The sequence below is a fragment of the Neoarius graeffei genome, chromosome 14, assembly GCF_027579695.1.
Source record: "Neoarius graeffei isolate fNeoGra1 chromosome 14, fNeoGra1.pri, whole genome shotgun sequence".
Lineage (NCBI taxonomy): Eukaryota > Metazoa > Chordata > Actinopteri > Siluriformes > Ariidae > Neoarius > Neoarius graeffei.
Genome location: NC_083582.1, coordinates 44,218,874 through 44,290,331, shown reverse-complemented (window position 1 = coordinate 44,290,331; position 71,458 = coordinate 44,218,874). Strand labels below are relative to the sequence as shown.

Sequence of the window (71,458 nt, the reverse complement as noted above, 5' to 3'; positions counted from 1 at the left end):
GTGACTCTAAATTGACTGTAGGTGTGAATATGAGTGTGAATGGTTGTCTGTGTCTATGTGTCAGCCCTGTGATGACCTGGCGACTTGTCCAGGGTGTACCCCGCCTTTCGCCCGTAGTCAGCTGGGATAGGCTCCAGCTTGCCTGCAACCCTGTAGAAGGATAAAGCGGCTAGAGATAATGAGATGAGATGAGATTACATATCTGTGAGGGCAGCACGGTGGTGTAGTAGTTAGTGCTGTCGCCTCACAGCAAGAAGGTCTGGGTTCGAGCCCCGTGACCGGTGAGGGCCTTTCTGTGCGGAGTTTGCATGTTCTCCCCATGTCCGCGTGGGTTTCCTCCGGGTGCTCCGGTTTCCCCCACAGTCCAAAGACATGCAGGTTAGGTTAAGTGGTGACTCTAAATTGTCCGTAGGTGTGAATGTGAGTGTGAATGGTTGTCTGTGTCTATGTGTCAGCCCTGTGATGACCTGGCGACTTGTCCAGGGTGTACCCTGCCTTTCGCCCGTAGTCAGCTGGGATAGGCTCCAGCTTGCCTGCGACCCTGTAGAACAGGATAAAGCGGCTAGAGATAATGAGATGAGATGAGACATATCTGTGGGTGGCAAAAGTATGTGAACCTTTGCTTTCAGTATCTGGTGTGACCCCCTTGTGCAGCAATAACTGCAACTAAACATTTCCGGTAACTGTTGATCAGTCCTGCAAACCGTCTTGGAGGAATTTTAGCCCATTTCTCCATACAGAACAGCTTCAACTCTGGGATGTTGGTGGGTTTCCTCACATAAGGAAGTAGGGTGCAGGTAGTAGGGTGAGGAGGGCGCATGCGTACGCAGCGACCGGCGGCAGTGGGAAGCATGTTTGTTTGTTTGTTTGTTTGTCAAAGTTTCTTTTAACAAGGCCATTTTCGATAGTTTTTGTTTGAATGTGTATGTAAATCTGCTTATGTAAATTTGTTTAGAATCGGGCCGGCGTCATGGTCTTACCGGTCCTGAAGGAAATTGGGGATTATGAGAAAGGGGATCACTTCAGATCTCCAAAAGGGAAGTTGAGGAGGCGAGGAAGGAGAGGCGGGGTTCGAGAGCGCATGAGACGGCAACGCCTGTCCCGCATACCGCTGCCCTCAATTATCCTGTCCAACGCTCGTTCTCTTCGTAATAAAACAGAGGAACTCCAGGCTCTCGTTCGCCACCAACATTCATTCAGAGACGCCTGCATCCTAGCTTTCTCTGAGACTTGGCTCGGAGAAAGGGACGCTGATGTGGAGTTGGCTATAGATGGGTTCGGAGTTCCGTTTCGCTCCGACAGGTTGTTTGTGACCACTGGGAAATCATGCGGTGGCGGGGTATGTGCGTACATAAATGACCGCTGGTGCAAAAATGTTCTAGTGAGAGAGAGTCTCTGCACGAAGGATGTGGAGTTGCTCTCTTTGTCTATGCGCCCAATGTACCTGCCTCGAGAATTCCCTCAGATCTTTGTTACGGTCGCCTATGTTCACCCAAAGGCTAACGAAAAAAATGCCTTAGAGCTCATCTCACAGTGCGTGCATAATTTGCAGTCAATATCTCCTGATGCCCCGAACTTTGTGCTCGGAGATTTTAATCATTGCTTATTGGACAAATCCTTAAGGAATTTTTATCAGTATGTTTCTTGCCCCACTAGAAAGGACAAGATTTTGGATAAGTGTTATGGTTCCATCAAAAACGCATATAAATCAATTCCATTACCCCTCCTTGGTTTAGCGGACCACAACTGTGTGTATCTGGTGCCATCATATAAGACATGTTTGCAGAGGGGCAAGGTGACAACCAGAAACATCAAAGTGTGGTCGGAAGAGGCCACGTTGACTCTCCAGAGCTGTCTAGATAGCACAGTCTGGGAGGAGTTCATTGAATCCTCTTCCGACATCAACGAACTCACTGATGTAGTCGGTTCATGGTTAACTTATTGCAAGGATATTATTATTCCTGTAAAGACTGTTAAATTATACTCAAACAGTAAACCCTGGGTAAATAGTCATCTTAAAGTTCTGATAAACAAAAAGAAGCAGGCTTTTAAACAGGGTAATTCTATGGAGCTTGTGTCTGTTCAAAGGGAAATCAAACGGGAAATAAGGAAAGCTAAATTATCCTATAAGCGAAAACTAGAAAATAAGTTTAGCAATAACAATATGGGTTCAGCATGGGACTGTATTAGGACTATGGTTGGCCAAAATGACAATGCCAAGAAAAGTATCTCACTAGATAGGTTCACCTCTGATACTGTTTTGGCAGAAGAGTTAAACAAATTTTATTCTAGATTCGATGTACATGATTTTAGGAATGATATATTGGAGTGGGCGGCACGGTGGTGTAGTGGTTAGCGCTGTCGCCTCACAGCAAGAAGGTCCTGGGTTCGAACCCCGGGTCCGGCGAGGGCCTTTCTGTGTGGAGTTTGCATGTTCTCCCCGTGTCCGCGTGGGTTTCCTCCGGGTGCTCCGGTTTCCCCCACAGTCCAAAGACATGCAGGTTAGGTTAACTGGTGACTCTAAATTGACCGTAGGTGTGAATGTGAGTGTGAATGGTTGTCTGTGTCTATGTGTCAGCCCTGTGATGACCTGGCGACTTGTCCAGGGTGTACCCCGCCTTTCGCCCGTAGTCAGCTGGGATAGGCTCCAGCTTGCCTGCGACCCTGTAGAAGGATAAAGCGGCTAGAGATAATGAGATGAATGAGATGAGTTCCAGCTGCTAAATCCAAACATCCCAAATGTCTAAATGATTTTAGGCCCATAGCATTGACTTCATTAGTCATGAAGTCATTTGAAAAATTGATTAAAGCTGAATTGTTGAAACGTACAGAACACCTTCTTGATCCACTGCAGTTTGCATATAGGACCAAGAGGAGGGTCGAGGACGCCACCATAACTCTGTTGAATTATATCTATAGACACCTTGAGACTCCTAACAACCATGTTAGATTGTTGTTTGTTGATTTTTCATCTGCCTTCAACACTATTCAGCCTCATTTATTGATACAGCGATTGATGAATAACTTTGGTCTACAAGGCAGTATTGTGGGTTGGATCTTGGATTTTCTAACATGTAGAACTCAAAGAGTCAGAGTGAATGGTAAATTGTCTGAAATATCTGTAACATCTACGGGATCACCCCAAGGGTGCGTTCTTTCTCCTTTGTTATATATATTATACACAAATGATTGTCGTAGTAACTTCGAAAATCGTCATATATTGAAGTTTGCAGACGACACAGTCATAGTTAGCCTGTTAAATAGTTCTGAATCCTTGCACGGTCCTGTGTTTGATTATTTTCTAAACTGGTGTAAGGATTCATTTTTAGTTTTGAATGTTCTAAAGACAAAGGACATGTGTATAGATTTTAGGCGTGTGCAGCCCACTCCAGATGCTATAGTGATAGAAGGTCAGGAAGTTGGTCTTGTTGAATCTTATAAATACTTAGGCATGTGTCTTGATAACAAGCTGACTTTTCAGAAAAATACTGACTTAATCTATAAGAAGAGTCTACAGCGTCTGTATTGTCTTAGAAAATTAGCTAAATTTCAAGTGGATCCTGCACTGTTGAGTATGTTTTATCGTTCTTTTATAGAGTCTGTGATTACGTTTTCTTTTATTTGCTGGTTCCAATCCTTGAGGGTGAAAGAGAGAAGCCTATTGAATAAGGTTGTCAGTATTAGTAGTAAAGTAATTGGGTCTGCACAAGAAACCTTACAAGATCTTTACAACAAACAGCTTCTTAGGAAAGCAAATGCTATCTTGTCTGACTACTCACACCCTCTACATGAACAGTTTCAATTTCTACCATCTGGTACATTACTTAGATTTCCCTTGGTCAAAACAAACAGATTTAAACACTCCTTTGTTCCTGCTGCCATTTCTCTTCTTAATTCTAAGAGGAACAGGTAGCTCTCTTTCATTATTCATGATATGGCCTATTTATGTATTGATGTATTTATTTGTTATGTGTATTTTGTGTTTTTATAGTATGTTTGGTGCTCCCCACCGTTGTGAAACGAATTGCCCCACTGGGGGACAAATAAAGGTTGATTGTATTGAACTGCTCACTTCAGGTCCATCCACAACATTTTGATTGGATTAAGGTCAGGACGTTGACTCAGCCATTCCAAAACATTAACTTTATTCTTCTTTAACCATTCTTTGGTAGAACGACTCGTGTGCTTAGGGTCATTGTCTTGCTGCATGACCCACCTTCTCTTGAGATTCAGTTCATGGACAGATGTTCTGATGTTTTCCTTTAGAATTCGCTAGTATAATTCAGAATTCATTGTTCCATCAATGATGGCAAGCTGTCCTGGCCCAGATGCAGCAAAACAGGCCCAAACCATGCTACTACCACCACCACCATGTTTCACAGATGGGATAAGGTTCTTATGCTGGAATGCAGTGTTTTTCCTTTCTCCAAACATAACGCTTCTCGGTTAAACCAAAAAGTTCTATTTTGGTCTCATCCGTCCACAGAGCATTTTTCCAATAGCCTTCTGGCTTGTCCACATGATCTTTAGCCAACTGCAGATGAGCAGCATTTTTTTTTTTGGAGAGCAGTGGCTTTCTCTTTGCAACCCTGCCATGTACACCATTGTTGTTCAGTGTTCTCCTGATGGTGGTCTCATGAACATTAGCCAATGTGAGAGAGGCCTTCAGTTGCTTAGAAGTTACCCTGGGGTCCTTTGTGACCTCGCCGACTATTACATGCCTTGCTCTTGGAGTAATCTTTGTTGGGTGACCACTCCTGGGGAGGGTAACAATGGTCTTGAATTTCCTCCATTTGTACACAATCTGACTGATTGTGGATTGGTGGAGTCCAAACTCTTTTGAGATGGTTTTATAACCTTTTCCAGCCTGATGAGCAACAATGCTTTTTTTGAGGTCCTCACAAATCTCCTTTGTTCATGCCATGATACACTTCCACAAACATGTGTTCTGAAGATCAGACATTGATTGATCCCTGTTCTTTGTCATCGCATTGATTGAAAACACCTGACTCTAATTTCACCTTCAAATTAACTGCAAATCCTAGAGGTTCACATACTTTTGCCACTCACAGATATGTAATATTGGATCATTTTCCTCAATAAATAAATGACCAAGTATCCATCCCATTTTTATCTCATTTGTGTAACTTGGCTCTCTTGATCTACTTTTAGGACTTGTGTGAAAATCTGATGATGTTTTAGATCATATTTATGCAGAAATATAGAAAATTCTAAAGGGTTTACAAACTTTCAAGCACCACTGTAGAAGGGCAAAAAATGAGTAAGCTTCCCACAGAATGGATTGAATCATCTCCCCCATTCACATATGGCGGGATGGATTGTTTTGGCCCTCTCATGACTATACAAGGACAAAAAGAGCAAAAAAAGATACGGCCTGGTCTTTACATGTTCTAACTCTCATGCTATCTACAACCCCGATTCCAAAAAAGTTGGGACAAAGTACAAATTGTAAATAAAAACGGAATGCAATGATGTGGAAGTTTCAAAATTCCATATTTTATTCAGAATAGAACATAGATGACATATCAAATTTTTAAACTGAGAAAATGTATCATTTAAAGAGAAAAATTAGGTGATTTTAAATTTCATGACAACACATCTCAAAAAAGTTGGGACAAGGCCATGATTACCACTGTGAGACATCCCCTTTTCTCTTTACAACAGTCTGTAAACGTCTGGGGACTGAGGAGACAAGTTGCTCAAGTTTAGGGATAGGAATTGTAACCCACTCTTGTCTAATGTAGGATTCTAGTTGCTCAACTGTCTTAGGTCTTTTTTGTTGTATCTTCCATTTTATGATGCACCAAATGTTTTCTATGGGTGAAAGATCTGGACTGCAGGCTGGCCAGTTCAGTACCCGGACCCTTCTTCTACGCAGCCATGATGCTGTAATTGATGCAGTATGTGGTTTGGCATTGTCATGTTGGAAAATGCAAGGTCTTCCCTGAAAGAGACGTCATCTGGATAGAAGCATATGTTGCTCTAGAACCTGGATATACCTTTCAGCATTGATGGTGTCTTTCCAGATGTGTAAGCTGCCCATGCCACACACACTAATGCAATCCCATACCATCAGAGATGCAGGCTTCTGAACTGAGCGCTGATAACAACTTGGGTCGTCCTTCTCCTCTTTAGTCCGAATGACACGGCGTCCCTGATTTCCATAAAGAACTTCAAATTTTGATTTGTCTGACCACAGAACAGTTTTCCACTTTGCCACAGTCCATTTTAAATGAACCTTGGCCCAGAGAAGACGTCTGCGCTTCTGGATCTTGTTTAGATACGGCTTCTTCTTTGAACTATGGAGTTTTAGCTGGCAACAGCAGATGGCACGGTGAATTGTGTTCACAGATAATGTTTTCTGGAAATATTCCTGAGACAATTTAGTGATTTCCAATACAGAAGCATGCCTGTATGTGATGCAGTGCCATCTAAGGGCCCGAAGATCACGGGCACCCAGTATGGTTTTCCAGCCTTGACCCTTACACACAGAGATTCTTCCAGATTCTCTGAATCTTTTGATGATATTATGCACTGTAGATGATATGTTCAAACTCTTTGCAATTTTACACTGTCGAACTCCTTTCTGATATTGCTCCACTATTTGTCGGCACAGAATTAGGGGGATTGGTGATCCTCTTCCCATCTTTACTTCTGCCCTGTCCACACGGCAACGGATTCAGGTGACTCCGATACAATTGATTATCATTTAGGCCTGGCGTCCACACGGCACCGGCGTTTTGGGTGCCCAAAACGCAATCTTTTTGAGAACGGGTTCCAGAGTGGAAAGACCTGGCAACGTTGCCGTTGTGAAGTCGTCTGGATGAGTAAAACGGATTTGTTTACGATGACGTCACAACCACATGACTGTGAGTGCTTCACGCCGGGTAGAAGTGTAACGAATATCACCAGGAAAAAGCCTTACAGAGCACTAGTGAGAGTGAAACACGAGCTTGGATATTATTATTATTATTATTATTATTATTATGTTCAGTGTTAGTTCACAGTAGTAATGCAAGAAGCAGAATAGTGACAGTAATAGTGAAGCAAAAACATGCAATTGTACAAACACTGCAGCTCTACAGCAAAATATTCATTTATGAAATGGTCTGATTCTTAACACCAGTAGTGCCAATGATCTCATTGCGATGCGATGCGAGTTGTCAACAAATCCTATAACTTGGTTCATGAAACGCGCTTACAAAATATTTTCACTGTGAATATTTATTGTGTAATGGTGCAAAGTGAGAGAGAGAGAGAGAGAGAGAGAGAATAGCCCTTAGGGCAGAGTCAATCCCACCAGCAAAACTAGGGGGAAAAAAGAGCGATCTCACCTCTTCAGATGATGGTTTAAGTCCTAGAATACATTCCTCAAAAAAGCAAATTAATCCATCAACGTGTATATCATTCAATTTATTCCGGACCATTAAAGACGCCGCCTTCCGCGTACGTCATCCTCGCCGCCATATTGGAAAGGTCAAAGTGGAGAATAAAGATTAGCTGCGTTTAACTATACCAACAGGTTTACCGTCCAAACGAGATCACATGGGATTACCTTTCACAGGTGAGAAACAACAAATTAATCCATCAACGTGTAGTATTCAATTTATTCCGGACCATTAAAGACGCCGCCTTCCGCGTACGTCATCCTCGCCGCCATATTGGAAAGGTCAAAGCGGAGAATAAAGATTAGCTGCGTTTAACTGTACCAACAGGTTTACCGTCCAAACGAGATCACATGGGATTACCTTACAGGTGAGACTGGAAAAATACTTTTCATTGTATTTGGTCATTATAATGTAATTTTCCGAACAGATTTTCCTGACTTTGTGGCTAATATGAAGTCTCGCGCATAATAGTTTATGCGCATGCGTCCTTACTTCTTCTATTCCCATACGAAAAAGAACAGTAAAGAACTTATAAGAGTTTACCACTGTCTTAGTAGTAAATCCTTATAAATATAAGGATAAATCCTTATAAGGATTTATAAATAAATATATATGCCATGTATGATTTACTCCTGAAAGTGGCCCATTTTGCATTTTCCTCATACAAATTTTTTATGAAAATCTAGTATGTATGAAGTGAACATTGTGCATGGTTTTTACAGATAATGTGTATGATGAATTACACCGTCTTTTTATGCTTCACGTAATGTTTGTAGTTTTAAATTATATTTTACAGTTTAAAATGTATATGCCTTTTATATGTAAATCCACATATGTTTGTGTTGGATTTACATATAAAAGGCATATACATTTTAAACTGTAAAATATAATTTAAAACTACAAACATTACGTGAAGCATACAAAGACGGTGTAATTCATCATACACATTATCTGTAAAAACCATGCACAATGTTCACTTCATACATACTAGATTTTCATAAAAAATTTGTATGAGGAAAATGCAAAATGGGCCACTTTCAGGAGTAAATCATACATGGCATATTTATTTATAAATCCTTATAAGGATTTACTACTAAGACAGTGGTAAACTCTTATAAGTTCTTTACTGTTATTTTTCGTATGGGTTGTTCTGGTGTCTCCGAAGGGACCGTCTTACAGCGCCCCTAGAGGTGTGGCATGTGTATTGCATCGTTTTCAGCAAGCGTTGCGTTGCCATATGGACCCGATATTTTACTGATTGTTGCCCATTTGGACGCGATATATTTTTAAATAACATCTCGTTGCCGTTGTCGTGTGGATGTAGCCTGAGAGCCGCTGCCACTCCAAGATGCTCTTTTTATACCCAGTCATGTTAATGACCTATTGCCAATTGACCTAATGAGTTGCAATTTGGTCCTCCAGCTGTTCCTTTTTTGTACCTTTAACTTTTCCAGCCTCTTATTGCCCCTGTCCCAACTTTTTTGAGATGTGTTGCTGTCATGAAATTTCAGATGAACCAATATTTGGCATGAAATTTCAAAATGTCTCACTTTCGACATTTGATATGTTGTCTAGGTTCTATTATGAATACAATATCAGTTTTTGAGATTTGTAAATTATTGCATTCTGTTTTTATTTACAATTTGTACTTTGTCCCAACTTTTTTGGAATCGGGGTTGTATACTGAAATGTGAGTCTTCAGTCTGCGCTTGAAGATAGTCAGGGAGTTGGCAGTTCTGACCTCGATGGGAAGGTCACTCCACCAACGAGGAGCCAGGACAGACAGCAGTCTTGAGAGGGTAAGGCAGGTGTGGAGAGGAGGAGGAGCCAGGTGACCATAGGGATCTGGCTGGCATGTAGGGTTGGATCAGTTTCTGGAGGTATGCTGGACATAACCCCTTGACTGCCTAGTAAACTACCACCAACGTCTTAAATTTGATGCAGGCTGCAACAGGTAGCCAGTGAAGGGCACTGAGCAGAGGCATAATGTGCGAGGAATGAAGGAGCTTGTAGACCAGGCAGGCTGCAGCATTCTGGATGAACTGCAGGGGTCTATTGGCAGATGCTGGAAGGCCAGCAAGGTCAGAGTTTCAGTAGTCCAAGCAGGAGAGGATCACTACTTGGACCAGGAGCTGAGTAGAGTAGGTGGTGCGGAAGGGGCAGAACCTTCAGATGTTATAAAGGAGAAATCTGCATGTCTGGGTCACTGCAGTGATGTTCACCAAAGAGGAGAGTCTGTCACAATGTTCTCTTGTAACAAAATGAACATGAAGTTAGTTCAAATCATGTGCATGTGTTATAATTTTTAAAAGATGCCTTTTTAAAGATGTTATAATTAAAAAAAAGATTTAAAGATTATTTATTAGTGATAATCGATAACAGCACTTGGTGAGTGTGTCATTTGGTTTTGTGTGTGTGTGTGTGCGTGCGTGCATGCGTGTGGACAAGCTGTTGTTCTGAATCTTTTGATGATATTATGCACTGTAGATGATATGTTCAAACTCTGCAGTTTTACACTGTCGAACTCCTTTCTGATATTGCACCACTATTTGTCGGCGCAGAATTAGGGGGATTGGTGATCCTCTTCCCATCTTTATTTCTGAGAGCCGCTGCCACTCCAAGATGCTCTTTTTATACCCAGTCATGTTAATGACCTATTGCCAATTGACCTAATGAGTTGCAATTTGGTTGCAACTAGAAAAGGACCAAGCCATCAACCGATCTCTGTACTACAGATTGTACCCTGGGGAAGCCGTTCCTCTCATATACGGACTCCCCAAGATTCACAAGGAAGGAGCTCCACTCAGACCTATCATCAGCAGTATAAACTCTGTTACTTACAACATTGCCAAACAACTAGCCACCATCCTGGCTCCTCTCGTTGGGAATACGCCACATCATGTCAAAAACTCCCAAGATTTTGCTACTAAAGTTGCAGACCTCAAACTAGACTCAGATGAAACCATGGTTTCCTACAATGTCACTTCTCTGTTCACCTGCATTCCCACCACAGAAGCTGTTGAATCTGTTAGAAAACGACTCCTTCGAGACAGCACCTTATTGGATAGAACGAACCTCACCACGGACCAGATTTGCACCCTGCTTGACCTCTGCCTGACTACCACTTATTTCCAGTTTAATGAAAGTTTCTACAGACAGAAACATGGATGCGCCATAGGCTCACCGGTATCCCCTATTGTGGCCAATCTTTACATGGAGGAAGTAGAACATAAAGCTTTGACCACTTTTTCAGGAGTTGCTCCCAGCCACTGGTTCAGATATGTGGATGACACCTGGGTTAAAATCAAAACCCATGAGGTGGAAGCCTTCTCTAAGCACATCAATGTAGTGGATATTAACATCAACTTCACTCGGGAGGACATCAGTGGGAATAATCTAGCCTTCTTGGATTGTGATGTACACATTAGACAAGACAAAAGCCTGAGCATCGAGGTCTACCGGAAACCCCCACACACAGACCAGTACCTACTCTTTAACTCCCACCACCCACTGGAACACAAATTGGGGGTCATTAGGACCTTGCAACACAGGGCTCAGAACATTCCTACAATGATAGAGGAAAAAGAGAAGGAGCAGAATCACATCAAGAAAGCACTTCAGAACTCCGGGTATCCCAACTGGTCTTTCCTCAAGAGCAGAAAAAGGAACAGAATGGACAAGGAGGATAACAGGAACAAATGCAAGAACATTGTCATTCCCTACATTTCTGTTCTATCTGAGAAACTCAGGAGGATCTTCTACAAACACAACATTCCGGTACATTTCAGACCCAATAACACCCTGAAGCAGAAAATGGTCCACCCTAAGGACAGAATACCCAGACACAAACAGGACAACGTAGTGTATGCAATTCAGTGCAGTGAGGAATGCACAGACTCATATATTGGTGAAACAAAGCAACCGCTTCACAGGTGCATGGCTCAACACAGGAGAGCCAGTTCCTCAGGCCAGGACTCTGCTGTCTACCTTCTTCTTAACAACAAAGGACACTCATTTCAGGATTGCAACGTATGCATTTTAGCCAGAGAGGATCGTTGGTATGAGCGAGGAGTTAAAGAAGCCATTTTTCTCAACCTGGAACGACCATCACTGAACAGAGGTGGGGGTCTAAGGGCCTCTGCATGCTCTTGCGACAAGGCTTTCACAGATAGCTTTTCGCAGACAGTTGTAATTTATCGTTGAGCGGGGAGTAATAGGCGTGCGCAATGTTATTCACCGCCACAACGCAAGGGGGCGCGAAGTCATGAAATCGCTAGGAGTAGTTGGTGGGTGTGGTTAGTGGAGTGTTTATCCTCCGGTTACTTATAATGACTAGAACTGGAGTCGTATAGATGTACGTACTTCCTCACTTCCTCGATCAACCGCTCTTCGTGCTGCTCCATCTTCGCTCGTGTTTTTAAAAATGGCGGTTGTGAAAACAAACCAAACCGGGAAAGTAGGGAAGCGGAAGTGCGTGTACAGCGGATGTAGAGTGGACCAATCAGAGCCCTCTTGTCTGCGACGCTGTCTGCGACGCTGTCTGCGACGCTGTCTGCGAGGCTTCTGCGGTGGTCACAATTTTTGGGAGGTGCGCGCAGAGCGTCTGCGAAGGTGGGGGGGCTACGCAGACGCTGTCTCCGACGCCATCTGCGAGGACTGGGTTGTCAGCATAAATTGGCCTTTAGACATCATTTATCAGCCACCTACAATGCAGTCCTTGGCACACTTCCCAGACAACTGAATGCACACCAAAACCCAGCTGTTTTCAGTGACTCACAGGAGGACAGAGAGAATCAGCATTCCATTGATCACCCTAACGGGCAATCCATTGATCATCCTCACGACTCTTGAGGCCGTTCACAACCAGCCCCCAGTGACCCACACCAACAGGATGACTCAATGGCACCTTAGATGAGCTTTTAATCCATGAGAGGATAAATACCTGATACTCCCTACCAGTCAGACAGAACTGAAGAAGCCTTTTGGATGAGAGGTGAAATGTCTTCAAGAATCTTCAAGCAAGTCCAGTTGCTCTCTTTTACCACCCACAATCTTGAGCAATGTCTTGGAATGGTTTTCAGCATATTTAAGGAACAGAAGTCAATGTTTTTCAATCAATGGGACTTTCTCTAACAGTATGGTGTTCCTCAGGGATCCTGTCTTGAACCTCTATTGTTTGTCATTTATGCATCCAAGCTTTTAATGATTGTAAATGCACATCTATCTAGCATTCAATGTTATGCAGATGACTCTCAGCTTTGTCTCGTTTAAACCTGATTCGCAAGCAAGTCAAGAAGAGGCAGTTATGACAATGCAGCACTGTATAGAGGACGTATGACAATGGATGCTGAGTGACTGGCTCAAGCTTAAAGCAAATAAGCAGAACCTTTATTTTTAAAAAAAATCTGAGTGGATAGTATCTCCATCCTTGACTCTTGTATGCTGCATAAATGGGAAAAAATATATATATTTTTGAGAGCTAATATCCACCGCGAAGTTGGCATTTGAGCTGCCCCACTGAGCCAGCCAGCCCTGAGTGGGTTGATGTCACAGCAGGAACCGGTTTTAAAGCCGAGGCTTTTTACGGCTATTTACCAAAGTCATATCAATAAAAATTTATGGTGAAAGTAAGAAATACCGTTACCAACTTGCTCAGCTAAGACTGATTTGACTTCATTGATTGTGGGTTGACTCTCATTAAAACAGGATAGGTGTTATAACTTATGCAACATACATGTACATGCATGCATTTTCACTGATAAAACGTAAAAGGCTAATTAAATAATCAGATGAACTGAGACATTCACATTCTGAAGCAAATTAAATAATCTTATACCGGTAACTTAAATACACAATACAAGTTACATGTATTAATCTAAATGCAGGTAAACAATGCGTTGTTTTTGTTGTTTTTTATCCAAATGAGAGTCGGTGCTTACCCATCTGTGTTCTCACTTCTTGAAGGCCGATCTTGTTGCCGATCATTTTAAAACAATCTGTCTTTCAGTTGTTCGTTCAGTTCTCCGTTCATTCGCTTCTTCCACGTAAGGGCGAGATGGCAGCAATATCCAGTTTAGAAATAAGAAGGCTGCTCCACTCATTCTCTATTTTGTCCATATGGAGTACTCCACCATTACTGCTCGGCTCAGGTAATTACTAAAACCTGGGACGGAACGGGCATCACTGGTTTTAGCAACAACCGCGGGGAGGTCTCTGCCCGAGCGATATGTCCCATTCCATCCCGTTCCATCCCACGTTTTAGCAACAACCCTTGGCTCACTCCGGGAGGACTGGTGCAACTGAACTTTGCTTTTTAAAAATAAATAAATAAATACTTTCCTTGTCTTGTAGTTTTCTTTTTCTTTAATTGTTGATAAAAGAGGGTGCAAACCCTCTTTCAATACAGGCTTATAGCCAACGCTCCTCAACAGATCAGAGGTCTTGTACGAGTCCTCAGTAAAATGTGCAGAACAGAGGAGAGACCACTTCGTAGGCACCCAATGTGCCCGTGAACTTCTCACAAAACGCGTCCAAATCTTTGCAGTTTGAACATTCTTGGGCCATGAATGCAATGTAGCTCTGCCTTCTCTTGTGTTGCTGGTGGGTGCAGCAACATATCTACGTGGCATGGTGATAAATTAGCTCAAAATGGAGGATCGGAGTTGCAGTCAGCTCTGCCTTGATGTGCAGTCAGCACATCAACCTAGCATTAATTGTTCTGCAGATGACTCTCAGCTCTATCTCTCATTTAAATCTGATTTGCAAGCAAGTCAAGAAGAGGCAGTTACGACAATGCAGCACTGTATAGAGGACGTATGACAATGGATGCTGACTGACTGGCTCAAGCTTAAGAAAACAACAGTTGTGTATGGTCAGTGAAGGCTCTCTTCTTGTTGGTGACCATCAGATTAGTCCAGCTCAAGAGGCCAAGAATCTGGGCTGCTGGTTTGATCAGCAACTTAGTATGGGTACACATATAAGATCTGTAGTGTGTTTTATTTTCACTTGTACAATATAAGAAGCATAAATTTTTTTTTTATCAACTTAGACATTAGTGCATGCACTAGTTATTATTAGAATTGAATATTACAATAGTTTATTATATGGTTTGCTGCAAATGCAATTGTCTAAGTTCCAGCGTGTCCAGAACACAGCAGCGCACCTTATTTGCAATGTTTCCTGCATTGATCATATATTGCCTGTGATTTTTAAGCTTCACTGACTGTCAGTGCAATTTAGAATTAAATTTATGATAATAGTAATTACATTTAATGCTATTCATGGGCTAGCACTTGAATATATTTATGATTTAATTAACATAAAAGGTATATCGTGCGATTCTTTAAGATCAAATATTGAGCTACTCGAGTTTCCAAGAGATTGAACAAAGCGGACCTTGGGGGACAGGGCCTTTTGTGCTGCCATGCCTAAATTATGGAGTTCACTACCAAGTAGTATTCATAACTGTAAAACTCTGGAAACACATTTATTTAAGTTAGCTTTTATAAATAAGCTCTAATTAGAACCTTGATTATATATTTTTTGTGTTTCTTTTATCATAACTTGATTGTAGTTTTAGCTTAATATCTACATTATTGTACATTCTTAGTTTGTAATATTTAGATATTGTTGTATTGTTAATTCTGTAATGCGCAGGTGATCATATATTCATGCAACCTGCACACTATTAATAATAATAATAATAATAATAATAATAATAATAATAATAACATTATTATTATTATTATTATTATTATTATTATTATTATTATTATTATTATTTTCAGGACAAAACTTTGACTTTTGGGACAAAAATAAATGAATGCTGTTAAGTTTAATTGTCCCTATTTACCTGAATTCACCTCATATTATAGAGTTAGTGGGTCACTGATATATGTACAGTTAGGTCCATATATATTTGGACACTGACACAAATTTTGTTTTTTTACCTGTTTACTGAAAAATATTCAAGTTATAGTTATATAATGGACATGGACATAAAGTCCATACTTTCAGCTTTCATTTGAGGGTATCCAAATTAAAATTGGATGAAGGGTTTAGGAGTTTCAGCTCCTTAACATGTGCCACCCTGTTTTTAAAGGGACCAAAAGTAATTGGACAATTGACTCAAAGACTATTTCATGGGCAGGTGTGGGCAATTCCTTCGTTATGTCATTCTCAATTAAGCAGATAAAAGGCCTGGAGTTGATTTGAGGTGTGGTGCTTGCATTTGGAAGATTTTGCTGTGAAGAAAACATGTGGTCAAAGGAGCTCTCCATGCAGGTGAAACAAGCCATCCATAAGCTGCGAAAACAGAAAAAACCCATCCGAGAAATTGCTACAATATTAGGAGTGGCAAAATCTACAGTTTGGTACATCCTGAGAAAGAAAGCAAGCACTGGTGAACTCATCAATGCAAAAAGACCTGGACACCCACAGAAGACAACAGTGGTGGATGATTGCAGAATAATTTCCACGGTGAAGAGAAACCCCTTCACAACAGCCAACCAAGTGAACAACACTCTCCAGGAGGTAGGTGTATCAATATCCAAATCTACTATAAAGAGAAGACTGCATGAAAGTAAATACAGAGGGTTCACTGCACGGTGCGAGCCACTCATAAGCCTCAAGAATAAAAAGGCTAGCTTGGACTTTGCTAAGAAACATCTAAAAAAGCCAGCACAGTTCTGGAAGAACATTCTTTGGACAGATGAAACCAAGATCAACCTCTACCAGAATGATGGAAAGAAAAAAGTATGGTGAAGGCATGGTACAGCTCATGATCCAAAGCATACCACATCATCTGTAAAACACGGCAGAGGCAGTGTGATGGCTTGGGCATGCATGGCTGCCAGTGTCACTGGGTCACTAGTGTTTATTGATGATGTGACACAGGACAGAAGCAGCCGGATGAATTCTGAGGTATTCAGAGACATACTGTGTGCTCAAATCCAGCCAAATGCAGCTAAACTGATTGGTCGGCGTTTCATAATACAGATGGACAATGACCCAAAACATAAAGCCAAAGCAACCCAGGAGTTTATTAAAGCAAAGAAGTGGAATATTCTTGAATGGCCAAGTCAATCACCTGATCTCAACCCAATTGAGCCTGCATTTCACTTGTTAAAGACTAAACTTCAGACAGAAAGGCCCACAAACAAACAGCAACTGAAAACCGCTGCAGTAAAGGCCTGGCAGAGCATTAAAAAGGAGGAAACACAGCGTCTGGTGATGTCCATGAGTTCAAGACTTCAGGCAGTCATTGCCAACAAAGGGTTTTCAACCAAGTATTAGAAATGAACATTTTATTTACAATTATTTAATTTGTCCAATTACTTTTGAGCCCCTGAAATGAAGGGATTGTGTTTAAAAATGCTTTAGTTCCTCACATTTTATGTAATCATTTTGTTCAACCCACTGAATTAAAGCTGAAAGTCTGAACTTCAACTGCATCTGAATTGTTTTGTTCAAAATTCATTGTGGTAATGTACAGAACCAAAATTAGAAAAATGTCTCTGTCCAAATATTTGTGGACCTAACTGTACTGTAAGTGCTATTCCGGTGGGTCAGTGTTTTTGGTTTAGAAAAAAACAGTGTTTTTGTGTCTTAGAATAGATTTACTGTGAGAAGACCTCTGCTGCTTTACTTAGTGATATTAATGTTTGATATATCTCCAAAATCTTCTGATTTTATTGCCTTTACTATGATGGTTTACACAGGGGATAACAGATAAATTGTCCTGTTCACTTTCATTTCCATATTAATCAGTCCCCCCAGGATTCCGCGGGCCTTTTTTGTGATCGTTGCGGGCTAAAATGTCTGATGTTGCGGGGGAATTTTTTTTCCAAAAAATTGCGATGAAAGTTGCGGTGTTTTTTAGGTTGTTGTTGCGATTACATTGTGGGAGGAAGTGAAAGTTGCGAGGAATTGTTGCGATTTTCTCTTTTTGTGATTAAAATTGAGTGACATGTTCAATATTAAGTTATTACTGAAAAACTATATTGATTAAAAAAAACAAAGACACTAGTGTTGCACCGATACCGATACCAGTATCGGGCGGGGCCCCGATCTGGCACTAAAATGGCGAGTAGCAAGAAATAGGGCGCCGATACCATTTACCGATGCTAGTATGACACTTGAACGCAGCCTTCTCTCTCCCGACACTCACTACACTCTGTGTTGTGTGATCTGTGCATGCCTGCCAAGCAGCTATTGCTATTGACCTGCTCCAGACCAATGAGAGCGGGCCAATAGCCGCTCTTAACCAATACAGGGGCAGCTTTTTCATGCGGAGGAAAAACAAACCACGAGAAGAAAATGTCGGCGGTCTGGATATATTTCAGCATAGAAACTCCGGCGAGTACAATGGCTACATGCAAGATTTGCGGCCTGAAAGTTTCGAGAGGTGGAGTTAAATCGGCCAGTTTCAATACCTCGAACCTGATAAAACATTTGAAGACGAAACATGTGAACGAACACAGAGTTTCTACTGGATTCACTTTGTATTAGTCTTTTTCCTGTTTCACAAAGGTAAGCAGCAGCCTGACAAAGCCATGATAGCAATGATTTTACATCCAAGTATGCAGCTCTTCATATATATATATATATATATATATATATATATATATATATATATATATAAAACGGAGTGGTATCGGTATGGTATCGGTATTGGCTGGTACTGCACAGCCAGGTATAGGTATCGGTATCGGGGCCAAAAAAGTGGTATCGGTGCAACACTAATATATACACACATTTCAAACGGAGTGGTATCGGTATGGTATCGGTATCGGCCGGTACTGCACAGCCAGGTATCGGTATCGGGGGCAAAAAAATGGTATCGGTGCAACACTAAAAGACACTGAGAAATGGTCCTATAAACAACTTTACCAATATAAAAGATTACCAGAACTACAAAAATGCAGAAAAATAGGCTTTACTTATCCAAATGCACCTTTTGGTTCAAAAGTTAAAGTGCATAGAACCTCACAGCACAACATGAAGTTACCTTAAAATATAATATAAATGCCTCAGCTTTCATGTAAGAAAAAAAAAAAACTATTAATGCTAGTACTGTGTGCAGGCAGTCTGTCCTGAAGACTAAATTAAACAATAATTATAAACTAATAAAATAAATGGCTCAGGCTTCATAGAAGAGAAAAAAAACAATTTGAGCAGAATCTCACAGTATGATGCTGAAGCTGCCTAAACAAGGGGAAATAAAATACCATTTTGACAAAAATGTTGGCATCCATTAATTTCTTGTATTAAGTAAAAAAAATAATGTAAAGTGCACACAGGCCTTCACTGTAAACATGACACACTTTCAGTAACAGAATTTAAGCCTACATAAATACTGACTCGCACAAGTAAGGCGGAAGGTAGTTTGTCGACGTCACCTCAAGACGACGCCAACGATTGGTCAAATTTGCGGGAAAGTTGCGGTGATTGGATATAATTGCAACACCGCCCTGAATTCGCGGGGATTGGTTGAATTTGCGTTGAAGTTGCAAATCGCAACGTCGCGAAATCCTGGAGGGTCTGATTAATCATGTGTGTGTATATCCATTCTCAACACATTCCTCATTCGCAAATGCATTGTATAAGTGTCTTGTATGAGGCAAAGTCAAAAAGTTCTAAGACAGATGTTATAATTTCAAAAGGAATTCAAAAGAATTTAAAAAAAGGAATACAAACGAATTCTCCGATGGAAATATCACTTGCAGAAGTGTTTAGACTTAAATGGAGGATATGTAGAGAAATAGCTTTATTTTCATAAAGATTTTTTTTCATTTGTCTTAGAACTTTTTGACTTACCCTCATATTAAGCCATGAGGGTGCAATATGTGAGCATGTAAAACTTGGCAGACAGTTGTGTTTTATTAGACATCCACATTCCACAACCAGGTGTGTCTACATGTTTATCCAGTTTTTATTTATTTATTTTTTTAAACAGCTGTATTTGCGCCTAAAAAATCAAAAAGGAAAAAATGAAGAAACAAACACATTTAGGGGTGGCACGGTGGTGTAGTGGTTAGCGCTGTCACCTCACAGCAAGAAGGTCCGGGTTTGAGCCCCGTGGCCGGCGAGGGCCTTTCTATGTGGAGTTTGCATGTTCTCCCCGTGTCCGCGTGGGTTTCCTCCGGGTGCTCCGGTTTCCCCCACAGTCCAAAGACATGCAGGTTAGGTTAACTGGTGACTCTAAATTGACCGTAGGTGTGAGTGTGAATGGTTGTGTATGTGTCAGCCCTATGATGACCTGGCGACTTGTCCAGGGTGTATGCCGCCTTTCGCCCGTAGTCAGCTGGGATAGGCTCCAGCTTGCCTGCAACCCTGTAGAAGGATAAAGTGGCTACAGATAATGAGATGAGACAAACACATTTAGTTGCAGTTGTATCTAATATGTTATTTAATCTATGGCTGTATTTATTCTGCAGGAAAGAGCTCAACACAGGTCATGGTTTCTCATTTAAAATTACTTTAATTTCTATTCAAAGAAAGTGATTTTCACAAAACAAAGTGCAGGACAAACTTTAATAATAAAACATTAATAGGGAGTAAAGCAGAAATCTTCCATTACTATATTTAATATTAATAACATGTTGAACTAATGATCTACTCATTACAACAGCAATCTTAATGTCTTATCTATAGTGTGTGTGTGTGTGTGTGTGTGTGTGTGTGTGTATAAAACTCTCATGAATGTGTAAATAATTGGATATACATCAAACAGGATATTTGTAATATTATTGTAATGAAATCTGAAGTTCACAAAGATGACTGAGATAATCCTCATTCTCTTCACAGCTCAGCGCTTTCTCAAAGCACTCTATGGCTTGTTGCTTTTCTCCTTGTTCCTTATGAATGATTCCAAGTATTCCAAAGGCCTCTCCATCCTCTGGGTTGTTCTCAATTCTTCTCTTTGCAATATTTTCCAGACGTTCAGCACTTTTCTTCCCATGAGATCTATTTGGATTTATCTTCAGACATTCAATGTAGTGTTTGATGGCAGCAGGCTCACATTTCATACTGTACTGCTGGAATTCTGCATAACAGAAATGAACATACCAGCAGGTCTCGTTTCTTTCTTTCGCTGTCTGAAATGTTTTCTGGAACATTTCTTCTGCTCTCTGCATATCCTGCTTCTCCCCATACTGGAGGGCCAGATCACTCATAGCAGCAATGAAGCCGGAGTTCAGTTTGGTTGCCATCTCCAAGTGGTAGATGCACTGCTCTTGAGCTTGCTTAATTTCAGCACCTGTTCTGTGGTGGCTTCCTGCAAACCTCAGATTCTGGATCTTTTGCTTATAGCAAAGCCCCAGCTGATAGTGTATAAAGGCTGCATTGGTCACTTTCTCTAATGCTGTCTTTAGGAGGGCAATAGACCTGTCCACAGACCCTTGAATCCGCAAAAACTTTGCAACATATCGAAGCACATGTGGATGTTCTGGAGAGCTCTCTAAGGCTTGCTCCACTAGGCTCTCTGCCTCATTGTACTTCTTGTGAGCAATCAAGCTAAGAGCAAGCAGAACCTTAAGAACATCATCATCTGGTTTCATAGCTATGGCCCGTCTAAGCTGATCAATTGAATTTTCAGTTGAAGTTTCATTTGACGCCGCTGACTCTTGGAGTATATACTTCAGCCGATACAGAACAGTAGCAAGGCCGCTATTCCATTCACCCTCCTCTGGTTCCAGCTCCAGGGCCTTCTTGAAGCACTCTTTAGCCCTTTCATAATATTTGCGAGAAAACTTAAGGAATGTCCATCCTTTTTCTCCAAGCACCTCAGCATATGGGACAGATGGATATTTCACTTTAATCTCGCTAAGCTTATTCAAGTAGCTTTCACACTCTGTGAAATTACCCATGTGATAGTATAACCATGCAAGATCGCCATAAGCAACAACAAGCAACTTGTCACAGTCATTTCCATGAGACTTAGTGAGCTCTACAGATCTCTCAAAGTTGCTGAGAGCCTCAGTATTGGATCCAAGAAGAAATTTCACAAATCCCTTATAGCTGTGTGCACGTGCAACTCCTGTCCCCCCTCCAAGATCCAGGGTAATCTGTTCTTCTATCCTGTTCAGAAGGTCAGTGAGATCTACATCATTTTTGTTCAGAGCCCAGGTAAAATGGCATTCCAGCTGAAGAAGTCTGGTTTTGAAAATTGTGTCTTGTGTTGAACTGGTAGAGAAAGAAATAACTGAGTCATATGCATGAATGAAACTCACTAAAACAATATCATTCTCAGGAAAAAAACAATATAAACCATTTATATCATTAAAGTACATGTAAAGCATTCCTCTATGGTACAAGAGTGGTTCATAAGGTCCAATTATGTACCTTCAGTTATTTTTGTAACATTAATTCACATTATATTACAAATACAGACTAATGGTAGAAACTAAATGTACCCTTATGGGTAACTTTGCTTTCAGTGAAAGGGAAGGTTTAGTATTCAGGCAGAATGACAGCACTTACCTCATTGTGGTCAGTCTCTGTGTATCTCACACTGTGAAAACAGATCAGGGAGACTACAATGACATGGACATAAGCGATTTAAATCTCCACCCATATGTTCAGGAAAGGAAACCGAAAGTATTTACTTTTCAAATGCAGCCTCAACTATTTGGATGGCATCATCAGCAAATAACAATGTCAACTTCTGGATTGAAATCGTAAATGAAGTAACTGGGTGTCAAATATCAAGTCATACTCATTTTTAAAAACACAATTTACAAAGCAGCACATGGTCCATTATTAAGCATTATTAAACAGAAGCAGAAGATAATACAACCCCAAAAAAGCCAGGGCAAACTACAAATTGTAAATAAAAACGGAATGCAATGATGTGGAAGTTTCAAAATTCCATATTTTATTCAGAATAGAACATAGATGACATATCAAATGTTTAAACTGAGAAAATGTATCATTTAAAGAGAAAAATTAGGTGATTTTTAAATTTCATGACAACACCACATCTCAAAAAAGTTGGGACAAGGCCATGTTTACCACTGTGAGACATCCCCTTTTCTCTTTACAACAGTCTGTAAGCGTCTGGGGACTGAGGAGACAAGTTGCTCAAGTTTAGGAATAGGAATGTTAACCCATTCTTGTCTAATGTAGGATTCTAGTTGCTCAACTGTCTTAGGTCTTTTTTGTCGTATCTTCCGTTTTATGATGTGCCAAATGTTTTCTATGGGTGAAAGATCTGGACTGCAGGCTGGCCAGTTCAGTACCCGGACCCTTCTTCTACGCAGCCATGATGCTGTAATTGATGCAGTATGTGGTTTGGCATTGTCATGTTTCAGCATTGATGGTGTCTTTCCAGATGTGTAAGCTGCCCATGCCACATGCACTAATACAACCCCATACCATCAGAGATGCAGGCTTCTGAACTGAGCGCTGATAACAACTTGGGTGGTCCTTCTCCTCTTTAGTCCGAATGACACGGCGTCCCTGATTTCCATAAAGAACTTCAAATTTTGATTCGTCTGACCACAGAACAGTTTTCCACTTTGCCACAGTCCATTTTAAATGAGCCTTGGCCCAGAGAAGACGTCTGCGCTTCTGGATCATGTTTAGATACAGCTTCTTCTTTGAACTGTAGAGTTTTAGCTGGCAACGGCGGATGACACGGTGAATTGTGTTCACAGATAATGTTCTCTGGAAATATTCCTGAGCCCATTTTGTGATTTCCAATACAGAAGCATGCCTGTATGTGATGCAGTGCCGTCTAAGGGCCCGAAGATCACGGGCACCCGGTATGGTTTTCCGGCCTTGACCCTTACACACAGAGATTCTTCCAGATTCTCTGAATCTTTTGATGATCTTATGCACTTTAGATGATGATATGTTCAAACTCTTTGCAATTTTACACTGTCGAACTCCTTTCTGATATTGCTCCACTATTTGTCGGCGCAGAATTAGGGGGATTGGTGATCCTCTTCCCATCTTTACTTCTGAGAGCCGCTGCCACTCCAAGATGCTCTTTTTATACCCAGTCATGTTAATGACCTATTGCCAATTGACCTAATGAGTTGCAAATTGGTCCTCCAGCTGTTCCTTTTTTGTACCTTTAACTTTTCCAGCCTCTTATTGCCCCTGTCCCAACTTTTTTTGAGATGTGTTGCTGTCATGAAATTTCATATGAGACAGTATTTGGCATGAAATTTCAAAATGTCTCACTTTCGATATTTGATATGTTGTCTATGTTCTATTGTGAATACAATATCAGTTTTTGAGATTTGTAAATTATTGCATTCCGTTTTTATTTACAATTTGTACTTTGTCCCAACTTTTTTGGAATCGGGGTTGTAATCTCCTTTCTTTAACTTTTAGTTTTCATTTCTCCACCCACAGCACCATACTGGAGTCACGGGAGTGCCAAAAAAAAAGAACAACCCTGCAAAAACAAAAATAAGAAAAATTTTAAAAAAAATATCAGGAAATTAATTAAAATAAAAGAATATGAAAATAAAGGCAGAAATTTGTACTTTGTCCCAACTTTTTTGGAATCGGGGTTGTGTGTGTATGTATATGTGTGTTTATATTGTTTATTTCAGTTATTCTATTTTTATTTATTGCATTGCCTGTTTGCACTGTGGGTCAGAGCGGACTGAAATTTCATCTGTGCTGTATGTTGAGCATGTATAGCATATTTGACAATAACGTTGACTTGACTTGACTCAAGAATCCTGAGGGATCCTGTACAGTCATTGTGGAAATGAGACAAAGGGATATTTTCTCGCTTAGAGTAGGCTATAAATAGTATAATGCCGCGGATGGCAGGCTAATGTGGCCTACCGGTGCACTGTCCAGTAATTGTTACCTATATCCACTAGGGAGGGCGGTTTAATTATTCTTCAAAAGGGCTCTTATTTAGTATTATGACGAAAGTAAGAATTTATCATAATTACCAGGATAAATCATTTGGGAGTGAGTCTTGTTGAGGTCCGGGGTCACCGCAATCAGAGTCGGCCGAGTCGCTGTCCGATTCCGAAGCCGCACAGTCAAACCAGTGAACCACGTTCACTGATTGCTTTGCAATGGCCATAGGTTCATACATATATGGTTTCACCTCTCGATATTTAATTTGGAGAATTCCTACTTCAAAATCGCTATCGCTTTCAGACATTTTACACAACCTCTCACGACCAAAGTCCGTACACGTGTGCTTGGTTCGCAGGTAAACACAGAACTGCTCCCGGTCTGTTTGGCTCAAATGACGTCACGACGACGGTTCACTGGCAGTGAAAGTGCGCATAAGTGAGATGTAAACAAACCTTTGGAAATTGGGCAAAACAGTATATTTTAACTGTTTTATTCCATTTTAGGGTGCAAATTAGACACTAGGCAGATTGAATTTGCTTTTTGGGTTGTTCTAGACAATAAAGTTGATATTCCACGTTTCACCCCCGACCGTTGCCTATGACCTTTAAAACCGGTGACAGCTGTGATGTCACGCACTCAGGGCTGGCTCAGTGGGGGCAGTTCAATTGCCAACTTCGTGGTTGATTTTTAACTCTCAAAAGTATATTTTTATTCCCATTTTACAGCATGCAAGAGTAAAGGATGGAGATACTATCCACTCAGAAATTTATTTAAAAATAAAGGCTCTGCATATCTCCTTTCAGCACAAAGTGTCCTGTTCACTTTCATTTCCACATTACTCATGTCTGTGTGTATATCCACTCTCAACACATTCATTATTCCTGAATGCATTGTATAAGTGTCTTGTATTAAGCCATCAGGGTACAATATGTGAGCATGTACAACTTGACAGACAGCTGTGTTTATTAGACGTCCATATTTCATAACCAGGTGTGTCTACCTTTTTGTGTAGTTTTTTTAACAGCTGTATTTGCTCCTACAAAATGAAAAAGGAAAAAGAGAAGAAACACATTTAGTTGCAGTTGTATCTAACGTGTTATTTAGTCTATGGCTATTGAGGTATTTCACCTGACGTCACAGGGTCACGTGATGCCCCGGTGTCCGCCATTTTGAAGGTCAAGCTAGCTAATGTCAACAACATAGTAGCTAGTATGTTACTGTAGCAATGTTTACGTTCAGTCATCTGTGGTTGGTAGAAGAGAGCAACTGGACTTGCTTGAAAAGTCTTGAAGACATTTCGCCTCTCGTCCGAAAGGCATCCTCAGTTCTGTCTGTCTAATAGGGAGTATCAAGTATTTATCCTCTCATGGATCATCATAGAATCCGAATCAGAATGCTGATGGCTGCATTGTAGGTGGCTGATATATGTCATAGACACCCACCTCTGTTCAGTGATGGTCGTTCCAGGTTGACACCTATTAGGATGTCTGAGGATGCAAATCCGCGGCATTATACTATTTATAGCCTACTCTAAGCGAGAAAATATCCCTTTGTCTCATTTCCACAATGACTGTACAGGATCCCTCAGGATTCTTGAGTCAAGTCAAGTCAACGTATAACTGAGGATGCCTTTCGGACGAGAGGCGAAACGTCTTCAAGACTTTTCAAGCAAGTCCAGTTGCTCTCTTCTACCAACCACAGATTACTATGTACCTGGATGACTGAGTATCTTTACAGATATGTTTCTACGCACTTTGGGATGAGTTCCCTTCGACTGGTGCGGGAGTATGAGAGGACTTCCAGAAAACTGGCAGACATTTTAGCCAGAGAGGATCGTTCATTTTTGTCAACCTGGAACAACCATCACTGAACAGAGGTGGGTGTCTATGACATCTATCAGCCACCTACAATGCAGCCATCAGCATTCTGATTCAGATTCTATGATGATCCATGAGAGGATAAATACTTGATACTCCCTATTAGACAGACAGAACTGAGGATGCCTTTCGGACGAGAGGCGAAACGTCTTCAAGACTTTTCAAGCAAGTCCAGTTGCTCTCTTCTACCAACCACAGATTACTATGTACCTGGATGACTGAGTATCTTCACAGATATGTTTATGTTCAGTCATTTGGATGACTGTTAAAACCTTTCAGTCTCAAGTTTTTCCTTTAATGTATTTACTAGTTTACTGTAATTATGATTCGGCAGCTATTTACACCGGATCCAGTGTAAATAGCTGCCGGAGCGCGCTCCGGCTTGCTCCCCCTCAAATTAAGCAACGCGCTCCGGCTTGCTCCTGGAGTGCTCCGGCCAAGGTTCCGGAGCGCGCTTCGGCTTGCTCCCGGAGTGCTCCGGCTGAGGTTCCGGAGCGCGCTCCGGCTTGCTCCCCCTCAAATTAAGCAGGGCACTCTGGTTTGCTCCCGGAGTGCTCCGGCCGAGGTTCCGGAGCGCGCTCCGGCTTGCTCCCCCTCAAATTAAGCAGCGCGCTCCGGCTTGCTCCCGGAGTGCTCCGGCCGAGGTTCCGGAGCGCGCTCCGGCTTGCTCCCGGAGTGCTCCGGCCGAGGTTCCGGAGCGCGTTCCGGCTTGCTCCCCCTCAAATTAAGCAGCGCACTCCGGCTTGCTCCCGGAGTGCTCCGGCCGAGGTTCCGGAGCGCGCTCCGGCTTGCTCCCCCTCAAATTAAGCAGCGCGCTCCGGCTTGCTCCTGGAGTGCGCTGCTTAATTTGAGGGGGAGCAAGCCGGAGCACGCTCCGGCAGCTATTCACACTGGATCCGGTGTAAATAGCTGCCGGATCATAATTACAGTAAACTAGTAAATACAGTAAAGGAAAAACTTGAGACTGAAAGGTTTTAACAGTCATCCAAATGACTGAACGTAAACATTGCTACAGTAACATACCAGCTGCTATGTTGTTGACATTAGCTAGTGCTAACAGCTAGCTGCTAGTACACTGCTACAACACAGACACCGACCCTAATAATACAGTTCTTGGTCATTGCCTGGTAACAGCAAATTTATAACGGGCCATGTCTTAACAGACTAAGAAGTTATTTCAATGACATTTAATAACATTTTGTTTATCCTGAGGACCGAAAGTAAATGAAAATGTGAACAAACCTTAGCTGTAATAAGATGGCGACCACCGGCTCCAGGGACGACCCACTGATGTAGGCATGTTACCCAGCCTGACACAAAATATTTGTAGGCATCCAAACTCTTATACGCTTTCAGATCAATACCTGTGTATAGCGATGGGTTTTTAACGACATAGGTATACAGATCATGTGGGCCGAAGTCAGGTAAAGACGAGGGCTTCGTGTACTTCCGTACGTCAGTGAACAATCCTGGTGGAAGCAGGTAAATGTCATTCTCTAAGCCTGCTAACCTCAATTTTTGCAAATACCTCTCCCCCTGCTCGCCCTGTAAATGCCCTACGTCGCTGGATAGTGAAGGTGTTTTCTGCATCTCGCTCCTTTTTCTTTTATGTTTTTCGTTTGTCGCCTTCCTCGCATTCAAACTGATTCGAGCCGTGACGTCCAAAATGGCAGCCTAACGATGCATCACATGACTTGGTCACGTGGGTGAAAAACCTCAATATTTGTTCTGCAGGAAAGAGATCAACACAGGTTATGATTTCTCACTTAAAAGTACTTTAATTTCCATAAGAAGAAAGTGATTTTTTCAAAACAAAGTGCAGGACAAACTTTAATAATAGAACATTAATAGGGAGTAAAGCAGTCATCTTCTTCCATTACTACATTTAATATTAATAGCATATTGAACTAATGATCTATTCATTATAACAGTAATCTTAATATCTTATCGTGTGTGTATGTATATATATATATATATATATATATATATATATATATATATATATACACACACACACACATATACATATATACACACACGTGTGTGTATATATGTGTGTGTGTGTGCGTGTGTATATATATGTATGTGTATATATATATATATATATAATGTATTTTAAATTCAGACAGTATACAGTCACTATTAACTCTCATGAATGTATAAATAATTGGCTATATATCAAACAGGATATTTGTAATATTACTGTAATGAAATCCGAAGTTCACAAAGATGACTGAGATAATCCTCATTGTCTTCACAGCTCAGCGCTTTCTCAAAGCACTCTATGGCTTGTTGCTTTTCTCCTTGTTCCTTATGAATGATTCCGAGTATTCCAAAGGCCTCTCCATCCTCTGGGTTGTTCTCAATTCTTCTCTTTGCAATCTTTTTCAGACTTTCAGCACTTTTCTTCCCATGATATGTCTTTGGATTTAAATTCAGACATTCAGTGTAGTGTTTGATGGCAGCTGGCTCACATTTCATACTGTACTGCTGGAATTCTGCATAACAGAGATGAACATACTGGCAGTTCTCATTTCTTTCTTTAGCTGTCTGAAATGCATTCCGGAACATTTCTTCTGCTCTCTGCATATCCTGCTTCACCCCATACTGGAGGGCCAGATTACTCACAGCAAGGATGAAACCAGTCTTCAGTTTGGTTGCCATCTCCAAGTGGTAGATGCACTGCTCTTGAGCTTGCTTAATTTCAGCACCTGTTCTGTGGTGGCTTCCTGCAAACCTCAGATTCTGGATCTTTTGCTTATAGCAAAGCCCCAGCTGATAGTGTATAAAGGCTGCATTGGTCACTTTCTCTAATGCTGTCTTTAGGAGGGCAATAGACCTGTCCACAGACCCTTGATTCCGCAAAAACTTTGCAACATATCGAAGCACATGTGGATGTTCTGGAGAGCTCTCTAAGGCTTGCTCCACTAGGCTCTCTGCCTCGTTGTACTTCTTGTCAACAGTCAATCTAAGTGCAAGCAGAACCTTAAGAACATCATCGTCTGGGTTCGTGGCTATGGCCCATCTAAGCTGATCAGTTGAATTTTCAGTTGAAGTTTCAGTTGACACCGCTGAATTTTGGAGATTATACTCCAGCCGATACAGAGCAATAGCAAGGCCGGCATTCCATTCAGGGTCCTCTGGTTCCAGCTCCAGGGCCTTCTTGAAGCACTTTTTCGCCTATTCATAATATTTCTGAGAAAACTTAAGGAATGTCCATCCTTTTTCTCCAAGCACCTCAGCATATGGGACAGATGGATATTTCACTTTAATCTCGCTCAGCTTATTCAAGTAGCTTTCACACTCTGTGAAATTACCCATGTGATAGTATAACCATGCAAGGTCTCCATAAGCAACAACAAACAACTTGTCACAGTCATTTCCACGAGACTTAGTGAGCTCTACAGATCTCTCAAAGTTGCTGAGAGCCTCAGTATTGGAGCCAAGAAGAAATTTCACAAATCCCTTTTAGCTGTGTGCACGTGCAGCTCCTGTCTCCCCTCCAAGATCCAGGTTAAGCTGTTCTTCTATCCTGTTCAGAAGGTCAATGAGATCTACATCATTTTTGTTCAGAGCCCAGGTAAAATGGCATTCCAGCTGAAGAAGTCTGGTTTTGAAAAATGTGTCTTGTGTTGAACTAGTAGAGAAAGAAATAACTGAGTCATATGCATGAATGAAACTCACTAAAATAGTATAATTCTCAGAGAAAAACAAAAAACAATATAAACCTTTTATATCAATAAAGTACATGTAAACAATTCCTCTGTGGAACAAGAGTGGTTCATAAGGTCCAATTATGTACCTTCAATTATTTTTGTAACATTAATTCATATTAGGTTAGAAATACAGACTAAAGGTAGAAAAAAAATGTACCCTTATGGGTGCTTTCAGTGAAAGGAAGGTTTAGTATTCAGGCAGAATGACAGCATTTATCTCATTGTGTTCAGTCTCTGTGTATCTCACACTGTGAAAACAGATCAGGGAGACTACAGTGATAGAAGCGATTTAAATCCACACCCATTTGTTCAGGAAAGGAAACCGAAAATATTTTCTTTTCAAATGCAGCCTCAACTCTTTGGATGACATCAGCAAATAACAATGTAAACATCTCATCTCATTATCTCTAGCCGCTTTATCCTGTTCTACAGGGTCACACGCAAGCTGGAGCCTATCCCAGCTGACTACGGGCGAAAGGCGGGGTACACCCTGGACAAGTTGCCAGGTCATCACAGGGCTGACACATAGACACAGACAACTATTCACACTCACATTCACACCTACGGTCAATTTAGAGTCACCAGTTAACCTAACCTGCATGTCTTTGGACTGTGGGGGAAACTGGAGCACCCGGAAGAAACGCACGCGGACACGGGGAGAACATGCAAACTCCACACAGAAAGGCCCTCGCCGGCCACGGGGCTCGAACGCCGACCTTCTTGCTGTGAGGCGACAGCGCTAACCACTACACCACCGTGCCGCCCCAATGTAAACATCTGGATTGAAATTGTAAATGAAGTTACTGAGTCTCAAATATCAAATCATACTCATTCTTAAAAACATAATTTACAAAACAGCACATTGTGCATTATGCAGTATTAAACAGAAGCAGAAGATAATAATCTCCTTTCTTTAACTTTCGTTTCCTTTTCTCTGCCCATAGCACTATACTGGAGTCACAGAACATAAATAAACAAACAAATCCAAAAATAAAGGCAGAAATAAACATTAAAAAAAGAAAAGAAAATGTTTTGAAAGTTTTGGACAGATGTACTGTACTTACAGTGGGGAAAATAAGTATTGGACATACTGCCGATTTTGAAAGTTTTCCCACTTACAAAGAATGGAGAGGTCTGTAATTTTTATCATAGGTAAACTTCAACTATGAGAGACAGAATCTAAAAAAAAAATCCAGAAAATCACATTGTATGATTTTTAAATATTTAATTTGCATTTTATTGCATGAAATAAGTATTTGATGCTGGTACCAACCAGCAAGAATTCTGGCTCTCACAGACCTGTTAGTTTTTCTTTAAGAGCTCTCCTATTCTCCACTCATTACCTGTATTAATTGTACCTGTTTGAACTCATTATCTGTATAAAAGACACCTGTTCACACACTCAATCAATCAGACTCCAACCTCTCCACCATGGGCAAGACCAAAGAGCTGTCTAAGGACACCAGGGACAAAATTGTAGACCTGCACAAGGCTGGGATGGGCTACAGGACAATAGGCAAGCAGCTTGGTGAGAAGGCAACAACTGTTGGCGCAATTATTAGAAAATGGAAGAAACTCCAAGACGACTGTCAGTCTCCCTCAGTCTGGGGCTCCATGCAAGATATCGCCTTGTGAGGTATCAGTGATCATGAGAAAGGTGAGGGATCAGCCCAGAACTACATGGGAGAACCTGGTCAATGACCTGAAGAGAGCTGGGACCACAGTCTCAAAGATTACCATTAGTAACACACTACACCATTATGGATTAAAATCCTGCAGTGCACGCAAGGTCCCCCTGCTCAAGCCAGCACATGTCCAGGCCCATCTGAAGTTTGCCAATGACCATCTGGATGATCCAGAGGAGGCATGGGAGAAGGTCATGTGGTCAGATGAGACCAAAATACAACCCCGGTTCCAAAAAAGTTGGGACAAAGTACAAATTGTAAATAAAAACGGAATGCAATGATGTGGAAGTTTCAAAATTCCATATTTTATTCAGAATAGAACATAGATGACATATCAAATGTTTAAACTGAGAAAATGTATCATTTAAAGAGAAAAATTAGGTGATTTTAAATTTCATGACAACAACACATCTCAAAAAAGTTGGGACAAGGCCATGTTTCCCACTGTGAGACATCCCCTTTTCTCTTTACAACAGTCTGTAAACGTCTGGGGACTGAGGAGACAAGTTGCTCAAGTTTAGGGATAGGAATGTTAACCCATTCTTGTCTAATGTAGGATTCTAGTTGCTCAACTGTCTAGGTCTTTTTTGTCGTATCTTCCGTTTTATGATGCGCCAAATGTTTTCTATGGGTGAAAGATCTGGACTGCAGGCTAGCCAGTTCAGTACCCGGACCCTTCTTCTACGCAGCCATGATGCTGTAATTGATGCAGTATGTGGTTTGGCATTGTCATGTTGGAAAATGCAAGGTCTTCCCTGAAAGAGACGTCGTCTGGATGGGAGCATATGTTGCTCTAGAACCTGGATATACCTTTCAGCATTGATGGTGTCTTTCCAGATGTGTAAGCTGCCCATGCCACACACACTAATGCAACCCCATACCATCAGAGATGCAGGCTTCTGAACTGAGCGCTGATATCAACTCGGGTCATCCTTCTCCTCTTTAGTCCGAATGACACGGCGTCCCTGATTTCCATAAAGAACTTCAAATTTTGATTCGTCTGACCACAGAACAGTTTTCCACTTCGCCACAGTCCATTTTAAACGAGCCTTGGCCCAGAGAAGACGTCTGTGCTTCTGGATCATGTTTAGATACGGCTTCTTCTTTGAACTATAGAGTTTTAGCTGGCAACAGCGGATGGCACGGTGAATTTTGTTCACAGATGATGTTCTCTGGAAATATTCCTGAGCCCATTTTGTGATTTCCAATACAGAAGCATGCCTGTATGTGATGCAGTGCCGTCTAAGGGCCCGAAGATCACGGGCACCCGGTATGGTTTTCCGGCCTTGACCCTTACGCACAGAGATTCTTCCAGATTCTCTGAATCTTTTGATGATATTATGCACTGTAGATGATGACATGTTCAAACTCTTTGCAATTTTACACTGTCGAACTCCTTTCTGATATTGCTCCACTATTTGTCGGTGCAGAATTGGGGGGATTGGTGATCCTCTTCCCATCTTTACTTCTGAGAGCCGCTGCCACTCCAAGATGCTCTTTTTATACCCAGTCATGTTAATGACCTATTGCCAATTGACCTAATGAGTTGCAGTTTGGTCCTCCAGCTGTTCCTTTTTTGTACCTTTAACTTTTCCAGCCTCTTATTGCCCCTGTCCCAACTTTTTTGAGATGTGTTGCTGTCATGAAATTTCAAATGAGCCAATATTTGGCATGAAATTTCAAAATGTCTCACTTTCGACATTTGATATGTTGTCTATGTTCTATTGTGAATACAATATCAGTTTTAGAGATTTGTAAATTATTGCATTCCGTTTTTATTTACAATATGTACTTTGTCCCAACTTTTTTGGAATCGGGATTGTAGAGCCCCCATCATTGTGCATTTTGTTGCAGACATATGAAAACTCTGCATTCACACACACACACACACACTGCAGACACAGGAAAGCTAAGATGACTTAAGATTACAGCGTGAGATAGAGATAAGGAGGAGACATATGTATAGTTTTGTACATATATAAATGTACATTTTCACACCACACACACACACACACACACACACACACACAGTCTTTGTCTATCTCTCATCCGTCAAGCAGTCATGGCATTTGCAACATGCACATCATCTTTGAATATTTGATGAGTATATGACATGTGACTGTTTTGTTGGGTGGTGGAATGTCCTGGGTTGCGGAACCACACGTGCGAGGGCCCGTCAAGGCAGCTAGCGGCTTTAATATATCTATTTATTTTTACACTCTGTACAGCACTTTGGTCAGTGTAAACTGTGTTTAAATGTGCTTTAGAAATAAATTTTCCTTCCTTCCTTCCTTTCTGTGTGGAGTTTGCATGTTCTCGCCGTGTCTCTTTCCATGTTTCCTCCAGGTGTTCTGGTTTCCCCCCACAGTCCAAAGACATGCAGGTTAGGCTAGTTGGTGGCTCGAAATTGACCGTAGGTGTGAATGTAAGTGTGAATGGTTGTTTATCTCTATTACCCTGTCCACACTAGGGATTTTGTACCGATACGATACGACTTTCGTACCGCAACACCTGTCCACACTAGCAACTATACCGGTACTGTAGCGGTATAACTGTATCAGTACGAAACCCACAAATGTATGGGTTTCGTACCGGTACAGTATCGGTACTGTAGCGCTTCGCTGTAGTGTGGACAGATGAAGAGGTTCTTTTCCAGATGTGTAAGCTGCCCATGCCACACGCACTAATACAACCCCATACCATCAGAGATGCAGGCTTCTGAACTGAGCGCTGATAACAACTTGGGTGGTCCTTCTCCTCTTTAGTCCGAATGACACGGCGTCCCTGATTTCCATAAAGAACTTCAAATTTTGATTCGTCTGACCACAGAACAGTTTTCCACTTTGCCACAGTCCATTTTAAATGAGCCTTGGCCCAGAGAAGACGTTTGCGCTTCTGGATCATGTTTAGATACAGCTTCTTCTTTGAACTGTAGAGTTTTAGCTGGCAACGGCGGATGACACGGTGAATTGTGTTCACAGATAATGTTCTCTGGAAATATTCCTGAGCTCATTTTGTGATTTCCAATACAGAAGCATGCCTGTATGTGATGCAGTGCCGTCTAAGGGCCCGAAGATCACGGGCACCCGGTATGGTTTTCCGGCCTTGACCCTTACGCACAGAGATTCTTCCAGATTCTCTGAATCTTTTGATGATCTTATGCACTTTAGATGATGATATGTTCAAACTCTTTGCAATTTTACACTGTCGAACTCCTTTCTGATATTGCTCCACTATTTGTCGGCGCAGAATTAGGGGGATTGGTGATCCTCTTCCCAGCTTTACTTCTGAGAGCCGCTGCCACTCCAAGATGCTCTTTTTATACCCAGTCATGTTAATGACCTATGGCCAATTGACCTAATGAGTTGCAAATTGGTCCTCCAGCTGTTCCTTTTTTGTACCTTTAACTTTTCCAGCCTCTTATTGCCCCTGTCCCAACTTTTTTGAGATGTGTTGCTGTCATGAAATTTCATATGAGACAGTATTTGGCATGAAATTTCAAAATGTCTCACTTTCGATATTTGATATGTTGTCTATGTTCTATTGTGAATACAATATCAGTTTTTGAGATTTGTAAATTATTGCATTCCGTTTTTATTTGCAATTTGTACTTTGTCCCAACTTTTTTGGAATCGGGGTTGTAATCTCCTTTCTTTAACTTTTAGTTTTCATTTCTCCACCCACAGCACCATACTGGAGTCACGGGAGTGCCAAAAAAAAGAACAACCCTGCAAAAACAAAAATAAGAAAAATTTTTGAAAAAATATCAGGAAATTAATTAAAATAAAAGAATATGAAAATAAAGGCAGAAATTTGTACTTTGTCCCAACTTTTTTGGAATCGGGGTTGTGTGTGTATGTATATGTGTGTTTATATTGTTTATTTCAGTTATTCTATTTTTATTTATTGCATTGCCTGTTTGCACTGTGGGTCAGAGCGGACTGAAATTTCATCTGTGCTGTATGTCGAGCATGTATAGCATATTTGACAATAAAGTTGACTTGACTTGACTCAAGAATCCTGAGGGATCCTGTACAGTCATTGTGGAAATGAGACAAAGGGATATTTTCTCGCTTAGAGTAGGCTATAAATAGTATAATGCCGCGGATGGCAGGCTAATGTGGCCTACCGGTGCACTGTCCAGTAATTGTTACCTATATCCACTAGGGAGGGCGGTTTAATTATTCTTCAAAAGGGCTCTTATTTAGTATTATGACGAAAGTAAGAATTTATCATAATTACCAGGATAAATCATTTGGGAGTGAGTCTTGTTGAGGTCCGGGGTCACCGCGATCAGAGTCGGCCGAGTCGCTGTCCGATTCCGAAGCCGCACAGTCAAACCAGTGAACCACGTTCACTGATTGCTTTGCAATGGCCATAGGTTCATACATATATGGTTTCACCTCTCGATATTTAATTTGGAGAATTCCTACTTCAAAATCGCTATCGCTTTCAGACATTTTACACAACCTCTCACGACCAAAGTCCGTACACGTGTGCTTGGTTCGCAGGTAAACACAGAACTGCTCCCGGTCTGTTTGGCTCAAATGACGTCACGACGATGGTTCACTGGCAGTGAAAGTGCGCATAAGTGAGATGTAAACAAACCTTTGGAAATTGGGCAAAACAGTATATTTTAACTGTTTTATTCCATTTTAGGGTGCAAATTAGACACTAGGCAGATTGAATTCGCTTTTTGGGTTGTTCTAGACAATAAAGTTGATATTCCACGTTTCACCCCCGACCGTTGCCTATGACCTTTAAAACCGGTGACAGCTGTGATGTCACGCACTCAGGGCTGGCTCAGTGGGGGCAGTTCGATTGCCAACTTCGTGGTTGATTTTTAACTCTCAAAAGTATATTTTTATTCCCATTTTACAGCATGCAAGAGTAAAGGATGGAGATACTATCCACTCAGAAATTTATTTAAAAATAAAGGCTCTGCATATCTCCTTTCAGCACAAAGTGTCCTGTTCACTTTCATTTCCACATTACTCATGTCTGTGTGTATATCCACTCTCAACACATTCATTATTCCTGAATGCATTGTATAAGTGTCTTGTATTAAGCCATCAGGGTACAATATGTGAGCATGTACAACTTGACAGACAGCTGTGTTTATTAGACGTCCATATTTCATAACCAGGTGTGTCTACCTGTTTATCTAGTTTTTTTTTAACAGCTGTATTTGCTCCTACAAAATGAAAAAGGAAAAAGAGAAGAAACACATTTAGTTGCAGTTGTATCTAACGTGTTATTTAGTCTATGGCTATTGAGGTATTTCACCTGACGTCACAGGGTCACGTGACGCCCCGGTGTCCACCATTTTGAAGGTCAAGCTAGCTAATGTCAACAACATAGTAGCTGGTATGTTACTGTAGCAATGTTTACGTTCAGTCATTTGGATGACCGTTAAAACCTTTCAGTCTCAAGTTTTTCCTTTACTGTATTTACTAGTTTACTGTAATTATGATTCGGCAGCTATTTACACTGGATCCAGTGTAAATAGCTGCCGGAGCGCGCTCCGGCTTGCTCCCCCTCAAATTAAGCAGCGTGCTCCGGCTTGCTCCCGGAGTGCTCCGGCCTGCTCCCGGAGTGCTCCGGCCGAGGTTCCGGAACGCGCTCCGGCCGAGGTTCCGGAACGCGCTCCGGCTTGCTCCCCCTCAAATTAAGCAGCGCACTCCGGCTTGCTCCCGGAGTGCTCCGGTCAAGGTTCCGGAGCGCGCTCCGGCTTGCTCCCCCTCAAATCCGGAACCTCGGCCGGAGCACTCCGGGAGCAAGCCGGAGCGCGCTGCTTAATTTGAGGGGGAGCAAGCCGGAGCGCGCTCTGGCAGCTATTTACACTGGATCCGGTGTAAATAGCTGCCGGATCATTATTACAGTAAACTAGTAAATACAGTAAAGGAAAAACTTGAGACTGAAAGGTTTTAACAGTCATCCAAATGACTGAACGTAAATATTGCTACAGTAACATACCAGCTATGATGTTGTTGACATTAGCTAGTGCTAACAGCTAGCTGCTAGTACACTGCTACAACACAGACACCGACCCTAATAATACAGTTCTTGGTCATTGCCTGGTAACAGCAAATTTATAACGGGCCATGTCTCAACAGACTAAGAAGTTATTTCAATGACATTTAATAACATTTTGTTTATCCTGAGGACCGAAAGTAAATGAAAACGTGAACAAACCTTAGCTATAATAAGATGGCGACCACCGGCACCAGGGACGACCCGCTGATGTAGGCATGTTACCCAGCCTGACACAAAATATTTGTAGGCATCCAAACTCTTATATGCTTTCAGATCAATACCTGTGTTTGGCGATGGGTTTTTAACGACATAGGTATACAGATCATGTGGGCCGAAGTCAGGTAAAGACGAGGGCTTTGTGTACTTCCGGACGTCAGTGAACAATCCTGGTAGAAGCAGGTAAACGTCGTTCTCTAAGCCTGCTAACCTCAATTTTTGCAAATAACTCTCCCTCTGCTCGCCCTGTAAATGCCCTACGTCGCTGGATAGTGAAGGTGTGTGGCAGCGGGGGCGTGGTCAAGCGCCGGTCTGTGACAGGAGGGCGGAGTTGGGGAAGGTAAGTGGCAGAATCGCTTCACCTGAGTGTGATTAATCTATGTTTTGTGTGTGTTCTCCCCAGTAAACCGGGCTATTTAAGGAGGGAGAGCGAGAGCAGAGGAGCTCTCTCTACAACCCGAGGACCGGAATGTGTGTGTGTGTGACTGAGAGAGAGAAACGCTTCCGCTGAAAAGTGCGAATAAAAGAGTTTTGCGAACTCAGTCTCTGTCCTGCCGTCCTCTGTGCTCCACCCACATCTCGAGAACCTTTACAGTGGTGCCGAAACCCGGGATCGTGGAGCACCTGTCCTGCAGCCCCATGGAATCCTCCCTGTTCGCGGACTTGATCCACGCCCTCGCCACGGCTCAGCAGAGCCAGCACCAGGCACTCGTCACGCTCCGGAAGGAGCAGGAGCAGCGCTTCGAAGCCCTGGTGCTGGCTCAACAGGAAGACCGAGAGGCGTTCCGGCGCCTCCTCGCGTCGGCGGGGTCCACCAGCGCACCGGCCGCGGGCCCGTCTCCCATCACCTTGACTAAGATGGGCCCGCAGGACGACCCCGAGGCATTCATCGCGTTGTTCGAACAGGTCGCCGAAGCCTCGGGGTGGCCGATGGAGCAGCGCGCGGCGCGCCTCCTCCCCCTCCTGACGGGAGAGGCGCAGTTAGCCGCACTACAGCTCCCCGCCGACCACCGGCTGGCCTACGCCGACCTTCGCCGGGCTGTCCTCCAGCGCGTGGGGCGCACGCCGGAGCAGCAGCGCCAGCGCTTCCGCGCGCTGCGAATGGAGGAAGTCGGCAGCCCATTCGCGTTCGGCCAGCAGCTCCGGGACGCCTGCTGGCGGTGGCTGAGGGCCGAAGATCGCGACGCCGAGGGGATCATCGACCAGGTGGCGCTGGAACAATTCATCGCCCGCCTACCCGCCGGAACCGCGGAGTGGGTCCAGTGCCACCGCCCGGCGTCGCTGGATCAGGCCGTAGGACTGGCGGAGGATCATCTGGCGGCTGTCCCGGCGGCAGGACAACGGCTGTCATCTTCTTCTCTCTCCTCTTCTCTCTCTCTCTCTCTCTTCCCCCTCCTCCCGTGTCCCGTCCTCGCCCCATTCCCCCACCACGGAGGCGGGGGCCGGCTCCACCCCAGCCGGCTCGCCGCACCCGTGGTGCCCTCCCGTTTCTCCCTTCTGTGTCTGTCTCTCCCCCCCCTCAGGTGAGTGACCCTCAAACCACAGCTGCAGAGGGGAGGCCCGGGCCGGTTTGCTGGCGCTGCGGGGAACCGGGCCACCTGCAGCAACAGTGTGTCGCGATGGAGGTGGGGGCGGTGGTGCGGATCCCCGACGCGCCAGAGGCTGCCCTCGATCAGGCCGGAGCATATCGCATACCGGTAAGTGTACAAGGGGTGACATATCAGGCGTTGGTGGATTCGGGTTGCAACCAGACCTCGATCCGCCAAAGCCTGGTGCAAGACGAGGCATTGGGGGGAGCACAAGGGGTGAAGGTGTTGTGTGTGCACGGGGATGTTCACTGCTACCCGTTGGTGTCGGTCCACATACATTTCAGAGGGGACAAATCCATAGTAAAGGCGGCGGTTAATCCTCGCCTTACCCACTCTTTGATCTTGGGGACTGATTGGCCGGGATTCCGGGGGTTGATGGCACACCTAGTAAAGAGTGGGTCCTGCCGGTTAGCGGGGGGGGGTCCCGGTGTCGTTTTGGCTGGAGCTGCGGTCGCAGAGCCGTCTACGTCATCTCCGCGACAGAGTGAGGAGCCCCCGGCCCCTCCTCTTTCTATTGGGGAATCCCTCGCGGATTTCCCACTGGAACAATCGCGAGACGAAACTCTGCGACACGCGTTTGACCAAGTGAGAGTAATCGATGGTCAAACGCTCCAGCCGAACGCCACCCCGACCTTCCCCTATTTTTCCATTTTAAAGGATAGGTTGTACCGAGTGACGCAGGACACTCAGACGAAGGAACGTGTCACCCAGTTGTTAATTCCAAAGAGCCGCCGGGAATTGGTATTCCAGGCGGCTCACTTTAATCCCATGGCGGGACACCTCGGGCAGGATAAAACACTCGCCCGGATAATGGCCCGGTTCTATTGGCCGGGGATTCGCGGCGACGTCCGTAAGTGGTGTACGGCGTGCCGCGAATGCCAGTTAGTAAATCCCGCGGCCATTCCAAAAGCGCCTTTGCGCCCCCTACCATTAATCGAGACCCCGTTTGAAAGAATTGGGATGGATCTCGTCGGGCCATTAGATCGGTCAACACGAGGGTACCGCTTTATATTGGTTCTGGTGGACTATGCAACGCGATACCCGGAGGCGGTGCCTCTTCGCAATATCTCCGCACGTAGTATTGCAGAGGCCCTCTTCCACGTCATCTCCCGGGTCGGAATCCCGAAAGAGATTCTGACTGACCAAGGCACCTCGTTTATGTCACGAACACTGGCTGAACTGTATGGGCTACTGGGTATTAAGCCGATCCGCACCAGCGTGTATCACCCACAGACGGACGGTTTAGTCGAACGGTTCAACCGCACCCTCAAGAATATTATCAAAAAATTCGTAAGTGAGGACGCACGTAACTGGGATAAGTGGCTCGAACCCTTGTTGTTTGCAGTGCGAGAGGTCCCCCAAGCCTCCACGGGGTTCTCCCCGTTTGAATTATTGTATGGGCGTAAGCCGCGCGGCATCTTAGATGTACTGCGGGAAAATTGGGAGGAGGGACCTTCACAGAGCAAAAATGAAATTCAATACGTTATGGATCTGCGCGCAAAACTCCACACACTCACCCACTTAACTCAGGAGAATTTGCGGCAGGCCCAGGAACGGCAAACCCGCCTGTACAACAAGGGCACGCGCCTTAGAGAGTTCACTCCGGGAGATAAGGTACTCGTCCTGCTGCCCACGTCGAGCTCCAAATTAATCGCCAAGTGGCAAGGGCCCTTCGAGGTCACACGGCGAGTCGGGGACGTCGACTATGAGGTTAGGCGAACGGACAGGGAGGGGGCGCTACAGATCTACCACCTCAATCTGCTGAAGCTCTGGAACGAGGAGGTCCCCGTGGCGTTGGTGTCGGTAGTTCCGGAGAAGGCGGAGCTGGGGCCGGAGGTCCAAAAAGGGTCATTGGCATCTCGCACCTCTCCGGTCCCCTGTGGAGACCACCTCTCCCCGACCCAACTCACGGAGGTCGCCCAGTTGCAGGCCGAGTTTTCGGATGTGTTCTCGCCCCTGCCCGGTCGCACCAATCTCATAGAACACCACATAGAGACGCCCCCGGGGGTGGTAGTGCGTAGCCGTCCTTATAGATTACCCGAACACAAAAAAAAGGTGGTTCGGGAAGAACTTCAGGCCATGCTCGAAATGGGCATCGTCGAGGAGTCCCACAGTGAATGGAGCAGCCCGGTGGTCTTGGTTCCCAAGGCCGACGGCTCGGTCCGGTTCTGTGTGGACTATAGAAAAGTCAACGCGGTGTCTAAATTCGACGCGTACCCAATGCCTCGTATTGATGAGCTGCTCGATCGACTAGGCACGGCTCGCTTTTACTCGACACTGGATTTGACGAAGGGATATTGGCAGATCCCCTTGACTCCATTATCCCGGGAAAAAACGGCCTTTTCCACACCGTTCGGCTTACACCAGTTCGTCACACTTCCGTTTGGGCTGTTTGGGGCGCCCGCTACGTTTCAGCGGCTGATGGACCGGGTCCTCCGGCCCCACGCCACCTATGCGGCCGCGTACTTGGATGACATCATCATTTATAGTAATGACTGGCAGCGGCACCTGCAACACCTGAGGGCCGTCCTTAGGTCGCTGAGGCGGGCGGGGCTCACTGCCAACCCGAAGAAGTGTGCGATTGGGCGGGTGGAAGTACGGTATCTGGGCTTCCACTTGGGTAACGGGCAGGTGCGTCCCCAAATTAATAAGACCGCAGCGATTGCGGCCTGCCCGAGGCCCAAGACCAAAAAGGGGGTGAGACAGTTCCTGGGGCTGGCTGGCTATTATCGTAGGTTTATACCTAATTATTCGGACGTCACCAGCCCGCTGACTGACCTCACTAAAAAGGGGGCGCCAGATCCGGTCCAGTGGACGGAGCAGTGCCAGCAGGCTTTCTCTGAGGTAAAGGCTGCACTGTGTGGGGGGCCACTGTTACACTCCCCTGACTTCTCTCTCCCTTTTTTGTTACAGACGGATGCGTCGGACAGAGGGCTGGGGGCCGTTTTGTCCCAGCAGGTGGGGGGAGAGGATCGCCCAGTATTATACATCAGTCGGAAGCTGTCGGTGCGTGAGGGGCGCTACAGCACTATCGAAAAAGAGTGTCTGGCGATCAAGTGGGCGGTCCTCGCCCTCCGTTACTACCTGCTGGGGCGCTCTTTCACCCTCTGTTCGGACCACGCGCCCCTCCAGTGGCTCCACCGCATGAAGGATGCCAACGCGCGGATCACCCGTTGGTATCTAGCGCTCCAACCTTTCAACTTCAAGGTGGTCCACAGGCCGGGGGCGCAGATGGTCGTTGCGGACTTCCTCTCCCGTCAAGGGGGGGGGGGGTCGGCTGCGGGCCGGACGGGCGCCCGGCCTGAGTCGGGCGGTGGGGGTATGTGGCAGCGGGGGCGTGGTCAAGCGCCGGTCTGTGACAGGAGGGCGGAGTTGGGGAAGGTAAGTGGCAGAATCGCTTCACCTGAGTGTGATTAATCTATGTTTTGTGTGTGTTCTCCCCAGTAAACCGGGCTATTTAAGGAGGGAGAGCGAGAGCAGAGGAGCTCTCTCTACAACCCGAGGACCGGAATGTGTGTGTGTGTGACTGAGAGAGAGAAACGCTTCCGCTGAAAAGTGCGAATAAAAGAGTTTTGCGAACTCAGTCTCTGTCCTGCCGTCCTCTGTGCTCCACCCACATCTCGAGAACCTTTACAAGGTGTTTTCTGCATCTCGCTCCTTTTTCTTTTATGTTTTTCGTTTGTCGCCTTCCTCGCTTTCAAACCGATTCGAGCCGTGACGTCCAAAATGGCAGCCTAACGATGCATCACATGACTTGGTCACGTGGGTGAAAAACCTCAATATTTGTTCTGCAGGAAAGAGATCAACACAGGTTATGATTTCTCACTTAAAAGTACTTTAATTTCCATAAGAAGAAAGTGATTTTTTCAAAACAAAGTGCAGGACAAACTTTAATAATAGAACATTAATAGGGAGTAAAGCAGTCATCTTCTTCCATTACTACATTTAATATTAATAGCATATTGAACTAATGATCTATTCATTATAACAGTAATCTTAATATCTTATCGTGTGTGTTTGTGTGTACATATATATATATATATATTTATATTTTTTAAATTCAGACAGTATACAGTCACTATTAACTCTCATGAATGTATAAATAATTGGCTATATATCAAACAGGATATTTGTAATATTACTGTAATGAAATCTGAAGTTCACAAAGATGACTGAGATAATCCTCATTGTCTTCACAGCTCAGCGCTTTCTCAAAGCACTCTATGGCTTGTTGCTTTTCTCCTTGTTCCTTATGAATGATTCCGAGTATTCCAAAGGCCTCTCCATCCTCTGGGTTGTTCTCAATTCTTCTCTTTGCAATCTTTTTCAGACTTTCAGCACTTTTCTTCCCATGATATGTCTTTGGATTTAAATTCAGACATTCAGTGTAGTGTTTGATGGCAGCAGGCTCACATTTCATACTGTACTGCTGGAATTCTGCATAACAGAGATGAACATACTGGCAGTTCTCGTTTCTTTCTTTAGCTGTCTGAAATGCATTGTGGAACATTTCTTCTGCTCTCTGCATATCCCGCTTCACCCCATACTGGAGGGCCAGATCACTCATAGCAAGGATGAAACCAGTCTTCAGTTTGGTCGCTATCTCCAAGTGGTAGATGCACTGCTCTTGAGCTTGCTTAATTTCAGCACCTGTTCTGTGGTGGCTTCCTGCAAACCTCAGATTCTGGATCTTTTGCTTATAGCAAAGCCCCAGCTGATGGTGTATAAAGGCTGCATTGGTCACTTTCTCTAATGCTGTCTTTAGGAGGGCAATAGACCTGTCCACAGACCCTTGATTCCGCAAAAACTTTGCAACATATCGAAGCACATGTGGATGTTCTGGAGAGCTCTCTAAGGCTTGCTCCACTAGGCTCTCTGCCTCATTGTACTTCTTGTCAACAGTCAATCTAAGTGCAAGCAGAACCTTAAGAACATCATCGTCTGGGTTCGTGGCTATGGCCCATCTAAGCTGATCAGTTGAATTTTCAGTTGAAGTTTCAGTTGACACCGCTGAATTTTGGAGATTATACTCCAGCCGATACAGAGCAATAGCAAGGCCGGCATTCCATTCAGGGTCCTCTGGTTCCAGCTCCAGGGCCTTCTTGAAGCACTTTTTCGCCCATTCATAATATTTCTGAGAAAACTTAAGGAATGTCCATCCTTTTTCTCCAAGCACCTCAGCATATGGGACAGATGGATATTTCACTTTAATCTCGCTCAGTTTATTCAAGTAGCTTTCACACTCTGTGAAATTACCCATGTGATAGTATAACCATGCAAGATCTCCATAAGCAACAACAAGCAACTTGTCACAGTCATTTCCACGAGACTTGTTGAGCTCTACAGATCTCTCAAAGTTTCTGAGAGCCTCAGTATTGGAGCCAAGAAGAAATTTCACAAATCCCTTATAGCTGTGTGTGCATGCAGCTCCTGTCTCCCCTCCAAGATCCAGGTTAAGCTGTTCTTCTAGCCTGTTCAGAAGGTCAGCGAGATCTACATCATTTTTGTTCAGAGCCCAGGTAAAATGGCATTCCAGCTGAAGAAGTCTGGTTTTGAAAATTGTGTCTTGTGTTGAACTAGTAGAGAAAGAAATACCTGAGTCATATGCATGAATGAAACTCACTAAAATGGTATAATTCTCAGAGAAAAACAAAAAACAATATAAACCTTTTATATCAATAAGGTGCATGTAAACAATTCCTCTGTGGAACAAGAGTGGTTCATAAGGTCCAATTATGTACCTTCAATTATTTTTGTAACATTAATTCATATTAGGTTAGAAATACAGACTAAAGGTAGAAACAAAATGTACCCTTATGGGTGCTTTCAGTGAAAGGGAAGGTTTAGTATTCAGGCAGAATGACAGCATTTATCTCATTGTGGTTAGTCTCTGTGTATCTCACACTGTGAAAACAGATCAGGGAGACTACAGTGATAGAAGCGATTTAAATCCACACCCATTTGTTCAGGAAAGGAAACCGAAAATATTTTCTTTTCAAATGCAGCCTTAACTCTTTGGATGACATTAGCAAATAACAATGTAAACATCTCATCTCATTATCTCTAGCCGCTTTATCCTGTTCTACAGGGTCACACGCAAGCTGGAGCCTATCCCAGCTGACTACAGGCGAAAGGCGGGGTACACCCTGGACAAGTCGCCAGGTCATCACAGGGCTGACACATAGACACAGACAACTATTCACACTCACATTTTTCTTTAAGAGCTCTCCTATTCTCCACTCATTACCTGTATTAATTGTACCTGTTTGAACTCATTATCTGTATAAAAGACACCTGTTCACATAATCAATCAGACTCCAACCTCTCCACCATGGGCAAGACCAAAGAGCTGTCTAAGGACACCAGGGACAAAATTGTAGACCTGCACAAGGCTGGGATGGGCTACAGGACAATAGGCAAGCAGCTTGGTGAGAAGGCAACAACTGTTGGCGCAATTATTAGAAAATGGAAGAAACTCCAAGACGACTGTCAGTCTCCCTCAGTCTGGGGCTCCATGCAAGATCTCACCTTGTGAGGTATCAGTGATCATGAGAAAGGTGAGGGATCAGCCCAGAACTACATGGGAGGACCTGGTCAATGACCTGAAGAGAGCTGGGACCACAGTCTCAAAGATTACCATTAGTAACACACTACACCATTATGGATTAAAATCCTGCAGTGCGCGCAAGGTCCCCCTGCTCAAGCCAGCACATGTCCAGGCCCATCTGAAGTTTGCCAATGACCATCTGGATGATCCAGAGGAGGCATGGGAGAAGGTCATGTGGTCAGATGAGACCAAAATAGAGCTTTTTGGTATAAACTCCACTTGCCGTGTTTGGAGTAAGAAGAAAGATGAGTACAACCCCAAGAACACCATCCCAACCGTGAAGCATGGGCGTGGAAACATCATACTTTAGGGGTGCTTTTCTGCAAAGGGGACAGGACAACTGCACCGTATTGAGGAGAGGATGGATGGGGTCATGTATTGTGAGATTTTGGGCAACAACCTCCTTCCCTCAGTAAGAGCATTGAAGATGGGTCGTGGCTGGGTCTTCCAACATGACAATGACCCGAAACACACAGCCAAGGCAACTAAGGAGTGGCTCTGTAAGAAGCATTTCAAGGTCCTGGAGTGGCCTAGCCAGTCTCCAGACCTGAACCCAATAGAATATCTTTGGAGGGAGCTGAAAGTCCATGTTGCCCAGCAACAGCCCCGAAACCTGAAAGATCGGGAGAAGATCTGTATGGAGGAGTGGGCCAAAATCCCTGCTCCAGTGTGTGCAAACCTGATCAAGAACTACAGGAAACATCTGACCTCTAATTGTAAACAAAGGTTTCTGTACCAAATATTAAGTTCTGTTTTTCGATTGTATCAAATACTTATTTCATGCAATAAAATGCAAATTAAATATTTAAAAATCATACACTGTGATTTTCTGGATTTTTTTTTTAGATTCTGTCTCTCACAGTTGAAGTGTACCTATGATAAAAATTACAGACCTCTCCATTCTTTGTAAGTTGGAAAACTTGCAAAATCAGCAGTGTATCCAATACTTATTTTTCCCACTGTATCTACCACACATCTTTGTTTTATTTCACTGAATGTGGACTTTTAGGGAGCAACAGGCACAGAAAAAAATTAATTGGATGGATGAAAAATGTGAATGTGTGTTGGAATGGGGGGGGGGGTTATGCATGTGTTTTTGACAGTGTAAATTATTTTGAATTGAATAATTAATGGTGTCCTTTAATGTACCCTGGTGAAAAATAAATGTACTTTATTGTATTTATAGTATATTCAATAGTATACTGAAAATGTACTTACACAATTTGTCTCATCTCATCTCATTATCTCTAGCCGCTTTATCCTGTGCTACAGGGTTGCAGGCAAGCTGGAGCCTATCCCAGCTGACTACGGGCGAAAGGTGGGGTACACCCTGGACAAGTCGCCAGGTCATCACAGGGCTGACACATAGACACAGACAACCATTCACACCTATGGTTAATTTAGAGTCACCAGTTAACCTAACCTGCATGTCTTTGGACTGTGGGGGAAACCGGAGCACTCGGAGGAAACCCACGCGGACATGGGGAGAACATGCAAACTCCGCACAGAAAGGCCCTCACCGGCCACGGGGCTTGAACCTGGACCTTCTTGCTGTGAGGCGACAGCGCTAACCACTACACCACCGTGCCGCCCTACACAATTTGTACTTTTTGTAAATATATAAAAAGTATACTAACATCACGCTTTCACGCTAACACTTTTAACACACTTTAAAACAATTATACTATATTACACTTTATAGAAATATATTATAGTAAAATATACTTTAAGTGAAAGTTACGTGTAATTTAGCACATAAAAGGACACTGCAGTGGTGCTTGAAAGTTTGTGAACCCTTTCGAATTTTCTATATTTCTGCATAAATATGACCGAAAACATTATCAGATTTTCACACAAGTCTTAAAAGTAGATAAAGAGAACCCAGTTAAACAAATGAGACAAAAATATTATACTTGGTCATTTATTTATTGAGGAAAATTATCCAATATTACATATCTGTGAGTGGCAAAAGTATGTGAACCTCTAGGATAAGCAGTTAATTTGAAGGTGAAATTAGAGTCAGGTGTTTTCAATCAATGGGATGACAATCAGGTGTGAGTGGGCACCCTGTTTCATTTAAAGAACAGGGATCTATCAAAGTCTGATCTTCACAACACATGTTTGTGGAAGTGTATCATGGCACAAACAAAGGAGATTTCTGAGGACCTCAGAAAAAGCGTTGTTGATGCTCACCAGGCTGGAAAAGGTTACAAAACCATCTCTAAAGAGTTTGGACTCCACCAATCCACAGTCAGACAGATTATGTACAAATGGAGGAAATCCAAGACCATTGTTACCCTCCCCAGGAGTGGTCGACCAACAAAGATCACTCCAAGAGCAAGGCATGTAATAGTTGGTGAGGTCACAAAGGACCCCAGGGTAACTTCTAAGCAACTGAAGGCCTCTCTCACATTGGCTAATGTTAATGTTCATGAGTCCACCATCAGGAGAACACTGAACAACAATGGTGTGCATGGCAGGGTTGCAAGGAGAAAGCCACTGCTCTCCAAAAAGAACATTGCTGCTCATCTGCAGTTTGATAAAGATCACGTGGACAAGCCAGAAGGCTATTGGAAAAATTTTTTATGGATGGATGAGACCAAAATAGAACTTTTTGGTTTAAATGAGAAGCGTTATGTTTGGAGAAAGAAAAACACTGCATTCCAGCATAAGAACCTTATCCCATCTGTGAAACATGGTGGTGGTAGTATCATGGTTTGGACCTGTTTTGCTGCATCTGGGCCAGAACGGCTTGCCATCATTGATGGAACAATGAATTCTGAACTATACCAGTGAATTCAAAAGGAAAATGTCAGGACATCTGTCCATGAACTGACTCTCAAGAGAAGGTGGGTCATGCAGCAAGACAACGACCCTAAGCACACAAGTCGTTCTACCAAAGAATGGTTAAAGAAGAATAAAGTGAATGTTTTGGAATGGCCAAGTCAAAGTCCTGACCTTAATCCAATGGAAATATTGTGGAAGGACCTGAAGCGAGCAGTTCATGTGAGGAAACCAACCAACATCCCAGAGTTGAAGCTGTTCTGTACGGAGGAATGGGCTAAAATTCCTCCAAGACGGTGTGCAGGACTGATCAACAGTTACCGGAAACGTTTAGTTGCAGTTATTGCTGCACAAGGGGGTCACACCAGATACTGAAAGCAAAGGTTCACATACTTTTACCACTCACAGATATGTAATATTGGATCATTTTCCTCAGTAAATAAATGACCAAGTATAATATTTTTGTCTCGTTTGTTTAACTGGGTTCTCTTTATCTACTTTTAGGACTTGTGTGAAAATCTGATGATGTTTTAGGTCATATTTATGCAGAAATATAGAAAATTCGAAATGGTTCACAAACTTTCGAGCACCACTGTAAATACACTTCAAGTTGCACTTTTCTACAATTTAATTACAATTAAAATATATTTAGTACAAAATTAGTTGTTCCAAAATAGCATGCCTCAAGTTAACTAATCATAAACACACTTGAAGTATATTGATGATTAGTGTGGCTTCAAGTACACAAAAGTATGCTAAATTTTAGTACACTTACCACATTTATTTTTCCCCAGGGTAGCCATGCAGGCAAAACAACATAACTGCCAGTTAATGTGTGTACAGTGTCAAAGCATAAACAATGATATATGAATAAACCATAAACTGCTTTGGCTCCCAATCAAATTTCGTATTGATTATAAAATACTACTATTGACCTTCAACGCACGGAATGATCTCGTGCCACAGTACCTGAGTGAACTTCTGGTCCTTTATGACCCGCCACGCCTACTTAGATCAAAAGATGCAGGCTATCTGCTGGTACCTAATATAGTGAAGGCTACATCAGGGGGGCAGAGCCTTTTCTTACAAAGCCCCACAGTTATGGAACAGCCTTCCAAGTAGTGTTCGGGAATCAGACACAGTCTCAGCATTTAAGCCTAGGCTGAAAACATATCTGTTTATTCAAGCCTTTTGTTAATGGTGCTTATGAGGTGTAAAGGTGTAGATCTGGAGGGTCCTCAGACATGGTGTGTTTTTGTAAACTGGGATGTATGGATGCTGTCAGTCCTCCACTTGCTTGAGTTTGTTGACAGTGTAGTGGTTGGCTGCTTTATGTCCCGGGGCTCCTTCATGCCTGTGTTACCTTCTGGCTCTCCCCTTTTAGTTATGCTGTCATAGTTAGTTTTGCCAGAGTCCCTGCTTGAACTCAGCGCAAAATGTATACTGTTCCTACTTATTCAGGTGACATTGGACATACCTAACAACCTGTGTTCCCCCCCCCCCCCAATCTGTCCCTCTGAGTTACATGTCAATCCTGGGATCGAGGTGCTGTCCTCTTCTGCTCCTCGCACCCGCCTGATTCATCCTGATGCCCTATGTCTGGTTGGAGTCTCATCACATCGCTCTTGTGGAGGACGGCCCCATATGGACAGTTGAAAGTCACACTTGGAAGACACTCTGGACACTTACAGTAATGCTTTTGTGGCTGAGGACTACAGTTGGCTTGCTAACTTTGGGACTGCAGTTGTCATGAACAGTTTTGCACTCACGAGTCTATTAATGAAGAGTTATAACATCAACGAAACTGACTTCATGCTAAAACTGTTAATGTTATAGTCATGTTGTCTATTGCTGTCCAGATGAGGATTGGTTCCGTTTTGGGTCTGGTTCCTCTTGAGGTTTCTTCCTCGTGTCGTCTGGGGGAGTTTTTCCTTGCCACCGTCGCCACGGGCTTGCTCATTGGGGATAGATTAGGGATAAAATTGGCTCATGTCTTGGGTCATTCAGATTCTGTAAAGCTGCTTTGGGACAATGTCTATTGTTAAAAATAGGGTGACCAGACGTCCCGGTTTTACCGGGACAGTCCCGATTTGGGGTTGTGTGTCCCGAGTCAAGACAAAAGTCTGTCGGGACACGGATATGTCCCGGTTTTCGCCACTCGCGACGTTTGCGACTGAGCAGCGTGGGAATCATTAGCGGAGAAATGTCTGCATTTACTATTTTGATGAATTGACAGGAATCGCAAACTTTCCTGGTTACTGCCCCCTGGCCCTGTGGCGTGGGTGTTTATTTAGCCCCATTATTCCAGACAACAGAACGTGTTGCCATGCAACAATAAAATAAACATTAACTGGCGCAAATGTTCTTTGTCTAGCAGCTAGCAGCAGTAATGCCGCAGCAATTATGCCAAAAAGAAAATGTACCTTTTCCAAAGATTTACAGGGCACCTACCCCTTCCTCCGAGAGGTGCAGAACAATGCGCACGAAGCCTACTGCACACACTGTAAGTGCTTTGTTTCTGTACTGAGTTGGGTAGCCTATGTTGCAAATGCTGTGCGCTTCTGTGGGGGCTTTCCTCGGGCTGTCGCCCCTCTCCTCCTTTATTGCTGTTGTGTTTGAGTGTATATTTACGGAAGCCACGAGAGGGCCTTCATATAATCTTTTTTTATTCACCTTGTTATCCCGAGATAACGACATAATTAATTCAGGATCTCGAGAAAACAACACAACTAATTCGAGATCTCGAGAAAACAAAACCGTTATTCTGAGATCTCGAGAAAACAAAACAATTATTTCATGATCTCAGCTGGATCACCGTATCTCCGTCGGTAGAGACGAAGCCGGGCCAGTCTTCTGCGGAGGTGACGCGGACTAATTTTGAAATGATCCCTTATTAAGAGACTTAATGCAATCTCTCCCTGTGTCAACCCCTGATCAAAATATTGCCTTATTAGGTGATCGATTATTCCAGACATTCTAATGACCAAAGTTGCGTCTATACAGAATGAGAAATAGCCCCAAAGTCAGCATATTACAAGTCTCTTGGCGCACCTGAATGAACCATTTCTCAGCTGTTTACTTGAGATCATGAAATAATTTTGTTTTCTCGAGATCTCGAAATAACGGTTTTGTTTTCTCGAGATCTCAAATTAGTTGTGTTGTTTTCTCGAGATCCTGAATTAATTATGTCGTTATCTCGGGATAACAAGGTGAATAAAAAAAAGGATTACCGTATATGAAGGGCCTCTCTCGGCTTCCGTAGTATATATTCTCAAATCACTTGTCTCTTTTTTTTGTTTCTGTTTAACATACCATTCTGACAGTTTGGCCATATTGCTGTGTTGAACAGCTTGTTGCAGCTTCCATTAAAGTGTTCACTTTGTACACATCTTGCTTTATTCATTCAGTTGTGGGGAATGGTTAGTAAGGTTGATTCTGACCTAGGCTATGTTGAGGTCACATATCTACTTTTTAAGTTCATGCTATAGTGCATACAATTTTAGAGATATAGCCTACATGTGCATATGCATTCTTCTTGGTGTTCTCACAAACAGGTGAAATAAATCAGTTTAAATTTGGCCTATGCACATAGCCTGGCCTATTCTCAGCCATTACAAAATCTGTTGTCTGACCATAATTTAACTGATCTGTATACCACTATGCTACTAGATAACAAAATGCCTGTTTGTTTTATTTCATGTGAGATGTTGATAAATGTGAGCTTCAACAAAGTGATAAGAGCACCTCTCTGTCACATTTACGTAAAAAAAAGGTGTGCGTGCACGAGCATGGTTGCACGCAAAAGTGTCCTGGTTTCAGACTAGGGAAATCTGGTCACCCTATGTTAAAAGCACTATACAAACAGACTTGACTTGATATAAGACGCACTGTCTGGGTCTCTTGGGAGAGCCTTGAAAAAGTCAGAAGTCTCGTTTTCTAATGGACAATCTAAAAGATTGAGAGAGCCTAATTGGTTGCCTAATTAAAGATTGAGAGCCTAATTAAAGAGAGATTAATTGGTTGTCTTTTTTTATTCTAAAAATTTTCAGACATGCAGCCACTTTTCCTTCCATCCATCCATTATCTGTAGCTGCTTATCCTGTACAGGGTTGCAGGCAAGCTGGAGCCTATCCCAGCTGACTATGGGTGAGAGATGGGGTACACCCTGAGCCGGCCCGTGGCATAGGCAATATAGGCAAATGCTAAGGGCGCTGCGTCCATCCAGGGTTGCAGAAACGGGGGGAGAAAAATTATGACTTCCACTATTCTGAAAACAAGTCAGCATTATAACGTCTTAGCCTAATTTAATTGTACAGCAAAGCATGTAGTCAGGGTGCAATTTGTCAAAAAAAGCGGGGTGGGGTGGTGGTTGTTAATCATGAAACAATAAGCGCTCAACAGTGGTTCGTCCTGTCTATAGTGTGTCTTCGGGCGCGCAAGTGCGCATCTGCGGCTATTCTCTGTTTTGGCCATGTAATCATAGCCGGCGATTGCTATAGGCGACCTAGGCAATTGCCTAGAGCGCAAAGTGTGCCCAGGGGCGCCAAGGGCGACCAAAACCCCACCAAAAAGGAGGGATGGAGTTATTGAATGGAGATGTTACCAAGTGCATCAGTGGTGTACAGTGTTTTCAACCACTGTGCTGCCGAACTCTAGTACCGCGGAACACTAGTGTGCCGTGAGAGATCACCAAGTGCACCGTGGAAAATTATAGAATGACTGTATATTGTAAATATTGGCAACAGCGTTTTAGTTTCAGTCAACATTTTCTATTGGTGATGTGCCTTGAGATTTTTTCATTGAAAAAAGTGCGCCCTGGCTCAAAAAGGTTGAAAAACAAGTGTAGCCTACGCAGTAGTGGTCGGTGATTTCCTTATGCCTACTAAAAATGCACAATGATAGGTTATAAGGGGGGCGGGGGGAGCGGTGTTCATCAGGGAATGAGAATGGCTATCCAACGCAAAAAGTAGCCCAGACTACAAGTGTTTAAATGAAGAAATCCAAACTCTCGGGTGCGCAAGGGCGCAAACGAAGGCTACAGGAAGAAACAAATAGAGCCAAGTATAGAGGTAAGTCTGATCTAATCTCTCATATCAAGGCAAATTAATATTTTAGACACCTGAATCAATGTCTGCCTATAGCTAACTAGATGCAAACAGCAATAGACTTCAATAACAAAGTACCCATAATAGCACTTTTGTTTGAAAATACAGCCCATTGATGTCCTAACAGGGTGCTTAAGTTTGCACAATTTAGAATTGTAGAATTTTTTATTCATTTAATTTGTTAATTCTTCAGAGATGACTTAACTTTTAATAGCAAAAAAGAAACTAAAAATAATTTCTTGTTTATTGTCCATGCACTACACTTTGAACAGGGTGCGGAAGAATTTTTGCCCATTATATGGAGATATGTATTGAATTTGTGTGGTCATTTTACTTTGTGACACTTTATGTTAATAATGATAACAATAATAACAATAATGAAAAAGATAAAAATGACTTCTTGTTTATTGTCCATGCACCATACATTGTTTAATAGTAATAGAATAGAGTGATTAGATTAAAGTGTTATTTAGATGTTATTAGAGGGGTTTTTTCTTGGGGGGCGCCAAAATTCAATCTCGCCTAGGGCAGCCAAAGACCTAGAGCCGGCCCTGTTCATCGACCTCAAGAAAGCTTTCGACACAATCATGATATATTAATAAACTGGAACGGTATGGGATCAAGGGGATAGTTTTGCACTGGGTGAAAAGTTATTTAAGGGACAGGGGACAGTTTGTGAAGTTAGGTGATTACGCCTCTTCATGCTTGGACATTGCTTGTGGTGTCCCCCAGGGGTCAGTATTGGGTCCAAAACTGTTCATTCTCTACATAAATATCTGCAAAGTTTCTAAGTAATTAAAATTAGTTTTATTTGCAGATGACACATTTTTTTGTTCAGGGGGAATTTACAGGATCTTCTGGGGATGATCACTGCAGAACTGTCTAAATTAAAGAAGTGGTTTGACAAGCACAAATTCTTTAAACCTTAAAACTAAATTCATGTTATTTGGGAATTGTAAAAGGAATACTCAAGCACTAATACAGGTAGATGGGGTTGATATTGTAAGGGTATATGAAAATAAATTTCTTGGTGTAATTGTGAACGATAAAATAACATGGAAATCTCACATAAAACACGTACAAACCAAACTGTCACGGAGCATTTCAGTACTGAGTAAGGCAAAACATTTTCTGGACCACAAATCACTCCACTTTCTTTACAGCTCACTAATATTACCATACTTAAATTACTGTGTAGAGATTTGGGGTAATACTTAAATGTACATTACAACCACTGATTATACTGCAGAAAAGAGCCATAAGGACAATTCATAACACTGGTTACAGGGAACATACTAATCCTTTATTCTTAAAATCAAAAATACTAAAACTCACAGATCTGGTTCATTTTCAAACAGTACAAATCATGTATAGAACAATAAACAACCTACTTCCAGTCAACATTCAAAAACTGTTTTTTTTTTTCAGAAAGAGGGGGATATATAATTTGAGGGGGGAAATGAACTTTAAACATATTTTTGCTCGCACAACCTTAAAAACACATTGCATCTCAGTATGTGGAGTGAAATTGTGGAACAGACTGTCGGGGGGGCTGAAGCAATGTCCAAGCATGAGTATATTCAAACAGCAGTACAAACACATGGTATTTACTAGGTACAGTGAGGAAGAAGGGTGGGACGAGTGCTAGGGCTTTTGCACATATTTTTATTTACTTTTTGTTTATTTTCTATTTTGTTGGTACAGGTAAATATGTTTAAATTACTTGTGTTTAGGGGTATGTGATTTAAAAATAGTAAATAAAAAAAATAATAAAAATAAATTTTATATATATATATATATATATATATATATACACACACACAGGAAGTAAATAGTATTATTAATCAATTGGAAAAGGGGTAGGATTAAATAAGCTAATGCTTCTTCCTACTCCTTTTCAAACATAAGTTAATATTGTTCCATTGTTTTTTTAATTAAGTGTTTTTATTTGTTCTTTTGTTTTTGTTTTTTGTGTTTGTTTTTCTTCTCTTCTGTTTTGTACTACTTTGATATGTTTGAAATAAAGTCTTCATTCATTCAACTTATAACGGGAAAAAGTAAGGTTAATAATATAACTTCGATTGCACATTTTTCAGTTTTACTCAAATTAGGGTGGTGCAAAAATGAGTACACCCCACAACAAAAACTACTACATCTAGTACTTTGTATGGCCTCCATGATTTTTAATGACAGCACCAAGTCTTCTAGGCATGGAATGAACAAGTTGGTGACATTTTGCAACATCAGTCTTTTTCCATTCTTCAACAATGACCTCTTTTAGTGACTGGATGCTGGATGGAGAGTGATGTCTCTTCAGAATTCCCCAAAGAAAATAATTTCTTTCCACCACAAAGGTGAAGGCTACAAGAAGATCAGCAAAGCTTTACTTATCAGTCAGAAAACTGTAGCAAAAGTGTTACAAAAATTTAAGAAAGATGGAACTGCAACCATCTCACAGAGATGTCCAGGTCATCCACGGAAGTTAACACCTCGACAGGAGCGTCTTCTGATGAGAAGGGTTGAAGAAAATCGGCATGCAAGTTCAGTTGTAGCTTTCTACTTCAGTTATCTAAAGAAGTAGAAAGCCAAACTGGGGTGACTGTTTCCCGTGACACAATACGACGTACACTGCAGAGGAATGGCATGCATGGATGCTGTCCACGAAAGAAGCCTCTCCTAAAGCCCAGGCAAAAAAAAAAAGCCCGCCTAGAGTTTGCCAGGGCCCATGCTGACAAAGATGAAGACTACTGGGACTCTATACTCTGGAGTGATGAGACCAAGATAAATGTTTTTGGAACTGATGGCTTCAAAACTGTATGGCATTGCAAAGGTGAGGAATACAAAGAAAAATGCATGGTGCCTACAGTGAAACATGGTGGTGGCAGTGTCCTTATGTGGGGCTGCATGAGTGCTGCTGGTGTCGGGGAGCTGCATTTCATTGATGGCATCATGAATTCATAGATGTATTGCTCTATGCTGAAAGAGAAGATGCTACCATCACTCTGTGCCCTTGGTCGTAATGCACTTTTCCAACATGACTAAACACACATCTAAGGCCACTGTTGGATTTCTGAAGAAGAACAGGGTGAAAGTGATTCAGTGGCCAAGTATGTCTCCTGATCTGAACCCAATCGAACACCTATGGGAATGCAGAAAAGACAAGTTGCGCATCACTCTCCATCCAGCATCCAGTCACTAAAAGAGGTCATTGTTGAAGAATGGAAAAAGATTGGTGTTGTAAAATGATGCCAACTTGTTCATTCCATGCCTAGAGGACTTGGTGCTGTCATTAAAAATCATGGAGGCCATACAAAGTACTAGATGTAGTAGTTTTTGTTGTGGGGTGTACTCATTTTTGCACCACCCTAATTTGAGTAAAACTGAAAAATGTGTAATCGAAGTTATATTATTAACTTTACTTTTTCCCGTTATAAGTTAAACAGATATTATATTAAACTTTGTCTTGTTAACATTTTGGAAATTGTTTGTGTTCATTGAGATATTGTTTACAATGTTACTTTTCAAAGGGGGTGTACTCATTTACGCTGAGCACTGTAAATTTAAGGGCTGATCTTAAAGGTAACTTAAAATGGACAACTAAATTTAAGGTACCTTTAAGGTTTAGATTAAATGCAATTAAATTCACATTTTCAACTAGTGTATACAGTCACCATTAACTATCATGAATGTGTAAATAATTAGCTATATCAAACAGGATATTTGTAATATTACTGTAATGAAATCTGAAGTTCACAAAGATCACTGAGATAATCCTCATTGTCTTCACAGCTCAGCGCTTTCTGAAAGCACTCTATGGCTTGTTGCTTTTCTCCTTTTTCCTTATGAATGATTCCAAATATTCCAAAGGCCTCTCCATCCTCTGGGTTGTTCTCAATTCTTCTCTTTGCAATATTTTTCAGACTTCCAGCACTTTTCTTCCCATGATATGTATTTGGATTTATCTTCAGCCATTCAGTGTAGTGTTTGATGGCAGCAGGCTCACATTTCATACTGTACTACTGGAATTCTGCATAACAGAGATGAACATACTGGAAGCTCTTGTTTCTTTCTTTAGCTGTCTGAAATGCATTCTGGAACATTTCTTCTGCTCTCTGCATATCCTGCTTCGCCCCATACTGGAAGGCCAGATCACTCATTGCAGCAATGAAGCTGGTCTTCAATTTGGTTGCCATCTCCAAGTGGTAGATGCACTGCGCTTGAATTTGCTCAATTTCAGCACCTGTTCTGTGATGGCTTCCTGCATTCATCAGATTCTTTTGCTTATAGCAAAACCACAGCTGATGGTGTATAAAGGCTGCATTGGATACTTTCTCTAATGCTCTCTTTAGGAGGACAATAGACCTGTCCACAGACCCTTGATTCCGCAAAAACTTCGCAACATATTGAATCACATGTGGATGTTCTGGAGAGCTCTCTAAGGCTTGCTCCACTAGGCTCTCTGCTTCATTGCACTTCTTGTGGGCAGCCAATCTAAGAGCAAGTAGAACCTTAAGAACATCATCATCTGGTTTCATAGCTATGGCCCGTCTAAGCTTATCAATTGAATTTTCAGTTGAACTTTCAGTTGAAGCTGTTGACTCTGGGAGAATATACTCCATCTGATACAGAACAATAGCAGTCACTGTCCTCTGGTTCCAGCTCCAGGGCCTTCTTGAAGCACTCTTTAGCCCTTTCATAATATGTGTGGAAAAAAATTAAGGAATGTCCATCATTTTTCTCCAAGCACCTCAGCGTATGGGACAGATGGATATTTCATATCATAATAACCATGCAAGGTCTCCATAAGCAACAACAAGCGACTTGCCACAGTCATTTCCACGAGACTTAGTGAGCTCTACAGAGCTCTCAAAGTCACTGAGAGCCTCAGTATTGGAGCCAAGAAGAAATTTCACAAATCCCATATTAGTTGTGTGTGTGGGAAAGTTTAGGATTCAGGCAGAATGACAGTACTTACCTCAATGTCATCAGTCTCTGTCAATCACTGAAAGCACCACACAGGAGTCACAGGAGTGCCATAAAAAAAACTCACAAAAGATTAAGAAAAAATGTTGAAAAGTATAAAGAAATGAATAAAAATAAAAGAATATAAAAATAAAGGCAGAAATAAAAATAAAACTTAAAAAGGAAAAATAATTTTGGACAAAACTACTGTACTTACCATACATACCACACATCTTTCTTTTATTTAATTGAATGTGGAATTTTAAGGAATAAGAACCATAGAAACCATGAATTGAATGGATGAACGATGTGAATGTGTGGTGGATTTGGGAGTGGGTGCATGCGTGTGTTTTTGACAGTGAAAATCCGTTTGAGTTGAATAACTAATGCTGTCCTTTAATATAACCATGAAGACAAAACAATATGACTGCCAGTTAATATGTGTGTGAGTACATTTGTGGTGTGGTTGTGGCAGCAGGGGTGTGGTCAAGCATTGGTTTGTGAATGGAGGGCAGGGCCAGGGAAGGTGAGTGGCACCTGTGGTGTACTCCTCCCTTCTTTCCCTTCTGTGTCAGTGTCTTTTCCACCCCAGGTGAGTGATACCCATATCACTAGTGCAGTGGTGAAGTCTGGGCCAGTATTCTGGTGCTGCGGGGAACCCCGGGCATCTCCAGGGTCAGTGCTCTGCGATGGAGGTGGGAGCTGTGGTCCAGATCCCCAATGCACCAGAGAGACTGCCCTCGATTGGGCCGGCGCATATCGCATACCGGTGAGTATTCCAGGGGATACATATCATGCGTTGGTGGATTCCATCTGTAATCAGACCTCAATCCACCAAAGCCTGGTGCAAGGTGAGGCATTGGGGAGAGCAAAAGTGGTGAAAGTTTTGTGTGTGCATGGGGATGTTCACGAATATCCACTAGTATCCATCCACATTCTATTTCAGGGGAAAAAGCATAGTGTAGAGGCAATAGTTAGCCCACATCTCACCCACCCACTGATCCTGAGGACCAATTGGCCAGGGTTTAAAGGTTTAATGGTGTGTAGTAGTGGGCGGGTCCTGTGATAAAAACATCATGGGGGGATTCCAGTGTAGCATTGACCGGGGAAGCTGTCTCAGAGCCGTCCACATCAGCACTGCATCAGGGTGACACAAGGAGTGGGGAGCAGCCTGCCCCTCTTCCCCCTCTCAGGGATTTCCTTGAGGATTTCCTGTTAGAACAAATGTGAGGCAAGACTCTGCGTCATGCTCTTGACCAAGTGAAAGTAATTGATGGTCAACCTCTCCAACCAAATGCGACACCCTCCTTCCCGTACTTCGCAATTATTAAAGATAGGCTATACCAAGTGATGCAGGACACTCAAACCAGTGAAGAAATAACTCAGTTATTAATCCCAAAGAGCCGTAGGGAATACATATTCCATGCAGCTCACTTTAAGCCGATGGTTGGACACTTAGGTCAGGATAAGACATGAGCGCACATAATGGCCTGGTTCTATTGGACAGGGATTCGTGGGGATGTCCATCTGTGTTGTGCAGCATGCCACAAATGCCAGCTGTTAAATCCAGTGGCCACTCCAAAAGCACCCTTGTGCCCTCTCCCTCTAATCAAGATCACCTTTGAGAGAATTGGCATGGATCTCATCAGACCATTAGATCGATCGGCACAGGGATATCGCTTTATTGTAGTCCTGGTGGACTATGCAACGCGATATGTGGAAGCAGTCCCGCTGCATAACATTTCACGTAATGTTGCAGAGGCACTGTTTAAAATTATCTCCTGAGTCGGCATTCCCAAAGAAATCATGACTGACCAAGGCACTACATTTATGTCATGCACACTTCGCGAACTTTATGAGTTATTGGGGATTAAGTCCATCTGCACCAGCATCTATCACCCACAAACAGATGGCTTGGTAGATTGATTCAAACAAACACTTAAAAATTTAATTCAGAAGTTTGTAAGTGAAGATGCACATAATTGGGATAAATGGCTTGAGCTTCTGTTATTCACAGTAAGAGAGGTCCCGCAAGCCTCCAAGGCATTCTACCCATTCAAATTACTATATGGGTGTAAGCCTCACAGCATTTTTGACATGCTGCGGGAAAATTGGGAGGAGGGACCTTCAAATAGTAAAAATGAAATTCAGTATGTTCTTGACCTGCACACAAAGCTCCACACACTCACTCACTCAACCCAGAAGAATTTACAGCAGGCAGAAGAACGTCAGGCCTGGCTGTACAACAGGAGCATGTACCTTAAAGAGTTCACCCCGAGAGATAAAGTACTCATGTTATTGCCCACTTCGAGCTTCAAATTGTTCACCAAGTGGCAAGGGCTCTTTGAGGTCACACGGTGAACCGGGGACGTCAACAATGAGTTGAGGCGAACGGACAGGGGTGGGATGCTACAAATATTCCATCTCAACCCATTAAAACATTGGAACAAGGGGGTCCCCGTGGCATTGGCGTCAGTAGGTCCAGAGAGGGCTGAGCTGGGGCCGGTGGTAAAAATGAAAGTAACCATTTAAGCTGCTCAATTCCCCTGTGGAGACCACCTCTCACTGGCCCAACTCATGGAGGATGCCAGGTTGCAAATGGAATTTTCCAACGTGTTCTTGCCCCTTACCTGCTGCATTCACCTCATAGAACACCACACTGAGACGCCACCAGGGGTGGTGGTGAATAGTTGCCCATACAGCTTGCCCAAACACACACAAAAAATGGTGGTTCGAGACAAACTCAAGTCCATGCTCAAAATGGGAATAATCGAGGAGTCCCACAGTGACTGGAGTAGCCCGGTGATCCTGGTTCCCAAGACTGATGGGTCGGTCTAGTTCTGAGTGAACCATAGAAAAGTCAACACAGTGTCTAAATTTGACGCATACCCAATGCATCACATTGGTGAGCTGCATGATCAATTAGGCGCTGCTTGTTTTTACTCAACACTGGATTTGACAAAGGGATATTGGTAGATTGGTAGATTGACTCCTCTATCCCATGAGAAAATGGCATTTTCCACACCATTTGGCTTACACCAATTTGTCACACATCCTTTAGGGTTATTTGGCCCTTCCGCTATGTTCTAGTGGCTCATGGAGAAAATCCTTCCCCCTCATGCTGCATCCTATTTAGACAACATCATTATATATAGCAACAACTTAGGGTTGTCCTGGTGTCACTGCGGCATGCGGGCCTCATGGCTAACCCCAAAAAAGTGTGCAATTGGGCAGGTGGAAGTACGGTATCTGGGTTTCCACTTGGGTCATGGGCAGGTGCATCCCCAAATTGACAAGACTGCAGCGACTGTGGCCTGCTCAAGGCCCAAGACCAAAAAAGAGGTTAGATAGTTCCTGAGGCTGGCTGGCTACTATCACAGATTCATATCTAATTCCAGACTGCTGACTGATCTCACTAAAAAGGGAGCACCAGATGCTGCTCCAGTGGCTCCATTGCATGAAGGATGCAAATGCGTGGATCACCCGTTGGTATCTCACCCTCCAGCCTTTTAAATTAGAGGTGGTCCACAGGCTGATTTTGCAGATTGTGATGGCGGACTTTCTGTCACATCGTGGGGGGGAGTCCTCTGCGGGCCAGACGGCTCCCCAGGCTGAGTTGGGCAGTGGGGGTATGTGGCAGCAGGGGCATGGTTAAGCATCAGTTTGTGAATGGAGGGCAGGGCCAGAGAAGGTGAGTGGCAAAGTCATTACACCTGATGTCAGTTAATGTTGTGTGTTTGTCTGTAGCAGTGATGATGGAGCAAAGAAAAGGAGAGAGAGATCGAAGAGGGGGATCTCTCTCCTGACCAGAGCATGTGTGTGTGTGAGCGAGTGTGCGAATGAGTCCAATAAAAGCTGAAAAGCAGTAGGAAAGAAAGTAAAAATAAAGCCTTTGTTGACACCAATTCCTGTCTATCTGCACGTCAGGGACATGCAGTGGTATATTTCTTTTTTTTTACTGTTAATGTTTTCATCAAAACATTGACTTTGTTACACGAGGGCATAAAATGCTAGATCAAGTATACACAAACATCCAGCTTGCATACAAGGCTGCACCCCTCCCCCACTTTGGACAATCGTACCATATTTCCATACTGCTCACCCTCACCTACAGACCCATTCACAAACGAATCAGATCAGCTGTGAGAGAGGTGAGAACTTGGCCACAAGGTACCATATCTGCCTTAAAAGACTGTTTTGACTGTACAGACTGGAACATGTTCAGGGAAGCTGCCACCTATGAACATTCAGGGAACCTAGTAGGACCTGGACCTACCGTGTCCTGTCTCAATGACTACCGGGCTGTAGCACTCACACCCATCATCATGAAGTGTTTCGAGAGGCTGGTATTGAGGGACATGAAAGCAAGTCAAGGAGGTAGACCCCCTACAGTTTGCTTACTGCTGAAACTGAAGGTGAAGGTGAGTGGCAAAGTCATTACACCTGATGTCAGTTAATGTTTTGTGTTTGTCTGTAGCAGTGATGATGGAGCAAAGAAAAGGAGAGAGAGATTGAAGAGGGGGATCTCTCTCCTGACCAGAGCATGTGTGTGTGTGAGCGAGTGTGCAAATGAGTCCAATAAAAGCTGAAAAGCAGTAGGAAAGAAAGTAAAAATAAAGCCTTTGTTGACACCAATTCCTGTCTATCTGCACGTCAGGGACATACAGTGGTATATTTCTTTTTTTTACTGTTAATGTTTTCATCAAAACATTGACTTTGTTACACGAGGGCATAAAATGCTAGATCAAGTATACACAAACATCCAGCTTGCATACAAGGCTGCACCCCTCCCCCACCTTGGACAATCGTACCATATTTCCATACTGCTCACCCTCACCTACAGACCCATTCACAAACGAATCAGATCAGCTGTGAGAGAGGTGAGAACTTGGCCACAAGGTACCATATCTGCCTTAAAAGACTGTTTTGACTGTACAGACTGGAACATGTTCAGGGAAGCTGCCACCTATGAACATTCAGTGAACCTAGTAGGACCTGGACCTACCGTGTCCTGTCTCAATGACTACCGGGCTGTAGCACTCACACCCATCATCATGAAGTGTTTCGAGAGGCTGGTATTGAGGGACATGAAAGCAAGTCAAGGAGGTAGACCCCCTACAGTTTGCTTACTGCTGAAACTGGACCACAGACAATGTCATTTCAACTGCCCTCCACCTGAGCATCTCATACCTGGACAAAAAGGACAATTACATTAGAATGCTGTTTATTGACTTCAGTTCAGCATTCCACACAATCATCCCACAGGGGTTGGTACAGAAGTTGGACCTGTTGTGCATGAATACCTCTCTCTGTAATTGCATTCTGGACTTCCTGACTGAGAGGCCCCAGTTGGTCTCCATAGGACACAACACCGTAGCAAAAACTGCTGAAAAAGTTCATCCTTGCTGAAACAGAACGGTGTCAGCATTAGCTTTTCATCAGTTTGTGAAACAGTAGCTCTTCTGTGGGATTGGACCATATGGGCTAGTCTTCATGCCCATGCAAATCAATGAGCCTTGGCCGCCCATGAACCTGTCATCAGTTCACTGGTTGTCCAGTGGACCATTTTTGGCAGGTATTAACCACTGCATACCGGGAACACCCCACAATATGTGCCATTTTGGAAATGCTCAGACCCAGTCATCTAGCCATCACAATTTGGCCCTTGTTAAACTCGCTCAGATTCTTATGCTTGCCCGTTTTTCCTGCTTCCAACACATCAACTTCAAGAACAGACTGTTCTCTTGCTGCCTAATAGATCTCACCCCTTGACAGTTGCCATTGTAACAACATACTCAATATAATTCACTTTACCTGTCAGAGTTATTAATTTCATGGCTGATCGGTGCATGTTCTCCATATTTGCCAACCCTCCCGATTTCGGCAGGAGGCTCCCGATTTTAGCCTCCGTCTCCTGCTTCCTGATTGTATTTGTTAAAAACTGGATAATCTCCTAGTTTTGGGAAATCCCAACCGCCAAGACATACTCCCGATTATGTCCAATCAGAATCGTATGAGAAACACTGCTGACGTCAACTGATTTTTAACCAATCAACGAACAGAACGACATACAATTCCGTAATGTAGCATTCACCCAGGCTGTCCGACAGTTTTTATAAGCAGTCAGTCATTCATCATAGCCACTAAACCCAATACCAAACAGCAAAAATATGAATGCAAATACCAGGTTGCATGGGAGAATGAATTTCCATGGATAAGCAAATGTTCGACCAGCCAGTTACACGTTTTAAGGTAAAGATACCTTAAATCAGAATATAATGGACATTTGAGTGTGAAATTAAACGAGTCTTCCATACCATTTCAGAAACAAACTGTACAACTTCTAAAGTGTTTAGTGAAATTTTGCACGATAGAGAATTTGTTTGATGAGTGTATTTGAATAGTGTGGCCGTGTCTTAGTGCTATTTTGAATTTATGTTTGAAAGTTTTAAGTGAGTGGGCGGCACGGTGGTGTAGTGGTTAGCGCTGTCGCCTCACAGCAAGAAGGTCCTGGGTTCGAGCCCCGGGGCTGGCGAGGGCCTTTCTGTGTGGAGTTTGCATGTTCTCCCCGTGTCCGCGTGGGTTTCCTCCGAGTGCTCCGGTTTCCCCCACAGTCCAAAGACATGCAGGTTAGGTTAACTGGTGACTCTAAATTGACCGTAGGTGTGAATGTGAGTGTGAATGGTTGTCTGTGTCTATGTGTCAGCCCTGTGATGACCTGGCGACTTGTCCAGGGTGTACCCCACCTTTCGCCCGTAGTCAGCTGGGATAGGTTCCAGCTTGCCTGCGACCCTGTAGAAGGATAAAGTGGCTAGAGATAATGAGATGAGATGAGTTTTAAGTGAAAGTTTGCAAGTGAATTATCTGTAAAGTGATTGATTTTGATAGAGTTTTGAGGTTTTAAGTGAAAGATTACTAGTGAGTATTTTGGTCGTACTAAAATTTTGCATTCGAGTGAATTTCTTTGTGAAGTATATTTTGATAGTATAGTAGTATTTATAGTGCCATTTTTAAATTTTGTTTGAAAACTTTCAGTCAAAGTTTGCAAATGAGCAAATTCCTTTGATGCATTCCGATAAGATTTTGATAGTATTTCTAGTGCTTTTTAAAAATTCTGTTGGAAAGTGTTTAGTGAGAGAGATGCATTTTAGTAGTACTAAGACAGTTCAGTATTTATTTAATTGAGTTGTTACTATTTTGGTTAAATCTTATTAAAATTTTATTTAATTTACATATGATATTATAGGGCGGCACGGTGGTGTAGTGGTTAGCACTGTCGCCTCACAGCAGGTCCGGGTTCGAGCCCCGTGGCTGGCGAGGGCCTTTCTGTGTGGAGTTTGCATGTTCTCCCCATGTCTGTGTGGGTTTCCTCCGGGTGCTCTGGTTTCCCCCACAAGGCAAGGCAAGTTTATTTATATAGCACATTTCATACACAATGGCAGTTCAATGTGCTTTACAGAAGTAAAAACAAAAACAGTAAACAATAGTGAAATAAAATTACATAAAATAATTTTATTTTTATTCTAAAACAATTCATTAAAAGAATTAAAAGAAAATAATAAGAATTAAACAATAGTAAAAATAAAATAATAAAATGAAGTAGTAGTTCAAATAGGATGAGAAAAAAGAAACCAGCAGAATAGAATAAAGAATAAAATAGAATAAAGTTAAAGTAAATTTAAAACATGCAGAGAAAGTAAAGATTATAAAAAAATGTAAAGAAGACAATATTAATTATTTAACAGAAAGCATCTGAAAACAGCTTGGTCTTTAACCTAGATTTGAAGCTGCCAACAGCAGGAGCATTTTTAATGTCCTCTGGCAGTTGGTTCCATAGCTGTACTGCATAGTAGCTAAAAGCTGCTTCACCATACTTTGTTTTAACAACTGGTTTTAATAGTAAATTTTTCTGTTTTGATCTGATAGATCTGATTGGGTTAGGCCGCTGCAACATATCAGAGAGGTAATTGGGCCCTGTACCATTTAGAGATTTGTATACCAGCAGCAGTACTTTAAAGTCAATTCTGTAGCTTACTGGAAGCCAGTGAAGGGACCTTAGAATTGGAGTAATGTGCTCTGTTCTTTTTGTTCGTGTGAGAACCCTAGCCGCTGTATTTTGAACCAGCTGAAGTCGTTTGATGGTCTTTTTTGGCAGGCCTGTGAAAAGGCCATTGCAGTAATCAACCCTACTAGAGATGAAGGCATGTATTAGTTTTTCCAGATCATTTTTTGACATAAGTCCTCTTAGTTTGGAAATGTTTTTTAGGTGATAAAATGGCGTTTTAGTGATTGCTTTCATGTGACTGTCAAAGTTTAGCTCGCTGTCAATGAAAACACCAAGATTTGTAACCATTTCTTTAGTTTTAATCCCTTTTGTGTCAAGAATAGTGGTAGTCCTGAGTCTTTCATCTTTTTTTCCAAATAGAATTACTTCTGTTTTATCTGTGTTCAGCTGAAGAAAATTTTGTGACATCCAGCTATTTATTTGATCGATACACTGGTAGAGACATTCAAGGGGGGCATAATCATTAGGTGATAGAGCAAAATAAATTTGGGTGTCATCTGCATAGCAGTGATACAAAATTGAATTTTTATTGATAATTTGCCCAAGTGGGAGCATATAAAGGTTGAAAAGTAATGGTCCAAGAATCGACCCCTGGGGGACACCACAGGTCAAGGACATTGACGTTGAGGAACAATTTCCCAGGGTAACAAAGAAGCTTCTATCTTTTAAGTATGAATTTAACCAATTGATAACTTTACCAGTCAATCCAACCCAGTGTTCAAGTCAATATAGCAGTATGTTGTGATCAACAGTATCAAAAGCTGCACTGAGGTCCAGTAATACCAGGACCGATGTTTTGCCTGCATCAGTATTAAGACGTATGTCATTTATAACTTTAATCAGCGCTGTTTCAGTGCTATGATTGGCACGAAATCCTGACTGAAAATTATCAAAACGGCTGTTTGATATCAAGAAGGCAGTTAATTGATTGAAGACAATTTTTTCCAGGATTTTCCCAATGAATGGTAAATTTGATATTGGCCTGTAGTTATTTAATACTGAAGGATCCAGATTATTTTTTTTTTAAGAAGGGGCTTTACAACGTCTTTTTTTAGGGACACAGGAACAACGCCAGTCTCCAGGGATGTATTTATAATTTGAAGCACATCTGTAATTATAAGATGAAGAACAGACTTAAAAAAGTTGGTGGGCAGAATGTCCAGTTCAGATGTTGAGGAACTGAGATTTTGTACAGTTTTTTCAAGAGTCTCATAATCAATTAAACAAAATTCTGACATTGTGTTGAAGTTATCTATCTGTGTCATTGGTGATTGCAGTTTTTCAATTTTTTGCAACTGAGATATATTATGAGGAATATTCTGCCATATTTTATCAATTTTACCTTTGAAAAAGGATGCAAACTCATTGCATTTATTAACTGAGAGAAGTTCAGGTGCTAATTGTGGTGGGGGATTAGTTAGCTTCTCTACTGTTAAATAGCACACGGGCATTGTTCATATTCCTGCTGATGATGTTGGAGAAGAAAGACTGTCTTGCTTTACGAATTTCATAATTATAATTACAAAGCATCTCTTTATGGATTTGATAATGGATGTGAAGTTTAGATTTGCGCCATTTTCTTTCAGTCTTTCTACATTCTCTCTTTAGCAGTTTAACAGCCGGGTACTGCTTCCATAGTGCTTTCTGCTTATCATTGACTCTTTTGATTTTGAATGGAGCAATATCATCCATAATTTGGGTCATATTTAAATTAAAAAATTCCAGTAAATTATCTACAGAGTCTGACATTTTGGTTGAGTTCTGAGAGAGAGCTTGCTCAAAGAGAGCACATGTGTTGTCTTTTATGACTCTCCTACCTATAGTCGTTGAGCTGTTCTGAATGTAAGGAGACATAGAAACATCAAAGAAAACACAGAAATGATCAGATAAGGCCAGGTCAACAACAGTATTAGAAACAGTAAGACCCTTTGTGATGACGAGGTCAAGAGTATGACCACGAGAGTGGGTCGGCCCCTGTACATGTTGTACTAGGTTGAAGTTGTCAATAATTGCAAGTAGTTCTTTGGCATAAATGTTATCAGTATTATCTACATGCAAGTTAAAATCCCCAGATATAATAAGACAATCAAACTCTAAGCAAATGACTGATAACAGTTCACCAAACTCTTCAAGAAAGACTTTGGCTGAATGTCTCGGAGGCCTATAAATGGTTAATAATAATATGTTAGGAGAGCATGTAACAAGTGCACATAAGTGTTCAAAGGACATAAAATCACCAAGTGAGGATTGTTTACATTGAAAAGAGACTTTGAATATATTTGCGATCCCTCCACCTTTCCCTTGTCGGGTAACATTCAAAAAATTAAAATTTGGGGGAGCTGCTTCAATAAGGGTGGTAGCACTATTTGCTTGATCCAGCCAGGTTTCAGTTAGAAGCAAAAAATCAAGATTGTGTTTGCAAATAAGATCATTAATTAAAAATGACTTGTTTAAAAGTGATCTAATGTTCAGAAGAGCTAGCTTTACAGAAAGTCTAGAAGTAATATCTGCTTGTGCACTCTGATGCTGTTTTAAAACAGGAAGGAGATTAGATTGGTTCACCCCCAGGGTTAAATGTGCTCTATGTTTTCTGTTTCTTATCAACACAGGAATAGTGAATGGCATAGGCACATTGGGTCCCAGCTGGTTTTCAACACTACACCCATTTGCAGGGACCCAGAGTACATCAAACAAGACTTTCTAAATGTTCCATTTGGTTTGAGGGTGAAAGGATTGGAGATGACATGTATCTTTTGGATGGTGAAAAAGATTTGTAGCCAGCTGAAAGTCCTGGACGAACACAATTTTGATGAACTGGGTACACTGCTTGTCGCGACAGATTTGGGCTGGAAAAAGATAGTGTAGCCATTGGGAGCAATTTTTTCATGCTATTTGGGAAATCCATCCGAGGAGAAGTGGAGTCATCTGTCTTTGAATGCTGGGAGTCTTGCAAGTCAGATGTCTGTGTGTCCTTGATGACGACTTGCAAAGATGATTGTTTAGGCTTTGTAACTACCGTAAAATACCAAATAATAGCCCGGGCTATTATTTGTCTCAATCACGTAAGAGACCCGGCGCGTATTAGAGACTAGGCGGCTATTTGGAACAGGCGATTAATTCCTTCTTCACAAACACCTTCCCCAAAATCTACCTCAAAACGGGGAAAAAATCATTCTCAGATAGGCCTACTTTTAACCAGTATAACTTACAGTTTGTTTAGAGTTAGATTACAGATAGCACGGTGCCGACTTCGGGGAATTTTGAAGACGCGCAGAATGCATCTTCGCATGGCACAGTCGGGGTGGATAAAGGATAAATCACACACCTTTTCCTGTTAATGACTAGTTAAGTGCATGCTTTACAAAATAATCAAGAAACCACACCATTGTCTGTGCGCAGCACTGTGATTTAATTACTCTGCAAAGTTATGGTCACTTGCTATCACCCTCACCCATGCAGCCTCCACCCTTTGCGCTTCGCGATGTCTGTCAATCTGAAATTGCATGGAGGGCGCGACGTTGAAGCAACATAATTAGGGTGCGAAGTGTCAAACCAAAGGGTTTTTTCTTATGCTGAAAAATAAGTGACCTGCAGTGGCTACATACTGTCATCTTGCATTCTCACGTTTCTCTCCAAGACGTCTCCCTATTTGGCCGATATGAGCCTATTCCCAGAGTGAGTTGGTACGGTGGCTCGACCCCGTAGAAAACTTAAAGTTCGGATGAAAGTTAGTTGAATAGGTTACTGACTTGTAGGCCTACATGTTGCCTGCCTGACGCGTGCTTCTGCCCAACTTGCACGACAGATTACTTGTTGAAAAGGCCCCTTGGATTAGATTGGCCGCGAGCAGACTGAAATGCATGTTAGAACGCTCTCACCTTTTTTGTAAAGCGTCTTCCAGATCCGAATGGGTAAGGGCAAGTGAAATGGTATAAGGTCTTTAATAAAACTCAGTGTGTGCTTTGACGCATGCATTCGGCAATTTAGGTCGTTTAACAGAAGCAGCAGTCCAACCTTGGAAACCCGCAGTCCTCAATGTCACCACACACGCTGGCTTTCGTTGGGTATACCCAAAGGGGTATTCCTCATTCGATGACGTAAGTGATATCCCACACACCCATGTCAAACGTAATTGGCTAAGACATCTGTCAAAAGTTACGGAGTTGCATTCCTCAAGAAATATTACGGTAGACCAAGATTATAACATTGAAATGGCATGTTTATTATCACGTAAGTTACGTGTAAGTTACGTGTCATTCTGAGATGCGCAGATAGACAGTAAAGGGAATTCCGAATTCCCTTTACTGTCTATCTGCGCATCTCAGAATGGCACAGGACAATGGGCGAACTAGATTTTTTTTTTTTTCCCCAGCCACGGCGCGCCGGAAATCCGGCGCGGCGCGCCGGAACTCTATCACCCCTGCGTAACAAAATGTTGTAAACAGTAGCTATTATAGAAATAATTTCATTTTGCATTCATTCATTCATTCATTCATTCATTCATATTGTTTCGGTAGAAAACTATGCAATGCAAAATCGTTTAAACACCAGAAAACCAGAAAAGTGCTGGGTCT

The 71,458-nt window shown here is 42.6% G+C and overlaps 2 protein-coding genes and 1 pseudogene across 2 annotated transcripts; all 3 read right to left on the bottom strand.

The window, feature by feature from the left end:
• Positions 1 to 20,057: 20,057 nt before the first annotated feature.
• On the bottom strand, positions 20,058 to 21,973 carry LOC132897725 (interferon-induced protein with tetratricopeptide repeats 5-like). Its single transcript, XM_060938951.1, has 2 exons — positions 21,891 to 21,973; positions 20,058 to 21,593 (listed from the first exon to the last, which is right to left on the bottom strand). The coding sequence occupies exons 1-2, from the start codon at positions 21,893 to 21,895 to the stop codon at positions 20,156 to 20,158; spliced, it is 1,443 nt and encodes a 480-aa protein (XP_060794934.1). The 5' UTR covers positions 21,896 to 21,973; the 3' UTR covers positions 20,058 to 20,155.
• Positions 21,974 to 28,318: 6,345 nt separating this feature from the next.
• LOC132897596 (interferon-induced protein with tetratricopeptide repeats 5-like) lies at positions 28,319 to 30,140 on the bottom strand (annotated as a pseudogene).
• Positions 30,141 to 43,499: 13,359 nt separating this feature from the next.
• Positions 43,500 to 58,779, bottom strand: LOC132897595 (interferon-induced protein with tetratricopeptide repeats 5-like). Its single transcript, XM_060938841.1, has 2 exons — positions 58,683 to 58,779; positions 43,500 to 44,983 (listed from the first exon to the last, which is right to left on the bottom strand). Exons 1-2 carry the CDS (start codon positions 58,777 to 58,779, stop codon positions 43,500 to 43,502), a joined length of 1,581 nt encoding a protein of 526 aa, XP_060794824.1.
• Positions 58,780 to 71,458: the final 12,679 nt, after the last annotated feature.

What these genes read in the sequence shown, in the direction of transcription:
- LOC132897595 (XM_060938841.1), bottom strand. Translation starts at nt 58,779, where the DNA reads ATGGGATTTGTGAAATTTCTTCTTGGCTCCAATACTGAGGCTCTCAGT. An exon ending in GTCTCGTGGAAATGACTGTG is followed by an intron (nt 44,984 to 58,682) that starts GCAAGTCGCTTG and finishes ATACCATTTTAG; the next exon opens with TGAGTTTCATTCATGCATAT.